Genomic DNA, 71,850 nt, shown 5'->3' with positions numbered 1-71,850 from the left:
GGTTATGAACAGTTATTTGTGAAGAAGATATCATTCACACCCCTGTTGACTCACCTCTCCTTCATATTCTTACTCTCTGTTATGTGTATGGTAGTTTCTCAAGTTGCAAATTACAACTGAATTAACAGTGATCTGTTTCATGTATTTGATACGTGGTTAACTTGTCTATTAATACAGGGGTACCCCCCCAAAATGGCATTTTTTTTTCAAGGCTATTTAAATATTTTTACAAAACAAACTGATCACCTTCAAAATACTCTCCATTACACTTAATACATTTGTCAAAATCTGCTATTTCATCCTTTCTTTTTTTGATCCTAACAAAAAAATTTTATTTTAAAAATAGTATATAAGTAAAAAAAAAGTTATTTGGAACACATAATTTTATCTGAGATCATCAAATGAAATGGTATTTACAAATGAGTAAAAGATAGCTACATTTGTTTGTCATATGATGGTGGCAAGCCCTTAACTGGGCTCCAGAAGTGCCTTTTGACTTGAAATACTTTAAAACTTGGACATTCACTGTCTACCCTTTAATGCTATATCTTTTTTTTTAACTTCTTTTTTTTAATCGTTTTATTAGAGGCTCCTACAATTCTTAACGCAATCCATACATACATCAGTTGCATAAAAGCACATTTGTACATTCATTGCCCTAATCATTCTCAAAACATTTGCTCTCCACCTAAGCCCCTGGCATCAGCTCCTCATTTTTTCCCCTCCCTCATGAGCCCTTGATAATTTATAAATTATTATTTTGTCCTATCTTACCCTATCCGACATCTCCCTTCACCCACTTTTCTGTTGTCCATCCCCCAGGGAGGAGGTCACATGTAAATCCTTATAATGGGTACCCCCTTTCTACCCCACCCTCCTCCTACCCTCCCAGTATCACCCCTCACACCACTAGTCCTGAAAGGATCATTCATCCTGGATTCCCTGTGTTTCCAGTTCCTATCTGTACCAGGGTACATCCTGTGGTCTTGCCAGATTTTTAAGGTAGAATTGGGATCATGATAGTGGGGGACAAGGAAGCATTTAGGAACTAGAGGAAAGTTGTTTGTTTCATCGTTGCTACACTGCACCCTGACTGCCTTGTCTCCTCCCTGAGACCCTTCTGTAAGGGATGTCCAGTGGCCTACAACTGGGTTTTGAATCTCCACTCCACACTCCCCCTCTCATTCACTATGATAAGGTTTTTTTGTCCTGATGCCTGCTACTTGATCCCTTTGACACCTCGCTGGTGTGCTTCGTTGCTCTGAGCTAGATGGCCACTTGTTTGCCTTTAAGACCCCAGACGCTTTATCTATTGACAGCCGGGCACCATCAGCTTTCTTCGCCACATTTGCTTATGCACCCATTTGTTTTCAGCGATCACATCATGGAGGTTAGCACACAGTGATGTTTTGTTCTTTGATGCCTGATAACTGATCCCTTCAGCACCCTGTGATCACACATACTGGGTGCTTCTTCCATGTGGGGTCTGTTGCTTTTGAGCTAGATTGCTGCTTGTTTACCTTCAAGCTTTTAAGACCCCAGACACTATCTTTTGATAGCTGGGCACCATCAGCTTTCTTCATACCACATTTGCTTATTCACCTGCTTGGTCTTCAGTGGTTGTGTCGTTGGGAAAGTGAGCATCATAGAATGCTATTCCATTTTGGAAACATTTTTCAAACTCATGTTTTGGATGTCTGACAGCACCTCCCTTGATTTTTTTTTTCACCTCTTCTAAGCCTTCAAATTGCTGTCCTCTTATGTTCCTCTTCAGTCACAGAAACAAAAAGAAGTTCTACAGAGCAATGTCAAAAGAGTAAAGTGCATGGAGGAAGAGAGGAATGATGTGTTTTGCCAAAAACTGGCGCACTGAGATGGCTGCATGAGCAGGTGCATTTTTGTGGTGCCAGAACCAATCTCCTGTCTACCACAAATCAAACCTTTTTTATTGCACACAGTTATAAGATCTTTTCAGAACCTCTAAATCAATGGTTCTGAATCTTCCTAATGCCACACGCTTTCATACAGTTCCTCATGTTGTGTTGATCCCAACCATAAAATTACTTTCGTTGCTACTTCATAACTGTAATTTTGCTACTGTTATGAAACAGACCGGGAAAGGGTTGTACCACCCCCAAAGGGGTCGTGACTCACAGGTTGAGAACTGCTGCTCTAAATAGAAAGCTTGATTTAACAGTCTGACCTGGTGAAACAAACTCCCTCACATCAGAAAAACAAATGAGCATTGTCTTAATCTTTGATTTCACTTGACGAGCTTGTTGTGGGTGAAGTGAGGATGGTACCTTCCACTAGTTTGAATGATGTTTGTTTTCAGGGTTGTAAGAATAGCACCACGTCTCGTCACCTGTAATGACCTTGGGAAATAAGTCTGGGTCTCTTCTGAGCACGGTATGTTTCTACTGGGCATTCTTTTTCCTGGTCAGTCGGAACCCAAGTCACAAATTTCACAAATCTTCTGCTAAAATTCACTTAACCAAGCTCCAAAATAGTCCAGATAACTTCCCCATCTCGTCAGTGGTTTGTCATCGATCTTTGAGCACAAATTTTGTCGACATTTTCTTCCATTTGGAAATTGACAGATGTGCAGAAGATTTGTCATCCATTGACATTTCACCTTTTTTGAAACGAGAAAACTTCTCGTATACTTCAGTTTTCTCTATAGTGCTGGCCTTGTAAGCTGTGCTCAACATACCACCGGTTTCTGCGGCATTTTCCCCAAGCAGGAAACAAAATTTCACAGCCACATGCTCTTCTCTTAAATCAGCCATCACAAAAAATGAGGTTTGAGAAAAACTGCTTTTACCAAAAAGATCACTATGACCAGAGAAAACCTTCTCAGTCTATGCCAATGGGTGCACTAACTCAGAGTGAGGTACCCAGTGTGCCCCTAGCGGGAAAAACACATTCTACAAAAGCTCTGCTTTTTTTGGAAGGGTGCCCCCTCGTGTATAAGCGTGTGTGTGTGTGCGTGTGCGTGTGTGTGCGTGCTTCTCAATTTCATCCAATTTTCTTTTTGAAATATTTTTGGTGGCTTCATGAATTCTTTCCTCCAGATGGAACACACTGACTAAATATGTTATTTGTTTTAAATAATTTTATTGGTGGCTTTTACAACTCTTACCATAATCCATGTATACATCCATTGTGTCAAGCGTATTTGTACATTTGTTGCCATCGTCATTCTCAAAACATTTCCTTTCTACTTGAACCCTTGATACCAGCTCCTCATTTGTTCCCATCCCTCCCCCCCCAATTAATCCTTGATAATTTATACATTATTATTATTTAGTCTTATCTTACAATGTCCAACGTCTACCTTTACCCACTTTTCTGTTGTCTGTCCCCCAGAGAGGAGGTTATAGATCCTTGTAATCGGTTCCCTCTTTCTACCCCACCTTCCCTCAACTCCCCACCCCCCAACCCCACTTATGGCCACTCTCACCACTGGTCCTGAAGGGATCATCTGTCCTGGATTCCCTGAGTTTCCAGTTCCTATCTGTACCAGTGTACATTCTCTGGTCTAGCTGGATTTGTAAGGTACAATTGGGATTATGATAGTGGTGGGGGGGAGCATTTAAGAACTACAGGAAAGTTGTATGTTTTCATCATTGCTACATTGCATCCTGATTGGCTCATCTCCTCCCTGAGACCCTTCTGTAAGAGGTGTCCAGTTCCCTATATATGGGCTTTGGGTCTCCACTCTGCACTCCTCCTCATTTACAATGAGATGATCTTTTGTGCCTAATACCTGAAACCTTTGACACCTCATGGTTGAAGGCTGGTGTGCTTCTTCCATGTGACTTGGTACTTCTGAGCTAGATGACTGCTTGTTTATCTTCAATCCTTTAAGACCCCAGACACTATAACTTTTGATAGCTAGGCACCATCAGCTTTCTTCACCACGTTTCCTTATGCAAACATGTTATTTTTATAATTCAGATAGTTGGAATCTTTTTGTAGATTTTGGGACTGGCTCTGAAGTTCAATAGTGATTGTAGGAACCTGATGGTGCTAGCATTTATTTTTCTTGGTATCTAGGTAGCCAAATACACAGACACACAAACTAGTGTATATTTCCATTTGTACATAAACTCATACACAAGTTTCTAGTTTATTAACAGGATTTCACTGCTCATTGTAGAATTTCTAATTTGATTAATGGCTGGATGATTGAATACATGAATAAAGAAAATTTTATTAGGGTTTTTCATTTCTCAAAAACGTATTACAAATGCTAGAGATATAGTTACAGCATATAGAGAAGAGATCAAGAACACAACTTTCTTCATAGTTCATGTATCATTACGAGGAATTCACTTTATGAAATGGGACCTTGTTATTACAGGAATCACTGACGTTCAGTGATGTGGCTGTGAAATTTACCTGGGAGGAGTGGCAGCTCCTGGACCCTAATCAAAGGAAGTTGTATCAAGATGTGATGTTGGAAAACTATCGCAACCTGGTGTTTGTGGGTGAGAACAATTCTCCCAAGCCACTGAAGGGGGTGCCCCGTTAGTGACATTTACTGCCTCAATTTTTGAAAGGATTACCTGTGTTGCTTAAGTGTATGTTTCTCCGTCTATTCTGACTATATCAGAGGGTCTAGGCATACCCTGTTTTATTGTCACTTTATTTTCCTTCACAGTTTGTGTATTTTTTACAGTCAAAGCCTTGTGGTAACCTGGCATCAAGCAAGTCTATAGGTGCCATTTTCTTTATAACGTGCTTACCTGTGTCTCCTTGCCACATTTTGGTAATTTTTACAGCATATCAGATTTCTTTATAATGCACACTTCACAGAAGATAGTATAATGAAAGCAGAACTTTTGTGTGCACTGAGAAAGAAACAAACAAAAATACTTATGACTCATTTTACTGCCACATTTGCTGTATTGGTCTGAAACCAAGCCTGCAATATCTCCAAGGTGTGCCTGTATGTACCTCCCACTCTTGAAAGCAAAACCTTTACTTTGCTCTTGTGAATATTGTTGTTTTTTTTAACCCATATGTGAAGTTCTTTCATCTTCACAAACAAAAGGCCATTTAGTATATCTAAGAGTCTATTATTTATCATGAACAGGATATCAAGTTAGCAAACCCAATGTACTTTCCAAATTGGAACAAGGAGAACAACTATGGACTATATTAGATGAAAGCCAAAGTGGAAATTTTTCAGGTGAGTGTAGCAGTGGTGTGGGGTACTGTCTGACCTCTAACTTTGTAAGGGGGATGGAAAATCAAGTTCAACATAGAACCCAAGGCCCATTCCTATGCAAGGAAACTTAAAAGTGGAGTTTTATATACATTCATAATCATAGGATTGTCTTTACAGAACCACCTTATATCAAAGGATGTTTTAGTCAAATTACTCCTCGTAGAGATGATAGAAAGATTCATTGCTCTCTTCTTTTCTAGAAATGTGGACATTTGATGATCATCTGCCTAAGCACTGGGAAAATAAAAGGAAAGTGGATGGAATGGGAGCAGGCAATGGACATGTGGCACTGGAAGAGACTGTTCAGTACAAAAGCCATTTTCTTTTCAACCCAAAAAACCATGATTTACGTGTAAAAGCCGGGAAGTCACATTTAACATTAAGCCAGCAGAGCAGAAGTTACGACATCAAGAATTGTGCTGAGCAATGTAATACTGAACCTATAGTCCCTGAAAGTGGGATACCCAACACCACTAAGTCCCAACTCATTAAGCACCAGAAAACTCACAAGATAAAGAAACCACATGTATGCAGTACATGTGGGAAAGCCTTCAGCAAGAAGTCAAGGCTCAATCTTCATCAGCTAAGTCATAATGAAGAGATCCCCCATAGATGCTGTCTATGTGGGGAAGCTTTCTCTAAAAAGCACGAACTCACTGAACATCATCAAAGAAGCCATAAAGGACAAAAACCGTATAAATGCCCGGATTGTGGGAAAGCCTTTTTCTATAACGCAAAGCTTAATAAACATAAGAGAGTTCATTTGGCAGTGAAGCCCTTTATATGCCAAGAATGTGGGAAAGGCTTTACAGAGAAGTCATTTCTCACCATTCATCAGCGAACACATACTGGAGAAAAACCCTTTGTATGTAGTGAATGTGGTAAAGCCTTCGTCCAGAAGGGAAATCTCATTATTCATCAGCGAATTCATACTGGAGAGAAACCCTTTGTATGTGGTGAATGTGGTAAAGGCTACAGCCAGAAGTCATGCCTCATAGCACATCAGAGATTTCACACAGGAAAGAGTCCCTTTGTATGTAGTGAATGTGGAAAATCTCTGACCCAGAAGGCAAGTCTCATCAGACATCAGAAATGTCACAGAAAGCAACGCTTTCAGTGCATTAAATGTTCAAAACCGTTCCTCACAAAGCATCAGCTTCTCATCCACCAAATAACTCATATAGGAGAGAAACAGGATGATAGCAGCGAGTGTGAAAAAACTTTTCCCGTGTCTCGCCTTACTAGACATAAAAGAACGTACACAGGAGAGAGGCATGTAGACTCAGGCAAGGTAGTAGACCTTGCCACACCTAGTCATGTCTCATCCTGTACCAGTGATCTCAAACTAACCAGAAACCCAGTTAGTACTGTGACTATGCAGATGGAAGCTCAGACATCAATAAACAGTACTCCGCTAACCAATAGGAATGTAATTCTTGTAGGACAGCCTGTTGCCAGAAGTGATCCATCAGGAGAGAACACAGTGAGTGTGCCGCAGAGAATTTTTGTGAATGTGGTAGTTCCTTCAGTGTCCAATTACATCTTATTGTATGTGCCACAAAACCCGTAGGATAAACGACACTCACTGAAGGCAGTGATTAGCAAACATTTCTGCACTGTATAACTACAAAGTGTCCTTAGAGGGGAATCACGACTGCAAAAAGAGAAAACTTGATAAGCTCATCCTAAATAGATAATGGTTCAGTGTTCAAACATAATCTGATTTTCCCCATGATGCATACCCATTGATTGCGCTGTCAAATCACTGAGATCCAGATGGACTTTTGTGTAAAACAAGAAATGTGGATTCTTAAAACATAAAAGATAATTATCTGAATGTGGCTTCTTGTTGCTTTTTTTATTGCTATCAAGCACACTTTGACTCCTGGTGACCCCATTGGGTATAAATGCAAAGATACCGAGGGGGTGAATTCTAAAGGCCAATATTGGAGTGGTGAGATTTGGGCATACTTTAGTTCATTTCCTCAGGTCACTCTGAAGAACAATTGGAAACTACCAATTTTAGAACTTCATATTGTGCAGAGGGACCTCTGGAACAATATTCTCCCTTTTGGTCTATTCGTGACTATAACGGGTATTTGTTACATACTGCCTTTGTGTTTAGTTTCCTTATCAGATGCACAGGATACAGTAGTGAATAAGAAACAGAGCCCATGGCTTCTTGAACAACATTGAGTTAGCCAGAATATATTTAAGTGGGATCTTGATACTCCTAGCTAGTTATTGGATGATGATGCAGTACCTACATCAGATGAAATAATTGTGGGATAGTTGGCACAGGGTTTTAGTTAAAGATTTTGGAAGTTAGAAAATTGTAGAAGCTTCTGGTTTTAAAATATAGTTATTGGGTTGATGCTGAGCCCCGATTACCTGATGTGTGTGAGATTAGTACTCTACTCCTGAGGGTTTTCCACACCTAAGTTTTCATAAGTTGATCACCAGACCATTCTTTCACTTCTTGGTGCACACAAACACCCTTTCAGGTTAACCCACCAAATGCATTTACGCAACTCACAATTCTGGGGCAAAGAACTTTTAATGGTATTTAACCATTCCAAGAAACAAGATACCTATTTTCCTATCTTCTCTCCAAGGAAAGTATATATGATACTTGATACTTTCTGTTGCTATGGTGAAATGAGTGACATCTTTTGTTGTGGTCTGTAAAACAAAAGAGTTATGGGATATTTCCCACTTGAGCTTTGAGGAGTTGTTATATTTTGCTCTGGTTTTCAGGAAAGGAACTTGAGTGGGAATCTCAGGTTGTTTGCTAGCCCAGAAATCTTATTACTCTTCGTTGCATTTTCCTCAAGTTGACCGACATTTCCTGGGTTAGGTTGTTAACACCTAAAGTTGACATCTCATGAGTAATTGAGGATTAGCTGAACTCTAGAATTGTGAAGGACACCTTACCTTACAGGTTATTAGAATCAGGATATAAGTGGCTGAAAGGAAAACTTTGGGGGTAGCCTGGATAGCAAAAAAGATGGTGGCTAACCACTGGGATAGCAATTGATCAGAGCCACATGACAGTTTAATAATTATGAAGTGCTGGGGAAAAAAGGAAAACGAGCTGATTCCAGGAACCCAAGTGGAAGGCGAGTTTTGAGAATGACGAGGTCAACAAATGTATAAGGGTGCTTTACTCAATTGATGTATGTATGGATTGTGATAAGAGTTGTATGAGCCCCAATAAAAAGATTTATTAAATAAAAAAATTATGAAGTGCTACCCTCTGAGCTTCGTCAATTCACAACAGAGCAGCTTATGGCAGTGGAGAAGCCTTTAAGCAGAGTGATATAGAGCATGTAAGAAAGATTAATCCCCCCACCCCCAGAAGAATGCATTTTAAAGGACGGCATTGAATCTGCAGTACCAGGAGAGGGACATATCCGATAGAAGCACATGGGAGCAGATGAAGCGGGAGGAGGAGAGAGTGGAGCACATCCTGGCCCACCAGGCCGTGAGGATGATGTTCCCAATTAGAGCAGCCAGTCAACAGGACCACATGGCCGCCCCCACTATGAGACATGACGCCCCTCATTGACCCATAGCCCTACAGGGGACAGCACGAGAGACACTATGGGAATTGCACCCGATCTGATCCCGCCACATGGAGGCAAAACACTAAGGGGGTGCAACAGAACAGCAAGGGAATGGAGTTGTGAGGTCCCCAGTGAATGCCGAAGGTGGACTTTGGGGCCAGGGTGTAGTGCTCCAACAGACTGGACTGGAAAACTCCTAAAGGCCAACAAACGATTCTTGAGCTAACTGCAAGCTTTACTTTTTGTTTTTTGTTGTATATTGTTGCTTGGTTTTGCTCTGTCTTGTTTTTGTGCATGTTATTATCTCCGCAGGTCTGTCTAAATATGATAGATAAGATAGGCTGGATGAACAATCTGGAGGAGAAAACGGGACCAACAGTTCCGAGAGTACATGGGGGAGGAGGAGATGGGGCGGGGTGGGGAGGTAGTGGTATTAACAAACCCAGGGACAAGGGAACAATAAGTGACCCAAATTGGTGGTGAGGAGGGTGTGAGAGGCCTGGTAGGGCATGATCAAAGGTAATGTAAACAGGAATTGCTGAAACCCTGGTGGGGACTGAGCATGATAGTGGGACAGGAGGAAAGTCAAAGGAAATAGAGGAAAGAGCTGGGAGGCAAAGGGCATTCATAGAGGTCTAGATAAAGACATGTACATATGTAAATATATTTATATATTAGGATGGGGAATAGATCTATGTGCATATATTTATAGGTTTTGTATTAAGGTAGCAGAAGGACATTGGGCCTCTGCTCAAGTACTCCCTCAATGCAAGAATACTTCCTATTAAGTTGGCATTCTTAGGGTATGGTAGCACTAAGAGTTGGCCTATGGGATCTCCTGGACTCCAGACATTATTCTTTACCTCCATTATGTAACACCAGTCCAATTTCTCCTTGGTAATCAGGATCAATCACACCACTTACTACAGTGACACCCTTCCTGAACTGTTGATCCAAAGGCATGAGAATCCCAAAGTGGCCATGGGGCATTCTCAGCTGACAGTTCAGTGGAATCCGTGCTGTGTTTCCAGGTGGGAGAGTGCCTTCCATTGGGACCAGGACCTCCAGGCCTGAGGAACACAGGGTTGTTGGAACAGGAAGCAAAAATGCTGCAAGTGGATCACTAGGAGTAATCGTGAGTGGTGCCACTCCAGCTTCCACCCCTTGGTTCCTGGACCCATGAATTCTGGCTATTGGAGAAACACCACCATATATTGGCCGCTGGTTTAGAGCGTATACAGCTTCCTGGAGAACATTGCCCCAGCCCCGCAAGTTGTTGCCACCTAGTTGGTGCCGTAATTGTGTCTTTAGGAGCCCATTCCATCGTTCTATCAAGCCGGCAGCTTCAGGATGATGAGGAACTTGATACGACCAGTGGATTCCATGGGAATGGGCCCATTGCCGCACTGTATTTGCTGTGAAGTGAGTTCCTTGATCTGAAGCAATGCTATGTGGGATGCCATGCCGGTAGATGAGGCATTCTGTAAGTCCACAAATAGTAGTTTTGGCAGAAGCATCACGTGCAGGGAAGGCAAATCCATATCCAGAGTAGGTGTCTATTCCAGTAAGAACAAAACGCTGTCCCCTCCATGATGGAAGTGGTCCTATGTAATCAACCTGCCACCAAGTTGCTGGTTGATCTCCCCGAGGAATTGTCCCATATCTTGGACTTAATGTTGGTTTCTGTTGCTGGCAAATGGGGCACTCAGCAGTGGCAATGGCCAAGTCAGCCTTGGTGAGTGGAAGTCCATGTTGCTGTGCCCATGCATAACCTTCCTCCCTGCCGCCATGTCCACTTTGCTCATGTGCCCATTGGGCGATAACAGGGGTGGCAGAGGAAAGAGGAGGACCAGTCTCCACAGCGCGTGTCATCTTATCCACTTGATTATTAAAGTCCTCCTCTTCAGAGGTAATCCTTTGGGGACTGTTCATGTGAGATACAATTACCTTTACTTTCTTGGCCCATTCAGAGAGGTCTATCAAGATACCTCTTCCCCACACCTTGTCACCAATTTTCCAATCATGGTCCTTCCAATTCCCTGACCAGTCAGCCAAGCCATTAGCCACAGCCAATGAATCAGTATATAGTCTCACATCTGGCCATTTTTCCTTATATGCAAACTGAACGGCCAGGTGCTCTGCTCAAAGTTCTGCCCATTGGGAAGATTTCCCTTCACCACTGCTGCTGCTGTCCACTTACGAGTGGCACCTGCATATCGTGCAGAGTCATCCGTAAACCAAGCATGACTTTTTTGGTCTTCACTTAAAGTATGGTAAGGAACTCCCCAGGAGGCCATAGGTGCAGACTGGGAGAAAGAAGGTAATGTGACAGGAAAGGAGACTGTGGCATTTGGGCCACTTCTTCATGCAGCTTTCTTGTCCCTTCAGGTCCTGCTTTGACCCGATCTCGTATATACCACTTCCATTTAACAATGGAGTGTTGCTGCGCACGTCCAACTTTATGATTACGTGGGTCAGACAATACCCAGTCCATGATAGGTAATTCAGGCCTCATGGTGACTTTGTGGTTCATAGTGAGGTGTTCAGTCTCCACCAAGGCCCAGTAACATGACAACAACTGTTTTTCAAAGGGGGAGTATTGTCTGCAGAGGATGGCAGGGCTTTACTCCAAAATCCCAATGGTCTATGCTGTGATTCACCAATAGGGGTCTGCCAAAGACTCCACACTGCATCTTTATCTACAACTGACACCTCTAGTGCCATCTGGTCAGCTGGATCATATGGTCCCAGTGGCAAAGCAGCTTGTACGGCAGCCTGAACCTGTTGAAGAGCCTTTTCTTGTTCTGGGCCCCACTCAAAATTGGAGGCTTTTCGTGTCACTTGATAAATACGTTGAAGTAGAACACCCACGTGAGGGATATGTTGCCTCCAAAATCTGAAGAGGCCCACTAGGCGTTGTGCCTCTTTTTTAGTTGTTGGGGGTGCTAAATGCAATATCCTATCCTTTACTTTAGTGTAATATCTCGACATGCCCTACACCACTGGACCCCTAGAAATTTTACTGATGTTGAGTATACCTGAATCTTCTTTGGGTTAATTTCCCAACCTCTTGTATATTGTACTAATGAATCTAGAGTCTGATACATCCTCCTTAGTGGGTTCAATCTGCACAATGTCATTAATATAATGGACCAGTGTGACATTCTGTGGAATAGACAGGTGATCAAGGCTCCTTCGGGCTAAATTATGTCATAGAGCAGAAGAGTTGATGTACCACTGGGGGAGAGTTGTGAAAGTATATTGTTGCCCTTGTCAGGTGAAGGCAAACTGCTTCTGGTGGTCCTTGAGACTAGTATTGAGAAGAAGGCATTAGCCAGATCAATAGCTGCATACCATGTACCAGGAGAAGTATTAATTTGCTCAAGCAATGTAATCACATCTGGGACAGCAGCTGCAATTGAAGTCACCACCTGGTTAAGTTTATGATAATCCACTGTCATTCTCCAGGATCCATCTGTCTTCTTTACAGGCCAAATAGGTGAGTTCAATGGGGATGTAGTAGGAATCACCACCCCTGCATCTTTCAAGTCTGATGGTGGCACTGATCTCTGCAATCCCTCCAGGAATGAGGTACTGCTTTTGGTTTACTATTTTCCTAGGTAATGGCAGTTCTAATGGTGTCCACTTGGCCTTTCCTACCATGATAGCTCTTATTCCATATTTCAGGGATCCAATATGGGGGTTCTGCCAGTTACTAAGTATGTATATTCCAATGTTGTATTCTGGAATTGGGGAAATAACCACAGCATGGGTCCGGGGGCCCACTGGACCCACAGTGAGGCTAAAACTCCATTGATAACTTAATCTCCATAAGCCCCCACTCTGACTGGTGGGCCTTCAAAACACTTTGGGTCTCCTGGAATTAGTGTCAGTTAAGAGCCAGTGTCTACTAATCCCCAAAAAGTTTGATTATTTCCTTTTCCCCAATGAACAGTCACTCTTGTGAAAGGCCACAGGTCCCTTTGGAGAAGGCTAGAAGAAAGACTAACAGTATAAACCTTTGGTGACGTAGCAGGGTCCTCCTTACAAGGGAGCCGGCCTCCCCTTCATTCAAGGGGTTGTGGGTCTGTAAACTGGCTCAGGTCTGGGAATCGATTGAGTGATCGTGACTGTCTATTCTGCTGTTCACCTGATCTACCATTCTCTCACCTGTGTAGATCACGTAAATATTTAGTAGGTTTCCCATCTATTTCATTCCTAGGGACACCATGGCTAAGTAGTCAATGCCATAATTCCACACGAGACAGGTTGCTTTGATTATTACTGAAAACTTGTTGTCTATTATAACCACATCCACCCTGTCTCTGTTGACTCAGTGCTGACACCTGCCCTCTACCATTACGGGGACCAATCAGCCCCATTGTGGGCAAATGTTGGAGTTTGCTTAGGGCAATTTCCCACTGTTAATCCTGGTGCACATAAAATAGCAATTATAGGAGTCTTAAGAGATGCTGGGGCCCACTTCACAAACTTGTTCCTTACGGTTGTGGTAAAGGGTATGTCCTCAGGACACCCCCTTTTTGGGTCTCTGGGAATATCCTGATAGATCCATTCTAACATACTAATTTCTCTAAGCTTGTGGATGCCTTCCTCTACAGTGTACCAAGGTAGGTCAGGTACTTCAAGTTGGTCTAACCTAGGCCATCTGGCAGTCCATGCTTCATTGAACCAACCAAATAAAGAATTAGATCCTCTTTTAGCCTCTATCGCAGAGACATTGAAAGAAGAGTCTGTGCTTAGGGGTCCCATATCCAGAAACTCAGACTGGTCTAATATTACATTTTGTGCACCAGTATCCCACACCCTTAGTGACCATTCTCAGGGATATTCCCCAGGCTTCGGCTTGTATGTATTTGTAAACTCAAGCAGAACTTTATGAGTATAGCGCGCTTCTTCTTGGATAATCATCTCAACCTCACCTTTAGGAGCTTTCTGAGATTTAATTTTAGTGACAGGTCTAGTGGAAATAATGGGTGGTGAGGGTGTTTCCTGGGTGCTCTCAGCAATATCTTGTAAGGCATCTTCCTCAGGCAATGCTACTGATGCAGCCCCACCTGGTATATTAACTTGAATAATTTGATTAATCTGCTCAGGTGTTTCTAAGGGCTCAATGTCCTCTTTGTCTGGATCATCAGCCCATATGTTCCCATCCCATGTTTCAGGGTCCCAGCTTTTCCCAATTAATGCCCTTACTTTGGTTTCAGACACTGCTCTAGATCTGCAATTCAGCTGCCATTGTAATTCAGCCACTCGTATGAGACTCTGGACCTGGTTCTCAGCAATGTCAGCTCTTTTACTAGAGAAGGCTCTCCTTTGTGGTACAAATGGAAGTTTTCAAATCTGTTAGTCTGCACCTGAGGTGCACTTTTGAGGCTCTGAGATCATCTCTCTCCTTAATCACACTTTCCATTGTAAGAAGGACCAGCCAACCAGCTTCCCTATACTTGCCATTATCACAAAACTCCTGGAAAATATCAAACATAGGATCACCTTTAACCAGCACTTCATCTATCGGTGGTGCTACTTTAGGTATTATCTTTGCTATTTCACACCATGGATTAGTAAGAGTAGCAATCCATGTTTTGGGTTGTAGAAGTAGCATTATTCATGCTGTTAAGACTAATCAGGTTGGAAAGCCAATTTAAGAAACCCATATTTATGGTTTTATTTCTCTAGAATCACCCCACTCTTGGTACCAAAATGTGTTAGGGTTCTCTAGAGAGACAAAACCAGATTGCTAGTAATTTTTAATATATATTTATAAAGATAGATATATAACACAAGAAATGAACTGTTAAATTATATACAGATAGATAGATACATGATACAAGAAATGAACAGTTAAATTGTAAAGCAGTACCAATGGCTCAGCGCAACTCACTCCCCTGAGAGAGTTGTGAGACAGTAGCAGTTCTTTAAGTCTTGAGGGCCGCCTGTTCATCCTGTCGAGAGAGCTGGGCTATATATACCCAGGCAGCAAACAGCAGGGCAGGTCACCAACTGTCACCAACCGTTGGTCCCCAGCTCCAGAGATGTACATTCCAATCATGTGGGCTTAAAGGGACCTCAACTTACAGCGACACAGTCCGCCGGCTAGGCGTCCCACAGGTAGTGTAGCCTCTAAATTGAGGCACAGAACAAGTAAAGCAGCCGCTCTCTGGTCCGAAGATCAAAGAGCGAGAGACAAGAAAGGCGAGGCTCAACTGGACACCCCTTGCTGAGGGGTTGTGGGGAGGAGACAAACCAGGCAGGGTGCAGGGTAGCAACGATGAAATATATAACTTTCCTCTACTTCTTAAATACTTCCTCCCCCCACTATCATGATCCCAATTCTACCTTGCAAATCTGTCTAGACCAGAGGATGTACATTGGTACAGATAGCAACTGGAAACACAGGGAATCCAGGACAGATGACTCCTCCAGAACCAGTGATGAGAGTGGCGATGCCTGGAGGGTTGAGAGAATATAGGATAGAAAGGGGGAACTTATTACAGGAATCTACCTGTAGCCTCCTCCCTGGGAGAGGGACAGCAGAGAAGAAGGCAGGGGGAGACGTCAGACAGTGTAATATATCACAAAATAATAATAATTTATGAATGATGAAGGATTCATGGGGTAGGGGGGAGTGAGGAGGGAGGGGTAAAATGAGCAGTAGATATTAAGGGCTCAAGTAGAAGGCAAATGTTTTGAGAATGATGATGGCAACAAATGTACATATGTTCTTGACACAATGGATGTATTTATGGATTGTGATAAGAATTGTAGGAGCCCCCAATAAAATGATTTTTTAAAACAGGCGAGGCTCACTGAGCCATTTATCTCTCCACCCTTCAATTAATCCCACGTGTGTTTATTGGCCAGAGTGGCACAATAAACTATCTCACTCATCCCCTTGGGTGGCTACATATCTGTGGGGGGAAATCAGCCCCCCACACTATAACACATTCAGAAAGCACAACTGTACGGTTGAGATATATAAAGATTCTAATAAAGCCATAGAGAGATAGGAGAGAGAATAAAATGAAAGAGTCAGACAAATGTCATAGTAGCATGCTCACCTCTTGAACAGTCATGATTCTCAACAGCCAGGTCCATGCACAGCACAGGCAGAGAGGGCAGGAGAGCATGATTTATTGCGAACCAAGGCTTACATATCTTTGGGGGTGTGCATGCCTCCTAATTACAGGTAAAGGCATACATCACAGGAAGGGGATGTACAATGGGCATAAGCATAACAGGAAGGGATGAGCTAGGGGTGTACTCATGATAGGAAGGGGAGGAACTAAGTATACATGTGACAAGGTGGACCCAAGACTCAATATGGCAGCCTAACCTTGGTCATCCTTGCGTGGGCTCGACCTTCCTGGGTTTTCCTTCAGGGACACAATCTACTATTATCCTTATAAGAAGGGAGTGGGCCCTACTTAAGGTGGGAGAGACTATAGTCTGATTGCTCTATGGGAGCAAAAATCCTCATCTTTCTCCAGCAGAGCTCCTTTAGTCTGATTGCTCTAGATGGCTGATAGTCCTCAGGGAGAATAAGCTCTGGGGCTTGCATTGACCTCCACATGCACAGCTATTTACCATGTGTAGCAAGCAGCCGCTTGGCATATATTTGGGGGAGACAACTTGGGAGAAATCTTTCTGTACCCCACAATTCCCCCTTTTGTTTTACATATTAAATCCAAAAGAGCTTCACTGGCGACATGGCTATTTTCTATACATTGAAAGCTGTCAAGATAAAATCGATGACGATATTAAAGTAGCAAAACCAAAAATTCAGACTTACGGCAAGCATTTTGAATCCAGGGTTGGGGGGGATAAAGCCCCCCTATGCCCATCTACGATGGGGGAAGGTATGAGAAGAGTTGGATGCCGTGGCAGGAAGACATACAGCAAATAGGAATGTTCTTCTATAGGGTGACAGAATCAACCAGGTGCTCACTTTAAGGAAGCACGGCTTTAAGGGGAGAGTCTGTGGAAATGATAGATTACCGCAGGAAAATGTACTTGGACTATATCTCCAACTACCAGAGTGGCGGCCTTCCCACTGTGGAACACTGGCCTTCCAGATTCCCTCCTTACCAGTCAGGGCATAAGTCCCAGTCATAATTCCCTCAGTTTTATTATCCCCCATGGGTTTGTTCTGACAAATTCTTTATCCAGCTGATCACCAACGTGGAGAAACGCCTTCAGATTTCGGGATGGCGCTGGCATCCAGGAGGCGTCCGTCCTGGTTATAAGGAATAAATGGCTTTCCTCTGCCTTTTATCACCTGAAGCGGTTTCCGACCTTATGGTAGTAACCAAGCTGAGGCAGCTGTGTTGAAAGCCGGTAAATACCACAATACCAGAAACATATCTGCCGTCAGCATCGCTGAAAACGGGGGCTGCCAAGGAAGGTGCTACCAGGATCAACCGGCCTGCTGTGCTCGCCTGGCTGAGGATGGTTGGGTTCAACCTGGCGGTGGCATAGCAAGGGTTAAAATAGGTTGCAAACCAACAAAAGAACCAAACAGGCAACAACCAACAGTCTATCTCTTGAAATCCCATAAGAAAGTGAAACTGGTATACGATCTGCAGAGGTCAAGCCAACATAGAAGACACTGATGAGTCTCTGGTCAGCAAGGGGATCCAGGGCCCTTCCCAAAGATGATTTTGGGGTGGCCCGTTTGAAGCGACGCATCCGTGAGCCCAGCGAAAGCAAAAACACCTACTGCAACATCAAAGCCTTCTTCATTAAGCAAACAGCCCCAGACTGGGGCTAAGACCATTCTGGCCCTTGACAACCGATTTGGGATTGTCCGTGGGTTTTCACGCAGCGGGCCGGCCGCGATCCCTCTGGCTGCGAATCCGGGGTCCGCCTTCCCAGCCCCAGCGCGGGGTCCACCGCGGGCGGGGACAGCACAGGCCGAGCGCTGTGGGGAGCAGCAGCCAGAAGCGCAGCAGCGGGGCGTCCCAGGCAGCGGGGGCCTGCGGGCCGCGCCAGAAAAATTCAGAGCCTAATAACAATGCTTTCAAGAAAAATGCAAATACTTTATAATTGATTGTAGTGATTGTACAACTCTTCTTAAATCCTTGAATTCTTGAATTGTATGATATGTGAATTATATGCCAATAAAGTTGTTTAAAATAAGAAAATTTTAAAAAATAAAAATAAAGAAAAAAAAAAGAAAATTAATGAGAGGCCAGAGAATGTAAAGCTGAAATGACTTTTGGAGACCGTGAGCAGAGCAGATGGATTTCTGCAACAGACTGCAACGGCTGCTCCCTGAATAACCTCCCCCTTCAGGGGGCCAAATGCCTGTTTAAAAATGGGAATGTAACAGTCTTGTGATAAGATGCCACAACTCCTCCTTCGCTGCACAGAATTGCTGAAAAGTTAGAAGTTTTCTTTTAAAGCAGCTTGGGAGTTAAGTCTCACCTCTGAAACATTTAGCATGAATTATCCACTGATCTCTGTATATTAAAATATCGTATGAAATGTTTATTGCACATTGTAAAGGAGAAAAATTTAGATCTTCACGCGTTATGAAAATTTCTGCGAAGTCTTACATTTTTGGCACTCTAAGCTTCCCCACACCGTTCATATATATAGGCGCCTATTCCATCTCCTTTTTTTACTTTCTAGTCTTCTCACGCTGTGTCCTAACCTTGCAGTGTCTAATTTGCAATCTCTGTATCTCTTCCACAGCCTCCCACACCAAACAAAAATGATCTGTCATCTCATCGATTCTTATGTCTAGTGTCCTTACGGATAGAGAAGAACTGTCCCTTTGGGTTTCCAAATTGTTAAAATCTTTGAAAGGTCACAGCAACTGGTGGGTTTGAACCACTGATCTTTTGTTTGACTGTCAGCTCTGTGCGTAACTGACTCGCCACCATGGGTTCATATACAGCTTCCCTCCGAAGTCCCTTACTAATTATTCTTAGAATATTTCCTTTTTTTTTTTTCTGATCCTGGAATTTGTGGGTCTGAATTCTCTTATTTCTAACTAGGATGATAAATTAATATAAATCAGTAGCTCAAATTATAGCGGAACATCATATCTAAGAAACTGAAGTTATTCAATGCAATTTTCCAAAAAACTTCAGGATCAGACCTAAAAACCAAGACACCAACGAAAAGAAACATTTTGGGGAGGAGGCAGGTTGGGCTATGTAATTCCTGATTATTGGAATATAAAGGTTGGAAACAAGGAGGAAAATCGGAGTAAGGGTGTCATTGCAAATACAGCATCAATGGCATCTAAAAACGTGGAAGTCACTTCAGTAGTTCTCACCCTGTGGGTCGCAACCCCTTTGGGGGGTCTATGACCCTTTCACAGGGATCTAAATGACCATCGGAAAACACATCCTTCCAATGATCTTAGAACTGCTCCTCTATCCATCCCCAGGTGGGTCCGCCCACATGCAGATAAGCCCACCTACTAGTGCATGGCCTCAAGACTACTACCCATGCTACACCAGGCTTCCAGACAAAATTTCATTGATTTGCCATTGGAAATAAATATTTCACAATATATAATTACATATTGTTTTGATGATGAATCACCATGCTTTTTTGGGGGTCACCAAAACACGAGAAACTGTATGAAAGGGTCTTGGCATTAGGAAGGTTGGGAACCACTTCACTAGACAAACACACAGGAATCAAATTTACATGGATGGGAAAAAGCATTCGAGGTTATTATCTCAACCAAAAGGGCTGACCTTGGACCAGAACACCAACTGTTCAGAGGTAAGTAGAGGCTCAACCTTAAGAAAAACGAAACAAGCCCACAAAAGCAAAAAAGGTGAGCATGAATCTATTCCCATGAATGTAGAGACCATCACCAGAACACATTTAAGGCAGGGAATACTAGAGACAGAAGACCACGTGGACACTAATGATTAAAAAAAAAAAGTTATAAAAACACAGGGGGTGGGGGAAGGTAAGCAGGAAACAAAACTCCAAAGTGGATGTGAGAAGAGTCTGGAACCTGAGCAGAAGACGCTGATGCAAATTATTTAAATGAGCCTCCTCCGGGAGCGGCTGTCAATAGGGCCGGTCCGCGCGTCTGTCGTTTTCGCTTCTGCGCAGCTTTGGCGCCCTCGGCGGCCGCCGTAGACGCACTCGGCTGCTGCGCGAGGGGCGGGGCCTTAAGCCCCGGAAGTGTCACTTCACGGAACGCCTGGTGATTCCGGACCAAAACCAGTAAGTGTGCGGCTTTCGGGCCGGGTGGGGGTCGCGCGCACCCCCGTGGGGTCGCGAGAACCGGGGGGCCCCGCGGGCGGAGCCGGGCAGAGGTGCTTGCAGGGAACCCGATGGAAATCGACGCCCCGGGGTCGGACCCGGGTCGAGCGCCTTCGCACCTGGACGCAGGCTGCCCGGGCCGTCGGGATCGGGGTCTTTGGGCATCGACTTGCTGTCCGGGGGGGCACGGTGTTCCCGGGGACGCCGGCGTCTGGGTCGGCGCGGGATTGCATTTGGGGCGGTGAGTGTGGAGCCGGGGATGGGCTCGGGGAAGGCGTGTCCAGGGCTCCCGTTTGTGAAGGTTGGAGGGTGGTCTGACTGTGCTACTGACGATGGTAAGGACGGAACTATGGAAACCCAGACGTGCTGGATGCTGAAAACAAAGCAGCCACCAAACGCCCTGCCGTCCGGTCGATTGCGATGCACAGGGACCCTGTGGGACGGAGGGGAACGGCGCCTGTGATTGTCGGAGGCTCTAAATCTTCACAGTAGCAGACCGCCTTCTGTCTGGATGGGCTGGGGTTGATTGATTACGCAAAGGCGATGGGATTGCCTCCTTGGATTTGTGTACAATAGAAGGATTTGTACACATGAGAAGTAGAGGGGGAGGGAGGGGGAAAAGGGGCTGATAGCGAAGGGCTCAAGTAGCAAGAAGAAGATGGCAGCATATGTGCAAGTTGGTGTGAGACAACTGATTCGTAGATTGATACAATATCTGTAAGAGCCCCCTGTAAGATGATTTTTATTTTTTAGCGGAGAGGCTTGGGAATGGAGTAGCAATAACCTTGAACCTCCTCCCAAAGGCTCCTGCCTATCCCATGTCCTTGCAGGGATTCAGAAGAATAAACTTCCATCTGGTTACATTTGAAAAAACACTCCCAGTATTTGTGATCTCGGGTCATCAGACTTTAGATGCTCTCGGGCGCATTCCTTGTGCAGGGCAGCTGTTGGAAGAAACACGTTGGATCTCCAGTGATAGAGAAATAACAGATTGATTGGTTGCAAGCTTACATAGGAACAGGTTTGGGGGGATGCAAAGGGTTAACGTGCTGAAATGAACTGCGTATCCCAAAGTCATCTGAACTCAAATGGAGAGTAAGGGACCCCATCTCTGCCTTATTCTGCCTCACATTTTAATAATATTCTTTTCTTTTTTTAAATCATAGAATATGAGTGAAGGTCTTACCCTTTTTAACTGGGATATATTCCTTAGGCGACGTTCTGTGACGTTCGCTCACAGACTGTATATACTTTAGTTCTTAGTACTATGGAAACTAAAGTGAATCTCCTTGGTCTGTGGCAGTTCACATAATTTTCATGTCAGCTGGAAGATATGTGTAAGGGTGTAAGGGTGTACCAGTGTAAGGGTGGAGGTTAGCCTGTCAGTCAGGTCACAGCCTGATGCTCCCTCCTGGTGGGCGTGGCCATCTCACATAAGGAGAAATGGAAATTCCTCTCTCTCTCTCTCTCTCTCTCTCTCTCTCTCTCTCTGCCTTCACCTTCTTGCTGTCCAGTCACTAGGAGACCTGCCAGACTGAGCGATCCCATTGTCAGGCCTCAGCCCACAGGCCTACCATGGTCCTTGTTTGAGTTTTTGTTTGTTTTTTATCCAATGCCCTTGGTGGGCCACAAGCCCTTTCCACGGGTGGTCCTGCCCAATCTTTTGGTGGGAGTTACTAGGTAGCTGGTGAGAAGGGCCACAGAGTCGTGCCCAGGAGTACCCTCGCTTTAGATCGTCACCTGTTTCTCCTCTCATTCTGTAGTTGGCTCACTGCTGTCTGAGGGACTCACTGGCTGCACTTCCTATTGGCCCGGGGGGCGGGGGTGGGGGGCTTTCTCACTGCAGAAGTAGGAGTGTGTCATTAAGTAGGAGATATCGTGTCCCATCAAGCTTCACATACCTGTACACTTTTTCCTTTGCTAACCTTTATGGATTGGATGATGTCCCCAAAATATATGTTGTCAATTCTACCCTCTATACCTGTGTTGTGTTGGCGATGCAAGATTAATCGAGGGTATATTTTGAGTCCCTCTCGTGATATGTAAAGAAATTCAGAAAGCAAGTCAGCTGAGATGGGGAAAGAAAGATGCTAAACCATGTGGAGAACTGCAGTGCACCAAGAAGCAAAAGCTGAACTGGAACTTATCTTGATCTGACGGAGAGAGAGGGAGTGCCTGGTGCCCTGGTGGCATGTAGTGGGCAGGGCATTGGGCTCCTAATTCCAAAATCAGCAATTTGAAGCCACCAGCTGCTCCAACAGTGAAAGGTGAAGCTTCCCACTTCTGTGAAGCATTACACTCTCAGAAACTCACAGGGGCAGTTGTGCTCTGTCCCGTAGGGTCACCGTAAGTGGGAACTGACAGGCTGGCTGCTCAGCTGAGGGAAAATGGATTCCTGTTGGTTAGAAGCATTCACATGTGATTCAAGTGAGGGAGAATGTGGTACTGAGAAGTCGGGGTGCTGTTCGCACAGATATTTCCCATGTGAAAGTGCTTGTGGAGCTGGGTAATGGATGGATGCTCAGAGACTTAGAAGGTGCCTAGTAGTATAAGCTGAGAGTGCCTGGAAAGACTGCCGTTAGAAGTACGGCTACCAAAGGCAGTCTGGTGAAGGCTCAGCGGGAAGTGGGCAAGAATGTAGAGACTTGTCCTGGAGAGTCGCTACAGCGCCAGCAATGGAATGGTGCTGGAAAAGTGAGTGGGAAACGCGCTTGTGGTAAAACTTTACAAGGAGAGGCTGCCTGTGACTGGACATTGGGGAGAGCAATGCTTTCCATGCAGTGGTGAGCAGCTTGTCGGGATTTTGTTCACTTGTGGGTGGAAGGAGGAATTGTAAGTGGTCAACTTGGTAACTGACTGATGACGTTTCTAAGCTAGACCTTAAAGGGACCGTGTGATTTCCTTTGGTTTCTTATGGTTCAATGTGGGCAAAGAGATACACTTACAAATGGATTCTGCCAAATGAAAATAAAATGTAAGGATTTGGAAGATTCCTTTGTGCACACCAAGAATGGTCTGCAGTAACTCTGTAACAGTGACACAGTGTCTTCCCTCCTGTACCGGAGCAATGGGGAGAGAGAATCAGCATCCACCCAAGACAGAGTTCTAGGAGATGAAAATCAAACCTGACTCCACCTTTTAACATTTTTGGTACCAATTCAGACATCTGTCATTGCTTATACAACATTCTCCCTGCTATTGGGTTCGATAAATCATTGCAGTGGCCCCCAGCGAACTTATATACATTACTCTGGATTATTAAAATTACCTGGGTAAATAGCAGGCTACAATTCAGCAACAGAAATGGCTCAGGATCCAGTGCTGCCATTGGAGCAGCCTTTTCCGGACCATACCTGCAGCTTTGCCCAAGGCCTGCAGCCCCTTGGCTTCTGCCCCAAATGAGAGTGTGCTACGACGCTGTTTTAGTTCTGTTAATACCACTCCACCGTGCGCCTGGACTCAAAGGCAGTGACTTTACCTCTGTGGACTGGCGAACTTGGTTCCCCTGCAACGTAGCCATAGGTACACCATTCCACCTACTAACCGCCTACACAGTGACTCACCTCTCTCACTCTGAGGCCCCAGCAGGCCACTCTTTCTCTCCCGCTCTTGGTTCTGGTGCGGTTTCTCCCCATCTCTTGCTCTCTTTATTTCCCCCACTCTTCTGGTTGAGGAGTTTCAAGGGCAAAGAGCTCAGGTCCAAAAGACACTACATTCTACCTCTTTTTTTTTTGGGGGGGGGGATGGTAGTGACTTAGGAGGATCAATGAAACCTAACAAGATGTCAGAAGTAACCAATCTCTATATTAGTTGCATAGTCGCACCTCAGAAGCGTACCAACCCACTGTTAGCATGCTGTGTAGGCCCCTTGGGCTCAAGTCTGACCCCGTCATTGGGAGGCAGCTAAAGGACCTTGGCTAGCAAAGCTGTCTCTGTGTCTAGGAAGCCATCACACCATATTGAGTTTCTACAAATAATCCTGCTTGGAAAATGTTGTTACATCTTGGGATACATACATTTGAATCTTGGGATTCAAATGTGCACTTTTATCAGGGTATACATACTAAAATACAATTTTGTTTCAAAATGTATATAATTTTCTAACTAATGAACGACACCTACGTGTTGTTGCAGTCTTTTAAGCACTTGACTACTAAACTCAAGACCAGTGGTGCGAATCCATTAGTAGTTACATAGGGGAACACTGCTGCTGCTTACTCTTGTACAGAAATGCAGCCTCAGAAACGCCGTGGGCCAGTGCTACTCTGTCCTGTAGGGTGCCAATCACTCTCAATCACATGATGGTGGCTTTTAAACTTTTTTCCCCTAAAGTGTTTGGACAGTTTTTCAGTTTCTACAGCAAACCAATCTTCAGTTTAACATAGAGCTTAATAAAGCAGAGTTAAATATTTTCCATACTCTAATATTAACATGTCTTCTTCATGGTTTAATGATTTGTCATTTCCATTGAAAATCCTAACCGTGAATTGATAGTTTGTATGTTGTGATGTAGGTAGAGATCACACTTTTTTGTCTCTTTTTTTACCCCTTTTGTATTCAGATTCCAGACTTTTTTTTTTAAAGGTCATCTTTTACCATATTTTCTGTAATTCTGATTGTTAGGTTGTATACCTCATGTCATATGATTTGAGTCACTAAATAAAAGGCCAGTCAACAGGGACAGGAATAGTAATGGCACCTAGATCAACAGGTGATGTGTCACTCAGTGTTTTCTCCCATCAGTCCACAGGTTCTAAATCTCCAGCCCAAAGAGAATCACTGGGAGGAAGGAAGAGGAGGTGCCTGGTTTGGGGATTATTGCTTCATGAGAGACAGAGGTCTCTGAACAAAATTGGAGCTGCTCCAGAAACACAAAGACAGAGCCTCTCTGCTTCCGGCCGTGTCTGAAGGACCAAAGAAAATGATCAACGCTCAGGTGACGTTTGGCTTGTTTTGCATTTTGTGGGTCCCTAGTAGATTCGTATGATGCCAGTTCAGTTCACCAGAAACGTGCACATTTGGAAAAGTAGAAGCTGGAGAGAAATAAGCTTTGACTCAGACTTCACCATCAACTATGTATAAGATCAGGAATAACACTGATTAGGAGAGCAACGCTACATTTTGTCTGAACACGTTTCCTTCTAAAGGTTATGTTATATAATATCTTGAAGAGCAACATTCTCCTAGATGTATCTAAAGCCCAACTACTATTCATGGTAGTTTAAAAATGGCAGGTGCATTCCAACATCTTTCAAGTACAGAGGTAGGAGAGAGAATCGCCATCAACATCAGTCCCAAACTACAGAAGTGTCAAACAAATCTCATGGATGTGCAACCTGGCAATCCCAAATCCATATGGTAGATAGATGCCAGTCTGGAGGAATCTCTTCACTGCTGTGTTAGCAAAGGTTGATGAACCCAGGTGATGAGGTCAGGTAGCCTACTGCTGCCAAATAGGTGAACTTGGTACATCAAGACCAACGATAGATTGCCGTTGCAGTCGCTGAGGAACCCGAAACGAACAAGGCAGGAATCAGGCTGCTGGCTCACAGTGTTTTTGTTAGGTGGCAGGGATCAGGCTGCTGGCTCACAGTGTTTTTGTTAGGTGGCAGGAATCAGGCCGCTGGCTCACAGTGTTTTTGTTAGGTGGCAGGGATCAGGCCGCTGGCTCACAGTGGTTTTGTTAGGTGGCAGGAATCAGGCCGCTGGCTCACAGTGTTTTTGTTAGGTGGCGGGGATCAGGCCGCTGGCTCACAGTGTTTTTGTTAGGTGGCAGGGATCAGGCTGCTGACTCACAGTGTTTTTGTTAGGTGGCAGGGATCAGGCCGCTGGCTCACAGTGTTTATGTTAGGTGGCAGGGATCAGGCCGCTGGCTCACAGTGTTTTTGTTAGGTGGCGGGGATCAGGCCGCTGGCTCACAGTGTTTTTGTTAGGTGGCAGGGATCAGGCTGCTGACTCACAGTGTTTTTGTTAGGTGGCAGGGATCAGGCCGCTGGCTCACAGTGTTTATGTTAGGTGGCAGGGATCAGGCTGCTGGCTCACAGTGTTTTTGTTAGGTGGCAGGAATCAGGCCGCTGGCTCACAGTGTTTTTGTTAGGTGCCACTGAGTTCGTCCGACACACATCAACCCTATGTCGGGTACCAGCCCCCACAATCAAATGGGTCCAAGGGGTGGTTGTGTAATTTTGGGGTAAAATGAATGAGACATCAGACAAGAGAAGGCATGCAATTGCTCACCTCCCAGACGGCCATGATGTCAGCAGAGAACGGGAATGTATTTCCAATCATGGTTTATGTACATTTAGGGAGCATGCAAGTCCCCCTGAGTATGGGTAGCCACACATGTAACAGGAAGGGGCTGTGCAACAGGCATATGTGGGACAGGCGGGGGACCGGCTAGGAGTGTACGCGCGATAGGAAGGGGAGGCACTTGGGGCACACGTAGGACAAGATGCCCGGACTCTAGATTCAAGATCGTAGCCTGAGTTGGCTTGACCTTGTTTTTGGGTTCTCCTTCAGGGGAACAAGCCACTATCCGTATCAACGGTGTGGGCCCCACTTAGGGTGGGACAGACAATAGGGTCTGATTGCTCTAGAGCAGTGGTTCTCAACCTTCCTAATGCCACGACTCCTTAATACAGTTCCTTATGTTGTGGTGACCCCCCCCCCCCAACCATAAAATTATTTCACTGCTACTTCATCACTGTCATTTTGCTACTGTTACGAATTATAATGTAAATTGTAATATGTTTTCTGATGGTCTTGGGCAGCCCTTGTGAAAGAGTCATTCAACCCCCAAAGGGGTCACAACCCACAGGTTGAGAACTGCTGCTCTAGATGGCTGGTAACCCTCGGGCAGATAAACTCTAAGCCAGTGGTTCTCAACCTTCCTAATGCTGCAACCCTTTAATACAGTTCCTCATGTTGTGGTGACCCCCCAACCATAACATTATTTTCATTGCTACTTCATCACTGTAATTTTGCTACTGTTATGAATCAGGCAACCCTTGTGAAAGGGTCGTTCAACCCCCCAAGGGGTCACGGCCTACACGTTGAGAACTGCTGCTCTAAGCAGTTGACCTCCAAGTGTATAGCCATTGACCATGTGTCAGCAAGCAGCATCTTAGGTTTGGCATATAACATGGGGAAGACAGCCTGGGGAATAACCTACTTGTGTTCCATACCCGTGCATAACAAAACAATCCTATACTTGACCCCATTGTTGGAGATACTATATCACCCTTTCCTCTTGAGGACTTCCCACTTGTGCTACCCAGTTACTTTACAAAGCACGCCATCTTTCTCCAGGGACTGGTCTCTCCTGACAACATGTCCAAAGTCTGTCAGACAGTCTGGCTATCCTCGCCTCAGAGGAGCCCTCTGCCTTCCGAGACAGCGTTGCTCAGCGTGTGGGCAGCGCACGACACTTCCAACGTCCTTGGCCAGCACCACAGCTCAGATGCCTCTGCTCTTCTCCGGTCTCCGTTAGTCACTGTCCAACTTCCACCTTTCCATGGGGTGATTGAAAATGCCGCGGCACGAAAGGAGTAAATAAATCTGTCTGTGAACAAGTACCCCAGAATACTCCTGAGAAATAAAAAGAAAGCTGATAGCAAGCAAAAAGAAATAAATTTTATTTAAAGAAAATGTTTTGGCTAACTCTATCCTTAAACCTAACCCTATCCCTAACCCTAAACCTAACCCTAAACAAGACCCTCACCCTAACACCTAACCAAGACACTAATCCTAACTCTAACCCTAACGAACACCCTAACACTAAACCTAACCCTAAGCAACACCCTCACCCTGACCCTAACCAACACACTAACCCTAACTCTAACCCTAACGAACACCCTATCCCTAACCTTAACCATAACCAACACCCTAACTCTAACCCTAAACCTAACCCTATCCCTAACCCTAAACAACACCCTAACCCTAAACATCACCCTAACCCTAACTAACACACTAACCCTAACCCTAACACTATCCCTAAACCTAACTCTCACACTAACCCCAACCCTAAACCTAATAAAAAAAAAAGAAAATATTTTTAATGTGATGATGGCAACAAATGTATAAATGTGCTTGACACAATGGAAGCACGTATGGATTGTGCTAAGAGCTGTAAGAGCCCCCCCGAAATGATAAAGAAAAAGAAATAAATAAAAAGATGGCGAGACTCCTTCTCACTTCGTGTGGGCATGTCCTCAGGAGAAAGCAGCCCCTGGCCAAGGGCGGCAGGCTTGGTAAAACAGCGGGACAGTGAAAGACGGGAAGGCACTCACTGAGGTGGGTGGACACAGTGGCTGCGACAGCGGGCACAGCGGTCAGAACAATTGAGCATGACAAAGGCCCAGCTGCATTTCATCGTCATGGGTCAGCAGCAAGTGAACAGCCCTTGACACCACCACCACCAGCAGACACTTGGATGATTCTACAGCAAGATTTGCACTGTGGCAAAATTTAGGACCAACACCAGAAATATTTTTGACTTAAAGTTTATTTTCTTCAAGCAATTCCCGAAATTGCTTTGTGGGTTTATATTGTTTTTTAACTGGAAAAAAATAAACCGTGTCAAAGTGAGATACTGATGGCCTTTTCAATATGCTGGCAGAGAAATACATCTTATTAGATAGTTATGGATGTACTTTCAAAAAGGCCTTTTGTCTTGAATAAAGTGTTTAAAACATTGATTACATGAAAAGAAAGAAAATACCTGGCCTGGATCTGAAGTCCGTTAGTCCTCAAAGTAACATCCTTGCTTTTGGATACTCTAAAGAGGTCCTGCAGTGCATCTTTAAATCTGTTGCCTGCTGCCAACACAGCCACTTCCCTGCCTGAGCAAGTGTAGAATGCTCACAGCGGCCAAGCAAATGACTGCAGAAGCAGAACAGGCCCTGTGGCAGAGCCAATGATGACCAATGGCAGGGCCAATAGGAGCTTGCAATAGGAAGGCTCTTTAAGATGCCCAAGAACAGCCTGACTTGCCGTGGACAAGAGGAGCCTGTCCTCAGGTGGCCAATAGGAGCTGAGCGAGCTGCTCTGCACTGAACAAGGGAGACTCTGGCTACATGCTCTCTCTGCTGGTCTTGAGTATAGCCTTTTGTTCCTGACCCCCAAATCCTTCTGTTCCTCAATCAGCCCCTGTGATCTACGAGTTTTTCTGGGCCCTGGCAGTAGGTCAGCACATCCAGAAAAGAGGCAAAGAGTGTTGTCAGGGGAATGACTTGTTTAAGAATTGCCAAAACAGGTTGAAGAGTTGAGATGTTTGTGAGCTCCACCTCATAGACATAAACCCTGAACTGTCGCCGAGAGTTAGTGCCAATGACATCGTTACAAAGGCTCTGAGAATGTGGGTCCTGGTAGCATTTCCAACTCCTCCTCACACTCTCCTGGTCTCGATTTAAACATGTATGTACGTGTGTAAAATGTGTGGATGTGTATCTGTGAGCTTTCTAGCTGACTAGGACACTTTTAGGGTCGCATGTAGGAAATTCTCACAAAACCAAGCCTAGATGTTATAGATGCACCCTTTATAGAAGAACTGAGCAGAAAAACTACCTTTAGATTTCTTTCATATCATGAAATGAAAATTACTTCATTGAATATAATCCTTTTGCTATAGAAATCAGTGACACTCAGTGATGTGTTTATAAAGTTCACCTGGGAGGAATGGCAGCTCCTGGACCCTGCTCAGAAGACCCTCTATCAGGACGTGATGTTGGAGACCTACCGCCACCTGGTGTCCATCGGTAAGGAGAGCTCTCAAGTGATTGGCCTTGTCTTTGTCTCTATCTTTATTTGGGGTTATGGTGCCCTCCAAGTGGCAGATTCGTCTTCACAAACCTAAAGTCGATTTTGGCGTGTCTAAGATTCTGTGATTTCTCACGGACAGGTTATGAAGTTAGCAAACCCGATGCGTTTTCTTGGTTGGAACAAGAACCACCTGCATCCGTATTAGAAAAATGCAATGGTGACATTTGTTCAGGTGAGTGACCAATAAGCAGTCATGGAGAATGATTGTAGAAGTCACATTCAACCTGGGCGAAGGCCTTCCATCTGCGAGAGACGTTTGAGAATGCACAACCACTGTCATGTATCCCTGTCCTCCGTGGGGCCTCTTTCTCTCAAGTGTAGACAAATGTGTATTCCTCTTCCTGAGACTAGAGTCCCTCTGTTTAAAAAAAAAATTTATTGAGAGCTCTTACAGGTCTTATAACAATCCATACATCAATTGTATCAGTCACATTTGTGCATATGTTGCCATCATAATTTTTTCCTTCTTTTTTGTGAGATCATTTTATTGAGGACTCTTATCCATGCATACATCCATTGTGTGAAGCACATTTGTACATATGGTGTCATCATCATTCTCAAAACGTTTTCTTTTTTTCTACTTGAGACCTTGGTAGTGGCTCCTGTTTTCCCTCCCTTTCTTCCCTACCCTCCCACCCTCAATGAACCCTTGATAAATTACAAATTATTATTATCATATCTTACACCATTCACGCTCTCCCTTCACCCATGTTTCTTGTTATTCCTCCTCCTGGGGCATGGTTTTACATTGATCATTGCAATCGGTTTTCCCTTCCTTTCCCCCCACCTTCCTCCACTTTCCCCTACCCTCATGGTATCACTACTCCCATTACTGTTCCTGAGGGGTTTATCTGTCCTGGATTCTGTGTGGCAAGATTTCTTATCTGTTCCAACGTACATGCTCAGGTCTAGTTGGATTTGTAATGTAGAACTGGGTCATGATAGCGTTGGAGGGGGGGATGAGGAAGCTTTAAAGGACTAGAGGATTGTTGTGTATTTCATTGTTGCTATAATCCACCCTGGCTGTCTCGTTCCTTCCTTGTGACCATTCTGTGAGGGATGTCCAATTTTCTACAGATGGGCTTTGGGTCTCCACTCTGACCCTCCTCATTCACATCAATATGATTGTTTGTTTTGAATCTTCCACCTGATCCTTTGGACACCTTGTGATCACACAGGCTGGTGTGCTTCTTCCATTTGGGCTTTGTTGCTTCCCTGTTAGATAGCTGTTTGTTTAACGTTAAGCCTTTAAGACCCCAGACGCTGTATGTTCTAATATAGGAGGACACCATCAGCTCTGTTCATATTTTCTTATGCACCTAGTTTGTCTTAAGCCATCATGTTGGGCAGGTGAACATCACAGGATGCCAGGTTATTAGAATGAAGAGTTCTTTCGTTGAGGGGGACCTGAGTAGAGGCCCAGTGTCTGTCTGCTACCTTAATGCTTTGAGGTTTTTCCAACCCTTTGCATTTGTGAACTGTGCCGCGATGAACATTGGGCGCGGATGTCTGGCTGTGGTCTGTTTCTTACTTCTTCTGGGTATACGCCAGTACGGGGATCACTGTGTCATATGGTAGCTCAATTTCCATTTGTTTGAGGTTGTCACCAAATCAGTTTTCATAATGGCTGCACATGTCTACAGGACCACCAGCAGTGCATGAGTTTCTTTCTCACCACACCCCCTCCAACTTTGTTGCTTTTTGAGGCTTTGAATTGGGCTATCTTTGAGGATGCTAGGTGGTATCTCATAATTGTTTTAACTTGCATTTTCCTTAAGGCTAATGATCGGGAACATTTTCTCATATTTTTATTGGCCATTTGGATTTCTACTTTTGTGAAATTTATGTTCAGGTCTTTTGCCCACCTCCTCAATAGTCATTTTTTTTTTCTTATCACAGACTAGCAGAGTATTGTAGATTTTAGTATTAAGACTTTTGCCTGATGTGTCATTGATAAAGATGTTTTCCCTGTCTGTGGCACCTTACTAACTCTTAACAAAATATTTTGATAAACACCAGTTTTTTATCATCCAATTTTTGTCATTTTGTGCTTCCTCTGTGTTTGTGTCCTTCCCTATCTCCGATAGCCTATGAATCCCCTGCGTCAAAGTTCTTGTGCTTGTCCCAGTTCCCTCATTAATGGCCCTAATTTTGGGGTTTTACCTTGAGGTCTTTGATCTACCTTGAGTTTATTCTTGTCCATGGAGTGAGATAAGGGTTTTGTTTCATTTTTCTGCAGGTAGATATCCAATTTTTATCAGCACCACTTGTTGGAGAGGGCATCTGCTTCCCATTTGATATTTCGGGGATCCTTATTGAAGATCAGTTGTCTGTATGCTGATGATTTCAATTCTGAGTTTTCAGTTCTTTTCCATTGATCTGAGTATCTGTCATTATGCCAGTACCATGCTGTCTTGACTACTGTGACTGCACAATAAGTGCTAAAGTCAGGTAAAGCAAGCCCTCCGACTGTGTCCTTCTTCGGGAGCTCTCTGCTAATTCTGGCCTTCTTCATTCTCCATATGAAGTTGGTTGTCAGTTTTTCCAATTCTTTGAAGAAAAATGTTCATATTTGTATCGGGATAGCGGTTTACTTATATAGTGTGTTGGGTAGGACGAACATCTTTACTATTATTAAGTCTTCCAATCCATGAGCATGGATATTCCTCCATTTGTGGAGGTCACTTTTGGTTTCTTGTAGTGTGTAATTTTCTTCATACACCTTTTGTTTTTTGGTTAGGTATATCCCTAGATATTTCAATTTATGCTTGGCTACTGTGAAGGACACTACCTGTTTGAGCTCCACTTCCGTGGTCTCCTCTGATGTATATAGCAGTCCGATAGACTTGTGTTTGTTGATCTTGTACTCTGCCACTCTGCCATATTCCTCCATTACTTCCAGTACTTTTGTGGAACTTTTGAGATTTTCCATATATAAAATCATATCATCTGGGAATAACAGTTGTTTCACCTCTTCCTTCCCCAGGTGAATACCTTTGATGTCTTTTCTTTGCCTTATGTTACTAGCTAGGACCTCCAGTACAATGTCAAATAAAAAAGGGGACAAGGGGCATCCTTGTCTAGTCCCCTTTTTGATGGGGATGTTTTCATCTTTTCTCCATTGACTACCACATTGGCTGTTGGTTTTTCACATATTGCTTGTATTATATGAGGAATTTTCCTTCCATTCCTATCTTCTTGGGTGTCCTAAACAGGAATGGATGTTGGATGTTGTTGAATGCTTTTTCTGAGTCTATTGATAGTTTTGGTTTTTTGCATCTATTGATGGTATCATGTGGTTCTTATCCTTTTCCTTGTCATTGTCACAAGTAATGTTGATGAACTTTTGTATGTTGAACCATCCTGCATCCCTGGAATGAATCCAACTTGGTCATGGTGAATAGTTTGTTTTATCTAGTCTTGCATTCTACTGGTCAGTATTCTGTTAAGAATTTTGCATAAATTATCATTAGAGATGTCAGTCTGTAGTTCTCAATTCTTGTGGGGATTTTTGCCTGCTTTAGGTATCAGTGTTATATTAACTTCATAGAAACAGTACGGGAGTTTGATATCTTTTTCTATGCTCTGGAAGAGTTTGTGTAGGATTGGTGTCAGTACTTCCCTGAATGCTTGGTAGAATTCTCCTGTGAAGCCATTTGTCCCTGTGGTTTTTTAGTTGTTATGCCCTTGATAATCTTGTCTATTTATTCTATTGCTATGGATCTGTTGAGGTTCTTGATGTCCATCTGGGATTGTTTTTCTAAATATTTGTCCATGTTTTCTGAGTTGCTGAATTCAATGGAGTACAGCCTTCATTGTAATATGTAATTAGCCTTTTAATTTCATTAGGGTCAGTTGTAATGTTTCCTTTTTCATCCCCCATCCTGATGATTGATATTTGTTCCTTCCTTTCTTTGGTTAGGTTTGTCAATGGTCTATCAATTCTGTTAATTCTTTCAAAGAATCAGCTTGTTGCTGCATTGATTTTTTTTGCCTTGTTTTCCCTCTCATTTATCTCAGTCCTGCTTTTGATTCTTTTTTTTTGCTATTAGTAGAATTGTCTTGTTGACTCTGCTCTAATTGCTGGAGGATTTGTGCCAGCCTATCAGTAATGTCTCTCTTCCTTTATCATGTGTGCTTTTATCGCTATCAAACTTCCTTTGATAACTACTTTCGCTGTGTCCCAAAGGTTTAGGTACATTGTATTCTCATTCTTGTTGATTTCTAAAACCTTCCTAATTTTATACCTGATCTGGGCCAGCACCTACTCATTTTGTAATTGAGATTTATTCATCCTCCAATTGTTTGCCCTTGTTTTTTGGGGATTTTTTTGCCCTTGTTTTTTTAATCAGTGATTTGAACTATTGAATGCAGATGGAATGGTCTAAAATAGAAATTTACTGCTTAATTCACAATAATGATTTAATTAAAGAACCATTGCATTATTCTACAAACTTCTTGAAATCCCAACTGTATATAGAAAGAGGATGTAAGTGAAGAAATGCATAGACAAGAAACAAAATTATTTTCTTTATACAGATCAGTATCTCAGTGGTATCTGCTGACTGTTCAGGAAATAGATTTTGATTCTTTGTGAATCAAGAAATCTTTGAACCAGGACCGTTGTGCAGTAAAGCTTAGTAGGCTCCACTACTAGCCCATTGCTCTTAGCTTCCTTCTGGTACATCTCTTGCGGTCTGCTTTTGCTTGCCTATGAGGTTACTGAAAATTTCATTTGGGTACACAACACCTTATTCAAATGATAGCTTTGTTCTTTAAGGAGATCTTTATAGTGAATTTGCCCAATGCAATACATTCTTTGATTTCTAGAATGACTTCAGTTTCAAGTCAAATGAAATGCTTTGCAACTTGAATCTTTTTTCTCACATTGTTTTTATGTTCAGTTGGGAGGACTTTTGGTTTTGTTTTCTTGTGTTGAGATGTGATCTGCTGAAGGTTGTAATGAATGACTTTCATCAGTATGTGCCTCAGGTATCCTCTACCTTATAACACAGGGCTGTGCCATGTTCTTATCACAGGTGAATGAGTCTTCCCTCTTACCCTGTACCCAAATTCTTCATAGAGTCCAATTTAGGTGATGTGCTCAGGATGCAGAATGAAATGGCATGCTGTAGAAGAGGAGGCATGGGAGGATGCTGATTGGATTTTGTGATTTTGTTGTGGCTGTTGATAGTTAGCAAGGTTTCTTTTGATTATAAAAATTGTGATGACGTACAGATAAGAGTCTGGAACACAGGGAATCCAGGATAGATAAAGCACTCAGGGCCAACAAGGAGAGTAGAAACCCCAGTAGGATTAGGGGTTGGTGGGAGGAGAAAGGAGAAATTGATCACAAGGATCAAACTAGAGCCCCCTCCCAGGGGGCAAATAACCGAAAAGTGGGTGAGGGATGATGGAGGACGACGTAAGATATGGAAATAATAACCTATAACTTATCAACGGTTCATGAGGGAGGGTGGATGGGGGAAGGTGGGGGAAGAACTGGGGAGCTGATATCTGGGGTTCAAGTGGGAAATGAATGCTTCTAAAACGATGTCAGCATATGTGCAAATGTGCTTGACACACTGGATGAACATATGGATTGTGATAAGAAATGTAAGAGCCCCCAATAAAAATATTTTTTAATTGTAATTACAGAAGCAGTGATTATGAAAAAGTGGGTTAAAGGGCAATGTAAAAATGGCATGGGGATGCCATCTTACCTCCTCAGACTTCACACAGGGGAAGGAGAATTTAACCGAACCTGAGCCCAAGACCAGTTCCTTTGAAGCAAGGTCAGCGGCGCCTCCACCCTGCAACCTTCTTCTTCCTCAGTCCTGATACTGGCCACTCCTTGCACAGCATTCTCCACTTCTGTGCTAGGTCTCGTCCTTCATTGCAAATGGCCCCACGAACTCAGACAGGACTCAACGAAGAGGGTTAATTAGGGAATTTTAAACATTGCAATTCAGGACAAGACTCCTTCGCTATGCCGTGCGAGGCAGTATTCACAAACCTCATTTCACATTGCTGATAAATGATTCTGGAGGAGCCCACCTGTCACCTCAGTCCCAAAGCACTCGGCTCTAGTTCGGAGAGTTTACAAACCTGCTTCCCCAGGGAATGCCCACAGGCTCTCCACTAAGCGAGCAAGTCTCCTGATGGAAGGCTCAGCTGTTTTCTGTCATGCCCGGAATCTTGTCCGTCTGTCTGGTGAGCTTGATGGTGCTGCTACTCTGGTGTCACAGCTCTCTCTGTCTTTTGGATCAGGGAGATTCAGCATGCATGGATTTTAGTATGTTTATATAACTCTGTTTCTATATTCACTACTTTTACCTTTCTATTTATTTATATTATGTTTCCCTGTGTGCAAATAACATTAAACAGAGCACGATAGTTAGGTTTCTTGTGCTAACTAGGCCAATGAAGGAAGATGTACATGGTATATAATTTATATCCATATAATTGTCACTACATCTAATTTACGTGATGCCTTTTGAAATTATGGCTCTATTGGAGATCATCATGAGGGACTCATTATTCTCTTCTTTTCTAGAAATCTGGAAAGTCGATAATTATTTGCTTGGATGCACTCAAAATGAAAGAAGAGTGGACAGAATAGAACAGTGCTATGAATATGATGTGTTGGAACATGTGCATCAGCACCAAAATAACTTTCCTCTTATGGAAAATCATGAGATACTTGACTTACATGAAAACGCTGTGAGATCAGTTTTAACTTTACCAACAATCAACCAGAGCAGAAGCAATAAAATAAATGAGTCTTTTGTGCTTAGTGGAGGTGAGAAGACCTTTCTCTATGCTGACCAAGAGCAATTTTGTACTGAAATGAAATTTTCTGAGTGTGAAAAATCTAATATCCTTAAATCACAACCCATTAAGCATCAGGAAAAGAACATCAATCCCATTGCTCATCAGCAAATTCATAGTAGGGAGAATCGCCATGTGTGCAGTTACTGTGGAAAAGGCTATCCACAGAGGAGAGAACTCATTATTCACGAGCGAATCCATACAGGTGAGAAACCCTATGCGTGTGGTCAGTGTGGCAAAGGCTTCACCAGTAAAAGTAGTCTCACTGCTCATCAGCGAATTCATAGTGGAGAGAAGTCCCATACATGCACTGATTGTGGAAAAGGCTTCTTTTGTAAAAGTCAGCTCCTGCTCCACCAGCGAATTCATACTGGTGAGAGACCCTACATATGCACTGAATGTGGGAAAGGCTTTATCAGTAAAGGTACTCTCACTACTCACCAGCGAATTCATAGTGGAGAGAAGCCCCATATATGCACTGATTGTGGAAAGGGCTTCTTATGGAAGAGAGAATTCCTGCTCCACCAGCGAATCCATACTGGTGAGAGACCCTACATATGCAATGAATGCGGGAAGGGCTTCACCAGTAAAAGTATTCTCAGTGCTCACAAGCAAATTCATACTGGAGAGAAGCCCCATGTATGCACTGATTGTGGAAAAGGCTTCTTAAAAAAGATAAAACTCAGGCTCCACCAGCGAACGCACACTGGTGAGAAACCCTATACATGCGGTGAATGTGGAAAAGGTTTCACCAGAGACAGTACTCTCATTTCTCACCAGCGAATTCATAGCGGAGAGAAACCCTATATTTGCACTTACTGTGGGAAAAGCTTCTTATGGAAGAGAATACTCATTCTCCATCAGCGACTTCATACTGGTGAGAAACCTTATACTTGTAGTCAGTGTGGAAAAGGCTTCATCCGGAAGTTCTCCCTCACTGTCCACGAGCGAGCGCATACTGGTGAGAAACCCTATGTATGCACTGATTGTGGGAAAGGCTTCACAGTGAAGAAGAATCTCACTGTTCATCAGCAAACGCATACTGGAGAGACACCCCACGTGTGTGGTGAATGTGGCAAAGGCTTCATCCAGAAAGGAAACCTCAAAATTCATTCTCGAACTCATACTGGAGAGAAACCCTATATGTGTGGTGAGTGCGGTGAAGCATTCACTCAGAAGATAAGCCTTCAATTACACCAGAGATTTCAGACAGGAGAGAAATCCTTTTTATGCAGTGAGTATGGAAAATCTTATATCCAGAAGTCAGAGCTCAGCCAACACCAGAAAATTCACAAAGAGCAACCTTTCCGTTGCAGTGAGTGTGAAAAAGCCTTCACAACCAAGCAAGAGCTCATTTTACACCAAGGATTCCATAAAGACCAGTTGCCTTTTTGCTGCAAGGATTGTGGGAAGGTTTTTGCCTGCGTTTCTAAGTTTGACTCACATAAAGAAAAACACAAAAGAGAAAAACTTCTAAGATTAGTCAAAGTGGAAAATTGCTTCCCAGTGGGTCATGTGTTGTCACAGAACAGTGCTCTCGTGCCAGAGAAGAACCCTGGGAATATACTGACTTTACAAATCCCCTCTGTGGCTTCGCTCACACCCGTTAACCCCAGCGGGATGCTAACTAATAGGAATGTCATTCTACTGGGACAGCCTGTTGGCAGATGCGAACCATCGGGAGATAACAGAGAGTCTGTGCCGCAGGAAAACCACACGAATGTAGTGAACATGGTGGTGCCTGTGAACCCAGTGCCCGTGGCAGTGCCTCCGGTGTCCAACTACATCTTACTCTACGTTCCGCAAAACTCCTAGGAGAAACTGGCACAAGGGCTGAGCAGATTGTCTACCTCATGTTATGCTACAAAGGATATCCTGAGGGAAATCATGGACACGGAGACTGGAAAGCCTGATAGCCTCGATCGGGCGGCTGTACATTCCTATCATGACTAACCTAACGTAACCCCCCTGTATATCAATGAATTGCTTTGTTGCATCAAATGATTGAAAGTGAGTCACTGCCATGGACAAAATAAAGTCACATTTTATTTTTATTTATTTTTTAAAAGAAAACATATATTTAGTATTACAGGAAAATAACATCTAATACAATTTTGACCCCAACCAAATGTTATAGATAGATAATTTGTGTGAGTTTTTTCCCACCATGACAATAGCTCTTCATAGCACTTTCTAGGGCATTACATCAGTCCATCATTCATTTGGTGACTAAACCATTGCTTTTTTGTTTTTGCTTTTTTGTTGTTTTTTTAAAAATCTTTTTATTGGGGTAAAGTAACATTTTAAAACGGAGACAGTGAGCATCTGGAACGTTCCTTCTTTTTTTAAAAAAAACAGCAGTTTTATTGTTTTAAATACCCAGTTGCTTCACTCTCTCACCTCTGGTAATGATTAATCATGTTTGGTGAAATCTATCACATCACAATGAACAAGTCCCTACAAATGCAATCCATTGCACCTCAATGTTGCTTTGAAAATATTGCTATGTTTCTTTTGGTTCAAATGTGCATTCATTATGGGGGGTGGGGTGGATATATTCCTCATATGTCAATTGTTACGTGTATCTCAGGATGGTGCTTAAGTGTTGTATTAGAGTTTAAAGTCTTTTGACCCTGGTTTGCAGAAGGCTATGGTTGAGAGTGACAGCCCCAAATCCATGTGCAGTGTCCCCACATAGATTAAGCCTCATTGAATGCTTTCTGATCATGAATCATGATGTAGAGAAGCATGTCCGCAGGCAGAGTGCCTCCACCCTTCTCAACACAACCCTGGGAGAGACTTGCCTAGGTGTGTCTTTAATGGAAGCCAACACAAAACAAGATAGTCTCACCCTGACTGCCGTGGTTAGAAATTCCTGGACCAATCTTGTGAGCCCTTCCATTTAACAATGTGTATGTCCCAATCGTGGTCTTGGTCCTGCCTTTGTGGTTGTGGAAAACTGAGGAACATGAAGAGAGTCTATGAGGACAAATGATTTATTCTCCTGTTTAAGAAGCCTGGGAGGCCAGGGTTCTGGGTGGAGAGAGGCCTTCACATTTGTGGGTTCATTGAATCCCAATCACATTGGCCCTAACTTAACTTGCAAAACCCCAATCTTTGTTCTTGCTGCAGTAAACTTAGCCAACAAAAAGTTCAAGAGCTCCCCAAACCAATAAGCAGGAGGCTCTGCTTGAAAAAGACAATACACCTAAGGGAAATTTAACCTAAGTACTCAAGACATTCAAATTGATACTGGAGTTATTCATCAGAGTTATGAAGAAAAACTAACAGCTGTTAACTGTTAGGTAACAAGAGCAAGGGGATTGTCCCTCCCAGGCCTACAGAGGGCTCCATAAGGGTCGTTGGGAAGAACTCAGGTGAAGAAAAAGATTTTTCTTCATGAGACACCTGTGAAGATCCTAACTGGGCATGCTCAAATTTAGGGCCCCAAGCCAGGTGGGAGGTACACTTGGGTGGTCCAAATCAGGCCTACATCACCCAGGTGGGTTAACACTGCTAACAAGGTCAACCAATACCTTCAACCATGTCTTCTGCGATAGTTAACGTTTATTGTGCCAACCTGGCCAATGAATACGTGGGATTAATTGAAGGACAGAGAGATAAATGGCTCGGCGAACCTCACCTCTCGTCTCTTACTCTTTGATCATCGGACCCATGTGCGGCTACATTGCTTGTTCTGTGCCTCAATTTGCAAGCTACACTACCTGTGGGACACAACCCGTGGACTGTGTCACTGTAATTTGAGGTTCCTTCAAGACCTGCTTCGCCACACCATTGGAATTTACATCTTTTGAGCTGGGGACTGTCAGACCCTGCCATCGGGCTGACTGTTGGTGACCTGCCTTGCTGTTTGCTGCCTGTGCCCGGAGAGCCTGAATTGCTCCACAGAGGACTACCCCGGCCCTCAAGACTTGAAGGACTGCCAGTGTCTCATAACTGTCTAACAGAAGTGAGTTGCACTGAGCCATTTGTACTGCTTTACAATGTGTTTCTTGTGTTCTATATCTATCTATCTATCTGTATAAACACATACACAGTTATTAGCATTCTGGTTTTGTTTCTCTAGAGGACCCTAACACACCTCCCCAGCCAGAGGTGTGAAATATGCAGAAAGGCAGGTTGGAGCGTGAGGTCTCCCTCCCCCTAGAAGGGCCCACATTCACCCACCCAGGCTTACTCCCCAAGGCCACAGCCTCTCTTACTCTCTTATACATTCCCACCCCCAGCACGCGCTCATGCCATGCGGCAGTTCCTCGCACATGTTTGTGTTGTTCCCCGAGGTTGCTCCTGTCTAGTTAACGAGTCCCAGCCCAGTTTCCGTGCGGCCGGACACATTTCCCCATTGAGACTGTAAGACCTGAAACTGACTGTCCTTCATAAAAACTCACTTGGATTACAAAACGGGCTTCAGTGTGATTTCTTTCTCATGCGAAGCCAAGAGCTGAGGTTGTTACTCACTCCAGAGACCTATAAGTAGACATGAAATCCTCTGGTCTATAAAGGAGAAAGATCGCTTAGCCAATCACTTCTGTGTCCTTACATTCCTACTGTTAAAACTCAAGAGAGAGTACCTGAGAAATCTGGGCAGAGAAATCTGTCAATCGGGGGTCTTTTGCAAGCTGCTGTGGAGAAGCAACAGTGCCCCCATAAGAGTATTAGAAATTGAAGGGAAAAGATGTTTAAATTCTGGGTATGGGTTCACCCCATAAGACATCCATAAGGGCCTAAGGCTGGGCCACTAACTTCCCTGGAATCGACATGGAGGGACTAGGAGAAGTTAATGAGAGAATGGGGCAACTTTATAAAATCCTACAGTGTAAAGAGCCTGAAGGACAGTACAGCCTCATTAAGTTTGTAACCACAATTATAAACTCATGGGGAAACTGTTTTATGAGTTACTTCAAAGACAACTGAACAAAGTTATTAAGAATTTTGGGGAAAAATTGTTGAGTGTTTCAGATTATCCTGTGTGTGTCAAAAAGGCTCAACAGTCCATCTGATGTCAGTGTTTTTTAACTAACACTGAGCGAAATATGAGCAGGACCATATTCCCTAACATATAACCGAAGGAATCTGGAAAGCTGGTACTCCACGGTAGGAAAGCCTACACTTTGGTAAGTGAGATGTAAAGTCCAAGTACATGATCCTGCTTTAAATATCATTCCCACGGATTCTCACCTTAACAGCTGTGCTGCCTTAAAGTGAGCACAGGGTTGATTTTATCTCCCTACAGAAGCAGACATCCTGTTGCTATCCCATCCCTTTGGGTCACCAAGCACCCCCACCGCAACCCCAACCTTCCCCCAATGCGGGTATTAGGTTTCCTCCCCTGTGAGCTCAGGGACTTACTGTAGATTCCACCCGCCTTGTGACGCATGTAGCTACTGAACGTGCATGTCTATGGCAACCTTTAAATATCCCAAGATAGTAAAGGGGCTCTTTCTTCTCCCAGTTCCACATGGTCCATCAAGCAGGGCTGAGATGCTACCATAAAATGTGCCTGACTGTTTTATTCTCTCTCCTATCTTTACTATCCTCTATGACTCTACTATAATCTTTATATATTATAATCGTATAATCGTGCCTACTGCCCCTTAGATTGTTAGAGACTGGTTTCCTCTAACGTCTATACAGCTAACAAGCTCTCTTGATTCTATGAAATATATCTAATTCATTTGGTTTAAAATCAAGCAAATTGCCTGAGATTGCTTACAGCACCTTAAAAATCTCTCAATAGAAGGGGTAGACGAAATGAAATTTTTTTATAACAAACTTAATTTAGCCTTTAAAAAATCATTTTATTGGGGGCTTGTACAACTCTTAATACAATCCATACATACATCCATTGTGTCAAGCACATTTGTGCATTTGCTGCCATCATCATTCTCAAAACATTTGCTTTCTGCTTGAGCCTTTGGTATCAGCTCCTCGTTTCCCCCTCCCTCCCCACTCCCTCCTCCCTCACGAACCCTTCATGATTTATAAATTATGTTGTAATATCTTACATTGTCCCATGTCTCCCTTCACCCACTTCTCTGTTGTCCATCTCCCAGGGAGGGGGTTATATGTAGATCCTTGTAATCGGTTCTCCCTTTCCACCCCACCCACCATCCACCCTCCAATTATCGCCACTCTCAGCACTGATCCTGAAGGGATCATCCGTCCTGGATTCCCTTTGTTTCAGGTTCCTATCTGTACCAGTGTACATCCTCTGGTCTAGCCAGATTTGTAAGGGAGAATTGGGATCATGATAGTGGGAGGGAGGAAAGTTGTATGTTTCATTTTTGCTACACTGGACCCTGACTGGCTGTCTCCTCTGTGACCCTTCTGTAAGGGAATATCCAATTGCCTACAGATGGGTCTTGGGTCCCCAATCTATACTCCCCCTCATTCACAATGATATGATTTTTTTGTTCTGATGATGCCTGTTACCTGATCCTTTTGACAGTTTGTGGTCATACAGGCTGGTGTGCTTCTTCCCTGTGGGCTTTGTTGCTTCTGAGCTAAATGGCCGCTTGTTTGCCTCCAAACCTTTAAGACCCCAGACACTATATCTTTTGATAGCCGGGCACCATCAGCTTTCTTCACCACATTTGCTTGTACACCCATTTGTCTTCAGCAATTGTATCGGGGAGGTAAGCACACATGATAAGGTTTTTTTGTTCTTTGATGCCTGATAACTGATCCCTTCAGCACCTTCTGATCACATAGACTCGTGTGCTTCTTCCATGTGGGCTTTCTTGCTTCTGAGCTAGATGGCCTCATTTAGTCTTTTTAACTCAAAATTTTTTTATCCCTACTAAAAGCTAACACAATTAGAGCAGATAAACACATTTTCACCTCGATAGAAAAAACTGATGCTCACAAGGATGACAATCTCCTTTGGGATATCTGTCCACTAATCATCTGCAGGAAAGCTATCTGCCTATGTTTTTGCAGAAGGACACAGATGGAATCCCTTAGGAAGGTGCAGCCATGTGTTGAGAAAGGTGAAAGACAAGGAAAAGATGAAGAAACCACACAAGCTTAATAATGATTCTGTTTCCAGGTTGTTGACAGCCCAAAGAGAGAGGCTCTTTGCTTCTATTTTTACAGGCAAAGGAGTTAAGTGGATTTATCCTCAGTCAGCACCACCCAGAAGGGAAAGGACAGATGATGGCGTGACGTGAGAGTTGGGTAACCAGCCCAGAGACCTCTGCTCTGTTGCTGAAGTTATCCAGAACATCAAAGGGACATCATAGATTCCTGAGAATGGCAATCACCACCTCTGAGACTTATGATCATTTCTGCCATTGCTGATATTTCTTGAAAGCAATCCAGGGCTCCGTCATAACCGAACATTTTATGCAAAGGTGACTGGACTACTGCAACAGACTGTTTGTTTGCTAGAAGTTCAAGATTATGAACTTTCTGCATTAATTAATGGTTTGAATGGACTAAAACATTAGAAGAATTTTGTGTAACCCCTTACCTGTACAATGTAGCCTTACATAATTGGACTTTGACTAGAAAGCATTTACAGGGGCTTCAGGAAAACTTTTCTTTAGATGTTATTCAGCTTAAGGGAAATGTTTTAATACACTTAAGAATGGGCTACCGTTATCGTCTAGCTCTAATGTAATTAAACAATTGGTAGATGGTTTGGAGGGGCTTGACCATGTGCCTTGGTTCAAAGCATTTCACATAGCTTAGGTTCTAGCCTAACTGTTGCTTATAGTCGTAATTTTTGCCTTCGCAGTCACATGCTGCTTCTATCGAACACTGAGTATGAAATACAGTCCTGTAGCCTCAATGGCTCTTTTGAATTTTATACAGATAACAAAAGGGGGGAATGTGAGAAATTTAGGACCAAGAAGAGAGTATATGCAGACAAATTCTTTATTCTCATATTTAAGAAGCCTGGCAAGGCAGGGTTCTGGGTGGAGGGAGGCCTTTCACATATCTGAGCTAGATGTGAGTCCCAATCAGATCCTCATAACCAAGATTGATCACCACAATATCCTCCCATAGTAGTGCTATCTTCAACAACACAAGCACGGGGCTGATTGTTACCTGGTTGACAGCTTTATTTATAGGTGCAGACATGTTGCAATTTCTCTACTTCCTCAGGGGACAGTCACCCCCCCTTACCTGCCCTCTCACTGCCCTCCAATGAACTTAGGGTACAGTTCATTGTAAGGTTAGAGTACAGTTTACTTTGTTACATCTGTGGTGGCCTGTAGGGGGCTTGCATGCCAGAGACCTGTCTCTTCCAGACCTGGTTTCTGGTACCATGGAAGTGAGCACCTTTTGTTTGTCTCTTAATTTCTTCTCTTCAATTACACAATTGTCTCTTAGGACCCATCTGGATGTGGGCTGGTTGGTTCCCACCGGTGGTACCACCTGTAACTGTGATGCCTTGATCTGCTGCCAATCATGATTTTGTAACTCTTTCCTGTGCTCACCCATGGCCTTTTTAAAGCTTGGTATCTCAACGAATCTTTGAATACTATTTAAACCTCATTCTAACAGCCTCCCTCGTCCCAATGCTGTGTGTATGTTTTTGTCTCTTTTAAGACTTAATAAATGTTCCCCTTAAATTACGTACATTTGCACCCTGATATAAGTGGCATAGTCAGAAAGCAAGAATCCAAAGCTGTGTTTCCTGGTGGCATCTCTGGAGGGTCTGGGAAAGTTGGCACCAGTGGGGGGTGGGGGGGAGGTATTTCACATTTACAATGAAGCCAAAAGGGTAAGCAGTCTTAGAATTTCAAACCCGTGTTTCGGGGCTTCCAGAAATTTTATTAAGTCTTGCTGTGTGTCTGTCAGCTGTGACTTGCTCATTTGTTCTCTCTGTCCCTTTGACTTTAATGCCTATGTTATGTGGCTCAATCTTCTGAAAATTGGAGTTCTGCTTTGGTTTTTGATAGAAGTAATTCCTAATTTTGGATGAGTTCTAGAGTCATGTGGTTTTGTGCACATTTCAAGGAGGTGCAAGAAAAATAGTATATATATAAATATTCATAATAGACATTCTCCTGGAATAGTAGTAGATTGTTTCTGATCCAGAATAAATGTGGAAAATAGTACTGTATTTTGAAACATTTTGGACCTGGATTAGAATATTTCAGGAAATTCTATTTTTCAGAGTTCTGATGCACTAAAAACTGATGCTTGAGCTACTGACCCACAAGGACAGCAGTTCAAATCTGCCATCCACCTCAGTGGCAGAGAGGTGGATCTTTCTATTCCTGTACCGACTTACAGGAACAGGAAGAAGCAGCTGTAAGAACAGAACAGGGAATACTGTATGGTTTAAAATCGGGAAAGGGCGTTTAACAGGCATATGTCCTCCCTCCGTGCTTATTCACTCTGACTGCTGAGCAAATAATCAGAGAAAGTGGGTCCTATGAAGAGGAATCTGGCATCAGGATAGAAGGAAAGGATAACACAACCGTGCTCGCTGAAAGTCAGGAGAACTTGACGCAAGAGAAGTCGCTGGGGAAGATCTAGGCTTGCAGGCTCCGGTATGGAGTAAAACTCGGTGTTAAGAAACAAAAGTTCTTACAACTGGGCCAGTAGGTTGTATCGTTATAATGGAGACGAGGTTGAAGTTGTTGAGGATTTTGTCTTACTTGGATCCACATTCAATGCTCATGGAAGCAGCACTCGAGAGATCAAAAGCAGCACTGTGGCAGGTAAATCTGCTGTAGCCCACTGGGGGCACTGGGGGACGGAACTGCACAGCTTGCTAACCACGCAATGGTACCCTTGTTAGGTGGCCTGCGCAAATCATGGCTGTGGAACCCTAACAAGGGGAAGGGCCACTTGAGTCATCAGCAGTGGAAGCACCCGAGATGCTTGTGCAGAACCTCCTCAATCCAGGACACAGATCGTGGTGGCATGAGATTCAGCAGGAGATGGGGACGGGGGGAAGTGGGGAAGCAGCCGGTGAAGGCGTGGTGGGCTTGACGGCACGTGAGGTCTCAGTGAACTGCTGGGGTCTCACGGATTTTGCTTTTCTCTATAGTTTAATTTGGGATGAATGAATCTGCCTCTGCCATTTCCCCTCAGGTGTTACAAAGGAATTGCAGTAATTTCAGTATGAGTGGTTACCATCTCCAGAGTATTAAGAATTTAGGGGAATAAATAGTTGGTACCCAGGAAAAGCCAATCAACCTGAGGAATCTCCTGGGCCAAAGCGATCAACTTTCTGAGGGTGAAAACCACCTGAGATCATTGAACTTGTGACTTTTCCAGCGAACTACAGCAAAGTAACAACTCATCAGGGATCAATTAATTGAATCAGCAGAGTGTGGGAGCCAGTCACAGCTGGATGCATCTGAAGGGACAGTTGTGTGGTTGAAGGAAATAATTTTTTAAAAACAGAGAAAAGGTTTGGGTGTTTGCCTCTTCCATGAAGCCAAGTCCAGAAGGGAGGGAGGAAGGGAAAGGGAGAGGGAGAGGGAGAGGGAGAGGGAGAGGGAGAGGGAGAGGGAGAGGGAGAGGGAGAGGGAGAGGGAGAGGGAGAGAGAGAGAAAGAGAGAGAGAGAGAGAGAGAGAGAGAGAGAGAAAGAGAAAGAGATATCTAATATATTCTTTTTCTTTTACAGCCTTATAGAGTCTCAGGACATGCAGACCCCATGAACTACATACACAACCAGGTGGGCAAGTATCTCGACCCTAGAGGTCTCTGAGTTCCTCGGGGGTAAAAACTAATACTAGCATTGGGGGGCAGGCAGAGGGGAGTTGACTGTCCCCTTGAGCAGGGAGAACAGAAGAATCATGTCTGCGCCTACAGATAAAGGCCGCGGCTGTACAGTGATCAGCCAGGCACTTGTGAGAGGTATCCTTAAGGCAGCACTATGATGAGACGATATTGTGAGATGATGCTTAATTAGGAGAATGACACTGGGACTCATCTTCAATCACACGTGTGAAGGGCTCCCACCACCCAGAATCCTAGCCTCCCAGCTTCTTAATCCTGAGCACAGAGAATCTGTCCGTGCATACTTTCCCCATCCTCAGTTTCCCACAACAGAGCAATCAATGTATAGACATTTTGGGTAAGTCAGATGAGTCCCTTTTCAAAAGCTTTTTATTATGAATTAGGTGGGGGTGGGAGGAAGCTTACATTTCAGAGAACCCTGCATTAAACAAATTACATATGAAACCTGCCGATAATTTGCCTCACCCCACCCCTCTGATTTCTTTTTTTCTAACAATTTTATTGGTATATAATTCAGAAACTATACAATAGTTCAATCATATTAAGAAGAGTTGTATAGTCATCACCACATTAAATTTTGGAATATTTTCTTTGTTCTTCGGCTTTATTTTCTTTGTTTCTTATGCTCAGGGGAACCCATTTCCCTATAGCCTCCCCTGCCACACCCCAAAGGAATCATTCATCCAGCTACTGTCTCTATCTACATTTCCCATTCTGGATTTCATATACAAAGAAGCACTAAAAAAAAAAACAAATTTAAACAGACATAAAGCTGAATCAAAATGAAATCTTGAAAACTACAATAAATGTAAAATGGGTCAATAGGGAGCTAAAAGGATACGGGGTTATATTTTAACCTAGTGCATCTGCAATAATCCACTTCCCAATGCATTTTTTTTCTTAAAAGGAAGAATCTAATTAGAAAAAAAATCTTTTTTTTCTTTTTAAATGTTTTATTAGGGGCTCATACAACTCTTAGATGAGTCAGTCAGGGTGCGATGTAGCACCGATGAAGAATACGGCTCTCCCCCAGATCCTAAATGCTTCCTCCCCCCAATTACCATGATCCGAATTCTACCTTGCAAGTCTGGATAGAGCAGAGGTTGTTCACTGGTGCAGATAGGAGCTGGAGGCACAGGGAATCCAGGGTGGATGATACCTTCAGGACCAGGGGTGTGAGGGGCGATACTGAAAGGGTAGAGGGTGAGTGGGTTGGAAAGGTGGAACCGATTACAAGGATCTACATGTGACCTCCTCCCTGGGGCACGGACAACAGAAAAGGGGTGAAGGGAGACGCTGGATAGGGCAAGATATGACAACATAATTTATAAATTATCAAGGGCTCATGAGGGAGGGGGGAGCAGGGAAGGAGGGGAAAAAAGAGGACCTGATGCAAAGGGCTTAAGTGGAGAGCAAATGCTTTGAAAATGATTAGGGCAAAGAATGTACAGATGTGCTTTATACAATTGATTTATACATATGGATTGTGATAAGAGTTCTATGAGCCCCTAATACAATGGTTTTTTTTTTTAAAAGATAGCAGATGGACATTGGGTCTCCACTCAAGTGCTCAATTTAAGAATATTTTGTTCTATTAAACTGGCATTCCATGATGCTCATCTTCCCCACACAATCACTGAAGACAAATGGGTGAATAAGCAAATGTGAAGAAAGCTGATGCCCGGCTATCAAAAGATATAGCATCTTGGGTCTTAAAGGCTTGAAGGTAAATAAACAAACGGCCATCTAGGTGAGAAGCAACAAAGCCCACAAGGAAAAAAGCACACCAGGCTGTGTGATTACGAGGTGTCGAAGGGATCAGGTATCAGGCATCAAAGAACAAAATATCACATCATTGTGAATGAGGGGGAGTGCAGATTGGGGACCCAAGACCCATCTGTAGGCAATGGACATCCCCTTACAGAAGGGTCCCGGGGAGGAGATGAGCCAGTCAGAGTGCAGTGTAGCAACAATGAAACATACAACTTTCCTCTAGTTCCTAAATGCTTCCCCCTTATCGTCCACTATCATAATCCCAATTCTACTTTACAAATCTGGCTATATGAGAGGATGTACACTGGTACAGATGGGAACTGGAAACACAGAGAATCCAGGACAGATGATCCCTTCAGGACCAGTGTTGAGAGTGGTGATACCAGGAGGGTGGAGGGGGGGAGAGGGGGGAAAGGGGGACTGATTACAAGGATCTATATATAACCTCCTTCCTAGGGAATGGAAAACAGAAAAGTGTGTGAAGGGAGACTTTGGACGCTGTGAATATAACAAAATAATCATAAATTATCAAGGGTTCCTGAGGGAAACGGGCGGGAATGGAGGGGACAAAATGAGGAGCTGATGACAAGGGCTTAAGTGGAGAGCAAACGTTTTGAGAATGAGGAGGGCAATGAACAAATGTGCTTTATACAATTGATGTATGTATGGATTGTGATGAGTTGTATGAGCCCCCAATAAAATGATTTTTTTAAATGTCCTTTATCGTAGGAGTAGACAACTTTAAAGCAAACCTTACAGTTGGGAAACATTCAAGGTACAGGGCTAAGGGATAACCTACAATGATGATTTTTCTTATTGAGAAGATGATCTTAGATGCCTAAAAGTAACAAAAGTCATATAAGGAGTAAAATATAAAGAAACTAGCCTGTGAAGCAATTCCAACAGAGAAGGCAATTTGAGTATCTCTATTAGAAACCAGCAAGAACTTACTTCCCTAAAATGGGAAGAAAAAAAAAAACCTTGAAGGAGTTAGAAGCAATGAGAAAAATGGAAATCAAAACTTTAGAGAGCCTCCAAGGGAGGGGGGGGGGGCTAAAGAAGCACCATGGAGACCTGTTTATGGTCGGAGCTCAAGATCCAAGGTGGTCGGAGACAGCTGCAGGAAAGTGAAGGACAGGAAAGGAGTGCATGTGGACAAATTCTTTATTCTCATAATTAAGATTAAGCTCCACAATATCCTCCCATGATTAGTGCTGCCTTAAAGTGACCTCTTACAAGCACAGGGCTGATTGCTCTCTGGCCGGCAGCTTTAACTACAGGAGCAGATATGTTGCTAATGCTCTCCCTGCAGGTAAGGGACAGTCCCTCTCCCTTACCTGCCCCAGCCCTGGCGTTGGGTTACTCATCTAATGAGCTCAGGAAACTAAGGGTTAAGGTACAGCCCACTGTCTAAAACTTGTGGCTACCTTTAGTTAAGGGGGCCTGCAAGCTCCCAAGACTACTATATAAGCTGATGCAAGACTACATTTTCTGTCTCTCCCTGACCTGGTTTCTGATAGCATGGAGGAGGTGATCACTCTTAAACTTTTTTTCTGCCTCAATGTCTTCCCCTCAATTACACAACCACTGCTTAGGACCCATCCGGATGGAGGCTAGATCCCACATACTACAAAAGGAAATCTGTAGGGGACCAGCCTCTTTTCCACAACCCAGTGGGTCCAAGGGGCTGTTGTGTCATTGAGGGGTAAATTAAAGACATCCGAGAAGATGAAGCATGCAAGGGCTCACCTCCTGCCATGATGACCGGAACCAGAAATGAGACCTGACTTTATCGACTCACAGATTGATACAACACAGGGGGTTTGCAAGTTGGGTGTCCCTTAATTATCTGAGTAATTCACAATGGATTAGAATCACAAGAAGCACAGAGTTGATTCCGATAAGGTGAAGGTCAGATATAACACCACCACTCTCAAACTCCTAAACTCAACAGTTCCCTGTACTTCACTCCATCCACTAACTATACAGACTCAGACCACACTCACAGGTATATGGTTTATTGGAGTAGATACTGGTTACATATTGGGAGAAAGATTCATTTGGAAGTAACAAGATACAAATAGGATGTAATTAGTCAACCAGGGGAGCTTTCTCATCAGATACCCCTTGGAACATAAGTACTCCCTGATGATACAGTGTCAGGGTGAGGGGGATCGCCAAACTTGAACGGGTCCTCGAGTGATTTTACAATTTAGAAAATATTAAAGACAAGACAGCAGGACACGGGGGCTCTTTGTCCCATGTCAGGACTGAGAATGTATTTTCTATTTTTTTTGAGAATGTATTTTCTAATGAGTATATATAATGGGGCTTAGTTTTTCATAAGGCATGCATGTCACACAGCTAACATGACATAGTTACTAGGTAATATCATAAGTGGGTGACATAAACCAGCAAGGAGGTGAGTGCTTTGAGTTAGTGCTAGTTGACTTCAACCTCCCCGGAGCCCTCCCCAGTGGGCTGCTACATTTATGGTGGGTCGGCTATAGAACCTGGTTGCTTTCATCTACAGCTAACCTTTAGGCATTATGAAGTAGCCAGGCATAGAAATGATTGATCTTATATGGTAGCTCTTTTATTGACAGCTTCTTTATGGGGGGTTATTGGAGGGACTGTGTCTAGTCATGAGAATATGCATGAAGATTTATTTATATAACCCTGAGAGTCTTCTTTCACCAGAGTCGGCTTTCCAGACCCCTAATTATGAGCATGAATGATTTAGTTGTATTGCATTCTCACCCAGTCCCTCAGTTTACCACAATACAATTCTTCATCAGTGCCTCAGTCAGTTCTCTGCCAATGAGGTCTCTCTGCTAACTAGTCTAGCTCAAGGTCAGTATAGCACCTCTGCCATTTGGCCTCTCCACCATCAACCTTTCTATGCTATGTGACCTGGCTCACTGGCAGTGGAGAACAGATTTCTCCGCCCTTAGATGCTGTCTACATTGTGTATCTCAGCTGTCAGAATTCCTTCCATCAGTGTCTCTGCTACTAACTGGCCTAGAAGACCCTCTCGTCAGACCTCCCCACTGGACTGCCTCTCGACTGACAACTTCCTGCCATTGCAGAATCTGATCCTAAACAAAGTTACAGACCCTGTATCACATTAGTGACCACTCTGCTTGCACGTGGCTCTGGTTTGTCATCATTCTACTTTCAAGCCAGCTTGTCTGCTGCCATCCCAGTGATCTCAACCACAACCATCTCCCATTTGTTGTTGTTACCTGTCAAGTTCATTACGACCCATGGCAACTCTGCACAACAGAACAAAGCACTGTACAGTGCTGTGCCGTTGTTACAACTGTTCATATGCTTCAGCCCATTAATGGAGAAACCACGACAATCCACCTCTTTAAAAGATCTTCCTCTTTTTCTACCTCTACACTTGACCCAGCACGATGTCCTTCCCCAGGGGACTGGTTTCTTCTGATAATATAGCCCAAATATTTAAAACCACGTCTTGCCACCCTTTCCACTATGGTCTTCTTTCTTCCAAGATAGATCAATTTGTCCTTTTTAGCAGTCAATCCACGTACTTCCAACCTCCTCCAGGACCACAATTCAAATGAATGGATTCCTCTTTGGTCTTCCTTATTCAATGCCCAACTTCACGGTTAGAGCAAACAATTAGATGTAGTTGGCTGTTAACCTAAAAGGCTGGAGGTTTCGTTCCACTGAGAGGTGGCTGCAAGGAAAGGCCTAGTGAAGGACGTACAAAAAACTCAGCCATTGGAAATGCCGAGGAGGAGAGTTCTAATCACACAGGTTGGGTCTCATCAGGGCTAGGAACCAACTCAATGGTAATTACATTTTGGTTTCCTAAATCCCAAAGGCATTGCGCAATGATCCCTTGTCTATTTTACCTGGTATAAATACTGAATCATGTTTTCACAAGATTAGCTGGTTATCAAGATTGCATTTAAATACACTCCAGTTAAGCTCCGAGCTCTCTCCAAGAAAGTATGAAATGTTTCTCTTTTCATTCATGACTCCATCCCTAGTGCCTGACAGCAGAACCACATCCAAAGATGCTAAGTGAGTAAGATTCCTTGAGTCATGACTAGGTAACAGAAGACTGACTACTGGATCATCGGTCCCTCTGTTCTAATGCTAAAGTTCTAGAATTCATTGTGGAAATTCTGGGTTTCAATTGGTCTTTTATCTGACCTGGGGAAATGCAACTAAAGTGTGTGAACAATCCCAGCAAGCCAGTATTATCCTGTCCAGTTTCTCTTGCAAGTAAACTCATTCTTACCAACTATGGTCACAGTGTGTCAGAATTGATTTGATAGCAAATAACAAGAAACAACATTTCAGATACCAATTGCCCATTTATTTTAAAATTCACACTAATTTTATGACGTGAACTCAGATTTTCAATCATTTAATTGATATGCAACAAAGCAATCAATTTAAATGAATTTTTATTACAATCAGATTAATCTTGATATGAATCTACTTATCTTTTAGAACTTCCCAACCTCTATATACATGAGTTCCTGCAGGATACACTTTGTAGCCATAATAAGGTAGATATTTGCTCTATTCTCTTGTCCATTAACGTATCACAGTTTGTCCTATGGCTTATAAATAATTAAATTGTATTCAGTCACTGGGGGAACTACCACCGTCACGGGATTCAAAGGCACTGCCACCACATTCACTGTATTCTGAGGAATGTTCTGCTGTACAAATCCACGGTTGTCACTTGGTTCCATTCTGGCCAAAGGCCCTCCCACAAGAACGTCATTCTTATTCACGAGGACCCCATTGATGTTTACTAACACAGGAGAAGCCACGCAGGGAAATTGCAAAGTCACTCTATTGCCAGGGCTTTCCTTCTGCATGCGATCAATCGTGTGTGATGACACCTGCCTCCCTGTGGAGAGCTTTCCCACCTTGTCTGAATTGAAAGCTTTTCTACTTTTGTGGGTTTCCTTATGTGAAGAAAACTTAGAAATACAGGTAAACGTTATCCCGCACTCGTTGCAGCGATAGATAAACTGTCCTCGACGATATCCTTGATGAGACAGGAGCTCTTCCTGGGCTTTGAAAGCTTTGTCGCACTCACTGCATTGAAAGGGTTTCTCTTTGTGAACTTTTAGGTGTTGATTGAGTGCTGACTTCTGGGTATAAGATTTTCCACATTGATTGCATGGAAAGGGATTCTTTCCTGTGTGAAATCGCTCATGTGCTATAAGAGATGCCTTTTGGCTGTAAGCTGTACCACACTCACCACAGACATAGGGTTTGATTCCGGTGTGAACTCGCAGATGAATTCGGAGAGTTCCTTGCCCAGCGAAGCGTCTGCCACATTCACTACATACGTGTGGTTTCTCACCAGTGTGAGTTCGCTGATGAACGGTGAGAGAAGGTTTCCTGGTGAAGCCTTTGTCACACTGACTACATTTATAGGGTTTCTCACCTGTATGGATTCGCTCATGGATGACGAGGTGTGGCCTGGAAGAGTCTTTTCCACAGTAACTGCACACATGGTGATTCTTTCCAGTATAATAGCACCGATGAGCACTGAGATTTTTGTTCGTTTTCTGAAGTGTGCTGCATTGTGATTTAATGGTATTCGAATTTTTACACTTAGGGAATTTCACTTCAGCAGAAAACTGCTCTTGGTCATCAGAGAGAAAGGTCTTCTCACCTCCATTAAACACAACAGACTCCTTTAATCTACTGCTTTGGTTCTGGTTGACTGTTGGTAAAGTTAAGATTGATTTCACTGCTTTTTCATGTAAATCAACTATCCCATGATTTTCCACAATAGAAAAATGATTTTGATGCTGACTCACAACATTTTCCAAAGCACCATATTCGTAGCACTGTTCCATTCTGTCTGCTGGTCTTTCTTTTTGTACGGATCCAAGCAAATGGTCCTCAACTTTCTCGATTTCTAGAAAAGAGGGGAATAATGAGTCTTTCCCTGAGGTTAATTTATAATAGAGTGGTTTTGAAAATATGCATCCACTGACGTTAAATCTTTAGTGACAACTATAGAAATGTAAGTAATATACACCAGGTTAAGTGTTTATTTGTTATAATGTAAACAAATCGCAAGGCTAAAAAAAGGCTAATATAGAAGCAAAGTTAGATGACAAAAACGAAATGAATACAAATGCAGCCACGTGCATGCTCCCTGAACCGAAAGACAGAGCTGTGACACCCAAGACGTGGCGGAGGAGCAGCACCATCAAGATCAGGAGACAGATGGTCAAGTTCCTGAAAGGAAACAGCCCGGTGCCTTCCATCAGGAGACTTGCTTGCTCAGTGGAGAGCCTGTGGGCATTCCCTGGGGAGGCAGGTTGGTAAACTCTCAGAACTAGAGCTGAGTGTGTGGGGGCTGAGGTTACAGGTGATTCCCCCAGGATCTTTGCTGGGCAATGTGGAAGGAGCTTTAGGCTGTCCTCAAGTGAAGGTTTAAACGTCCCTAACACACTCCCACCGTCGTGAGGACTGTCTGTGAATTCTTGTGCCCGTTGCACCGCACCGTCAAACCTTGCCCAGGAATGGAGAATGCCCCGGAGGGATGGCTGCTGCCAAACCTGGTGAAAAAAGCCGGAGGGTGGCGGCACATCTGGTCGCTGCCTCGAAGGAATTGGCCCTGGGCTGAGGGTGAGGGTTATGCTCCCGCTGCTGTGTGCAGTCAGATCAACGTGCCATTCTCAGACCAACTTTTTATTGTGGGAAACTGAGGGCCTGGAACAGGGTCTGAATGGCCTTTTCCTTCCCTCGTGACTCCAGCACTTGGAAAACAGGCAGCAGTGCTGAGAGGAAGACCTCTGCAAGTCTGGAGACGACTGCTCAGCGCCAAATGCACCTGTTCCTCCAGGAGACAGCTTCTCGGCTAGTCCCCTCTAAAAACCGATAAGTTGTCTGCTACAGACTCCTGGCTTCTCACACACACCCCCACCCCGGCAAAAACATGCTTCTATCTACTGAAAGTATCAGCGGCCGCTGTCTGCCATTCTTCACACAGGGACGGACAGGACTGTTTATTAGCCTGCCAGACACTCCCTGTGAAGTTTTCCCCAGGGAGCTCAGGATCTTCCAGTTTCGGACAGTGCACACTTTAATGCACGTACTAACAGGAGGCCTGCAAGCCACAGTACTCCAAAGCTAAACGCTGAATGAACCTGCTAGGCTCGGCTCGGCTCAGCTCAGGTCGTTTCCTGACAGGAGCCATGTGCTAAAACAGAGGGGTGTTTTCGGAAGGTGAAAGAAAGACGCAGGGTTTTCTACAGATCGTGAAAAAGGACAGCACGCAGTTCCCTGAGGAGAGAACTTGAGACTTAGGAACTTGGGAAGAGGTCACGACAAACGTAAAAATGGCTCTCTGGGCAGGGGAGACTCTCGCTGCGGAGACCTGGTCTCTGGGGGCACTATTTAAAAAGGGTTTTAGAACCTTTGCTGAGAGAGGAAGAAGCCTCAGGTGAGCTATCCAAACTCAGAAGAGCAGGCTAGTGCCTCTGCCTGGGCCAGTGTTAGATGAGGACCCACAGAGACTGGCCTATTACCTACGACTTCTGTTTCCAAACAAGACCCAAAGGCCAAAGACTCTACACCCCAGGGGAGGGAAGCTCCCTGAGCCCAGCCCGAGGGGGTACGGCATTAGAGGAAGAAGAGTCTTCTAAAGATAAGATCAGGGCTGTTCATCAAAGTCACAAAGCACCTGTGCTTTCAGGAACAGGAGCGGGAATAGTAGACAAAGATGTAGAAACCAGTCCAAAGGAAAGATATTCTCTTGTGGAATGACCGAGTATTTTCAGCGAGAGTCCTGGCAACAGCCATCACCGAGCACGGAGCCAAGGGAGGGATCTGACCAGGCTCTCTGGAACAGGGTCTATGTCCTCCTCACCGTGAATTAAGTAGCCCAAAGAAGGTTCCAGAGCACCCCCGGTGGTTTGTGAAAAGCGAGTGTTGGGGTTCCTGCCAGGAGCAGCAATAGAGCTGTTATTCGGGAACTAGCCCGAATACCCAAGGTGTTCCAATGGTTACTGAGCTATCGATGAAGATTATGAAGGGAAGCTTAAAGCTGTAACAAAATATGAAATCCCCTGGCCTATAAAAAAGGGAGATCATGTAGGCCGATTACTTTTCCTCCCTTACATTCCTGTCTGTAGAATAAACACCCCTCGACTCACTTTCTCAATCTCTCACTCACTCTCTCACTCACTCTCATTCACTCTCTCTCACTCACTCTCACTCACTCTCATTCACTCTCTCTCACTCACTCTCTCACTAACTCTCACTCACTCACTCTCACTCACTCTCTCATTCACTCTCATTCTCTCACTCACTCACTCACTCTCACTCTCACTCTCTCACTAACTCACTCTCACTCACTCTCTCACTCACTCACTCTCTCACTCACTCTCTCATTCACTCTCACTCACTCTCTCTCACTCACTCACTCACTAACTCTCTCACTCACTCACTCTCTCATTCACTCTCACTCTCACTCACTCTCTCTCACTCACTCACTCATTCACTCTCACTCTCTCACTCTCTTCACTCACTCTCTCACTCACTCTCTCACTCACTCTCTCATTCACTCTCACTCTCTCACTCACTCTCTCTCTCACTCACTCTCTCATTCACTCTCACTCACTCAAAAGAAAAAAATTAAAAGAATAAACACCCCTCACCAAAGTGCACACAAGGAGTCACACCTGCCCATAAATCATGAGCAGTCTAGAATGCTGTTGTGGAGAGGCAGGACTGAGGGGGAAAGTTTTCAGGGCTTGTAGATTCAAGAGCTGACGGCACTGTCGGGAACCATCCACAGTGACCAAGGTATAGTCACTAACTGGCCCTGATTTCAACATGGAGACAGTAGAAGTTCGTCAGGAAAGGGTATAGAAAGGTGGCATAAATCCAACTGTACAGGGACAGAAGGGAAATCTGGTTTAATTAAGCCTGTAGTCATATGCACTAAGCCCCACAACACGATGAGGAAAATAGGACATAAAGGGGAGGCTTGGAAAAAAATCAACAGGGAGATGTTTTTTCCCATCGGGGCCACTCCTAAATAGAACAATTATAGATTAGGATATTCACATTCTTGAATTGGGCCACTCTGAGCAAGACTGCATCCATTAAACCATCTTGGATATCCAACCAATGGATAAAACATTAGTCCCTTAATACAGAAAAACAACAGGCATTACATGAAGTAGTTCAGGAGCAGCTAAAAGGTGGCCACATTGAGAAAACTTTAAGCCAGGGGTCCTCCAACTCTTTAAACAGGGGGCCAGTTCACTGTCCCTCAGACCCGTTGGAGGGCCTGACTATAGTTTAAAAAAACAACAAAAAACTATGAACAAATTCCTATGCACACTGCACATATCTTATTTTTAAGTAAAAAAAAACCAAATGGGGCAAAAACACCCGGCTGGCGGGATAAATGTCCTCAGCAGGCCGCATGTGGCCCGTGGGCCCTAGTTTGAGGACACTTGCTTTAAGCCCTTGTGATTCTCCTGTGTGTTCAAGAAGCTCAACAATGCCACCATGTGCCAGCTTTTTGTAGGCAACTCAACAGGTTTTCCTCTGTTCTCCAAGACCGGAGTACCTACATTTATTTAACTATGTGGCCTGTTCAACTGGTTTCAAGCCCAACAAATCATCTGCACTTCCTCACATATTCTACAATCTCAATGAGTAAAACAGAAGGGGGAACACAAAACAACACTTCCTTTGTGAATTTGTTTGGCTGTGCCTGGTTTTTATACTTACTAATGCCTCTGAATGTCTATCTAGGTAAGACAGGCGGGATAAACAATTCAGAGAAGAAAACAGCAGGCAGATGGTTGGGGGAGGGGCCGGGAGACGGGAGGTGGGAGAAAGGAAGAGGGTGTGTCAACCAACCCAGGAACAAGGGAACAACAAGTGAATTAAAATCAATGGAAAGAGGGGTATAGGTTGCCTAGTGGGGCTTCATCAAGGGCAAGGTAACAGTGAGGAAATACGAAACCTGAATGAAGGCTGAACATGATAATGGGACAAGAGCAAAGTAAAAAGAAATAGAAGAAAGAACTATGAGGCAAAAGGCATTTACAGAGGTCTGAATACAGACATGTACATGTGTAAATATATTTATATATAATAGGGAAATAGATCTATGTACATATATCTATAAGTTAAGAATTAAGGTAGCAGATGGACATTAGGCCTCCACTCAAGCACTCCCTTGACACAAAAACACTTTGTTCTAATAAGCCAGCATTCTGTGATGCTCCCCTTCCTGACAAGATCGCTTAAGACAAAATGGGTGAATAAGCAAATGTGGTGAAGAGAATGGATGGTGCTCTGTTATCAAAAGATACAGTGTCTGGGGTCTTAAAGACAAACAAGCAGCCATCTAACTGAGAAGCAACAATGCCCACATGGAAGAAGCACACCAGCCTGTGTGATCATGAGGTGTTGATGGGATCAGACAAGCCAATCAGGGTGCAGTATAGCACAGATGAAACATACAACTTTCCTCTCATTCTTTAATGCTTCCTCCCCCCACTATCATGACCTCAATTCTACGTTACAAATCTGATTAGACCAGAAAATGCACACTGCTACAGATAACAGCCCCCAAAACAGGGAATCCAGGATAGATAAACCCCTCATGGCCAACAATGATAATAGATATACCGGAGCATAAGGGGAAGGTGAGGGGAGAAAGGGGGGAATCGATCACAAGGATGACATATATCCCCCTCCAAGGGGGACAAACAACAGAAAAGTGGGTGAACAGTAACAGAGGACAATGTAAAATATGAAAATAATAATCTACAACTTATCAAGGGTTCATGAGGGAGGGAGGAGGGGAAATGGGGAACTGATACCAAGGGCTCAAGTAGAAATAAAATGCATTGAAAATGATGATGGCAACATATGTACAAATGTGTTTGACACAACGGATGAATGTATGGATTGTGATGAGATGTAAGAGCCCCCAATAAAAGAAAAAAATGGAAGGGGGAGATGAAAGGCAATTCTCTATAAGACAAACTTCATTGAGCTTTGCTAAGTCTTAACATTTTCTCTCTACCAAAGACTTCTATTATAACTAGGGGGAAAATACCACTTTTCTGCTGTTAGGTCTGAGCAAACCTAACTCCATAATAACTTTTAACTGAATTGCCCAGCCACCCCACCAGGCAAGCTAGTTAAGTGGAAAATGTTTGCACCTGAATGTACCTGGAAAGGCCCCTGCCTGTATCTTGAACCTGTAGTAACGGCTGGTTACTCTGGCTTCTGTAACCGGCTCCAGCTGAGCCCCTTTCTGCGAGAACTCTGAATAACAGGACCTTGTGGTTAGACACTGCCAAGCTAGAAAGGTGTCACCAGAGTGTAAAAGCTTGAGAAGCAGCACAGGGTGGGGGAGGAGGACTGGGACCTGAGAGGCTTGGAAAGTTCCGGTCAGGTTGTCGCCAATGGCCAGCTAATAAAGGCTCATTTATTGGACATCTTGAGTCTTCAGTGGTCTCTTGCATCCAGTTTCAGTCCCAACATTTGGAGGCCCCAGCGAGATAAAGACCCTCGCCTCATAGTCCCCTCAGTGAGGTCCATGCCCAGGCCGTCTTCCTCAGGGACACACGCCCTGAGACGTTCCAGAGTCCCAGGACACCTTCTGGCTCTTTGTCCTCGCAACCTGTACTGGACAGGACCAGGAGCTCTAGTAAAACACCTCTGGAGGCAAGGCCCCATTGTGGCTTCAGGATCAGGGCTGAATTCAAGAATGGGCGAGACTGAGGGATCAGAGGCAGCACTAGCCTTTGTCCCTGTGCTGTATTGAGATGTCCACCCATGTTTTTTTGTCTCCTCCTCATTGTCCGCTGCATCTTTTGCTTTCTGGTTTCATCATGGGCAGTTCGTCCTCAAAAGCCAATATCCGCTGAGCGTGTACTTTGTCTCACTTTAGGTCTGTGTATCCCCTAAGCAGGAGGACATCTACGGGGCAAAGTTTCCAAAAGGACACCCTGAACGCTGCCAACTAGTGGCCAACCTTGATGTGGGCCAGACATGAGAACATTTCCGTCTTCTGTGACTAGGTGGGTTTGGGATGTTGTCACGGGAAGACCTGCCCGACCTGATCCATGTCCTGACATGGATATTTGGTACAACTTGGATTTGAACCCTCCTCTGTGGCTAAAGACTTGATCTTTAAAAATGGGAGCGCAAATTTTAGTGGCAAAAGACAAGGCTTTTCAAGTAGGTGAGATGGTTAAGCCCCGCACTGCCGTTTTTGGCAGGCAGACCCAGAGGACCAGGACGTGGCCTAACCCTCTTCCCCTCACCCTCCATAGGTCCCTCCTCAGAGACACGCCCTGTTTCTAATTTGCCCTGACTTGTCTTCAGATCGACCACCATGGGTGTGTCTACTCCATACCCGATCCAGGCATTCCTGTGGGTCCCATGTCACTCAGTCTTCCCCTCAGGGGACCCCCCATCTTGCCCCTCCCTCAGGCAGTCGGGGGAACCTTGATTCCCTTTCATCACCTCTGATTTGTATAATTTGGTGTATGCCCCTTTCACCAGCTCTGCTTTCTATAACTGGAGAGCCCAAACCCCACTTTTTCAGGAAAACCTCAGGCACTGATTCCCTTGTTGGGAGTCTGCTTTCTTCACAGGCCAGCCTACCTGGGATGACTGCCAGCAATTAGTGTGTACCCCTTTTGCTTAAGACCGTGAACGAATCCTGTCCGAGGCCTGAAAAGAAATCCTAGGTCCACCTGGAAACACTCTTCCAGACCGTGTGTAGCGACTGCCATGCTTACTTTCCCAAACCCGTCCTGAGTGGGACCCCCAGAGACCGGGAAGAGAGGCTCTAGACGCCAACCGCCAGGCTCTGTTAAGAAGAATTCAACAGAATTCAATGTTCTGTCTCTGAAGAGAGGGCTCTTCACTATGACACGCGAGTTCCATAGTAAGGAAGGGAAACGAACAGGAAGCAGGGGCGGATTTTAGAATGCTCAGAAGAGGGAATCTACTCTCAGGGAGAGGAATGAGCACTTCTCTAAACGTGAGAGAAAAAGAGGTCGCACCAGTGGAGGGGCACACATGAAAGGGGTTGGAGATTGCCAAAACGCTCTCTCACACACGTCGGGCCTTCACCCAGCTGAAGGAGACTTACACAATCATTCTCTTGAGACTGTTTTGTGCTCACTCACCTGAACACATTCCACCACAGCTTTTTTCTAACATGGATCCTGGTGGTTCTCCTCGTTCCAACCAAGAGAACGCATCGGGTTTGCTAACTTCATAACCTGTCCATGAGAAATCACAGAATCTTAGACATGCCAAAATTGACTTTAGGGGGAAAAAAAATCCACTTTAGGTTTGTGAAGACGAGTCTACCACTTGGAGAGCACCACAGACACACCAAAGATTTTAGCCTCTGAGAAAGAAAGAAAGTCAAAGACAAGGCCAATCACTTGAGAGCGCTCCTCACCGATGGCCACCAGGTGGCGGTAGGTCTCCAACATCACGTCCTGATAGAGGGTCTTCTGAGCAGGGTCCAGGAGCTGCCACTCCTCCCAGGTGAACTTTACAGCCACTTCGCTGGGTGTTACGGATTTCTGAAATAAAAGGGTTTTCTCCAATGAAGTTCTTTTGATTATATGAAAGAAATATAAAGCAAATCTTTCTGCACAGTTTTCTATATAGGCTGCATCCATACATCTAGGCGGGGTTTTGTATATTTCTTTTCAAACATCTCTTAATAAATGCAAAACCATACATGTGACAGTAAAAATGCGTGTAGTAACCTAAAAATAGCTCAAGATGATACACGCACGTGTTACACAAGCATTTACATGTTTATATAAAGGACAAGTTCACGGTACGTTGGGAAATGGAGTCAGGAGTACCACCGGTATCCTTTCGAACCGCATCGGCGCTAATTCTCGGGCAGCTCAGGGTTTATTTCTATGCGGTGGAGCTCACAGGCATCTCAACTCTGTAAGGAATTCTGGGGCGCGAAACAGAACCAAAGATCCAATTGGCAAAGTTTAGAAGCAGGCTTTCTTGGGAGGCTTGCGGGCGGATTCAGCAACTCAGGGGATTGAGTCTTTGAAACCGTGCTTTGAGAATTCTGGGCTGCGTTTTTATACCACTGCTGGCAGGCACAGCTGGGAAGGATCCAAGCTGGCGAGGATCTGTGCACACAGGTGCTTCAGAAGGGAGAAGGTCTTTGACCTTATCTATATGCCAAGGACGGCTAGAGTGGAGTGTGCATATCTTCAGAAAACATTCTGGCTCCGGGAGGAGCCAGCTCCAGGAATTTGAAGGTTGAGCAGCGGAGGGGGAGATCAGTGAGAGAGGGAGGTCAGTGAAAGGGAGGTCTATGAGAGGTGAATTCTGAGAGCCAAGCTGAAGGCACCGGATTCAAAATGGAGTTCCTTTTGCCAAGACCAGACAAACTCTTCAACCTATTTGCCAATCCTTAATCAAGTCATGCCTCAGACAACACTCTTTGCCTCTCTTCTGGGTGTGCTAATCCACGACCAAGGCCAAAAAACACCCCTCATAGATCAAAATGGTTGATTAAGAGAGTACAATTTGGGTCAGGAACACGAGGTTATGCTCAAGACTAGCATAAGGAAGCAGGCGCATCATGGGCCTGCTCGGTCCTCCCCTGTGGGAAGGAGCTCCGAGGAGGCAGGTGCTATAGCGACCCGTGTTGAAGAAGTGAGACGGTGCCGCACTGTCAGATAACATCACCCATGGATATGAAAGGCTCGTCCCCAAACAAGCAGCCATCTAAGCGAGATGTCAGCGAAGTCCACAAGGAAGCAGCAGCACACCATCATCAGCCACCAAAGGACTGTGAAGCGTACAATCCAAAGTTGAAGGGAGGGATCAGGATTCTAGCCTACAGGAACTATATAGGACACAAACTTCCAGTCGACTCCCTCTGTCCACAGTTCAGGGATGGGGAGACAGTGGTCATTAAACAGTCGAGTATAGAGTATCAAGGACAGACGCCTGACCGGAACCATTGAAACTTGTCCGCAGATTCCCCCGAGGATGCACGCTGGACCTGATCTGGTGGTAAAAACCTCATGCTTTTTGGTGTTGTCCTGTTTGGTTTGGTTTTTGATGGTACACGTTAGGGGTGTCTGGGCAGTATTATGTCACTGGGAGTTACATTCTTGAGTTGGCAGTGTAAGCTTGTTTTTCATTTGGATGGATCTGAAAAAGCAAGACTAATGAACCGATTGAGGCAGCACATAGAACATGGGTGGACAGGGAGGTGGTGGCAGGGTGAAGGGGTGATGATGGCAATGGGTCCATAGAGAAAAAGAACATTGAACCCTGATTATGGTAGTAAATGTATCATTCTGCTGGACATGCCTGAAACATGGAATGATTTGATATACGTATTAAGCCCAATTTATAATAATAATAAGCATAAAGGCGGGATCTCCCTTCAGTGCAGAGCAGCTCCCTCAGCTCCTATCCGCCACCTTAGGACAGGCTGCTCTTGTTGACACCAAGTCAGGAAGTGCTTGGCCATCTTCAAAAGCCTTCTGATTACAAGCTCCTCTTGGCTGTTCCATCGGTCACCACTGGCTTGGCCGCAGGGCCCTGTTCTGCTTCTGTACTCATTGGCTTGCCCACTGTGAGCATTCTACAGCTGCTCAGGCAGGGAAGTGGCTTGTTGGCCTAAGAAGCCAACACTTTCAAGAAACAGAGAATTGCCTGTCGATATGGAAGCAGCGGGCAAGACACTCAAAGACCCATTGCATGACCCTTTAGAGTATTCAAAACCAAGGATGTTACATTGTGGACCAAAGGGCACAGAACCAAGCTTTGGTATGTTCAAGTGTCTCATAAGCATGTAAGAGTTGGCGTTGACTAAGGAAGGCTAAAGAACAATGGATGTGTTTGTACTGTGGTGCAGGCCAAGAATATGAAGTGTCATCAACTGCCAAAAGGGCAAACAAATCTGTCTTGGAAGAAGTACATAGAGAGGGACTTTGTCTTACATACTTTGGATCTGCTGTCAGGAGAGAGCAGTCCCTGGAGAAATGGGAAGCACAAAAGTGGACGGCCCTCAAGCAGAAGGCTGAGATTGTGGCTGCAACAAAGGGGTCGAGTATGGGACTGTTCTATTGTACATAGGGGGGGCTACGTGATGAACAGTCTTGGGGGACCCTCACAACAACAGCATTGTGAGCCAGCAGCCTGCTTTCTCGCCCACTTTGGGGTCTTCAGCCATTGCAACAGCAATCTATCATTGGTCTGGATTTACCAACTTCCCCTTATTAGGCAGCAGTAGGCTACCTGACCTGATCACCTGGGTTCATCAGCCTTTGCTAACATAGCAGTGAAGAGACTCCTCCAGACGGATATCTATCTACCCTATGGATTTGGGATTGCCAGTTTCTGTACACTTGAGACTTATTGTCTTGACACTTCTTTAGTTTTGGCCTGATGTTGATGGTGATTCTCTCTCCTGCCTCTGTACTTCAAAGATGTTGAGGTCCACCAGCCATTTAAAAAAATATTATTAATACTAATTGGGGTTCAGATACATTTATGAGAATGTTGCGCTTTAAGATTTTATATCACATAAACTTTAGAAACTTACTTAGGTAAAAGTTTACTGTTACTCTCATAATCTGTGTTCTTCTTGATCTGAAACATAGCTGATGTGAAGACTAAGTCAAAGTTTCTTTCTCTCCAGCCTCAAGTTTTCCAAATGTGAATTTTTTTGATGAACTAAATTGGCGTTCTACGGGGTTCTATAAATCCATTAGGAATTCACAAAAAGAAAACAAACAAGCAAAAGTCACCTGAGCGTTGATCATTTCCTTTGGTCCTTAGGACACAGCCTGGAGCAGAGATGCTCTGTCTTTGTGTTTACCAATTTTGTTCAGACTTCTCTCATGAAGCAATAGCCCCCAAACCAGCCACCTCTTCTTGCTTCCTCCCACTTGATTCTCCTGCAACTGGAGATTCCAAACCTGTAGGCTAATGGGAGAATACACTGTGAGTGACACATCACCTACTGGTCCAGATGCTGTTATAATTCCTGTCCCTCTTTGTAACACAAACTCCCCAATACTGTTGACTGGTCCTTTATTTAGTGACTCAGCTATATGCCATGGGCAATCAAACCTGTCAGTCCGGGTAGACCATAGAAACAAAGTTAGAGACACTCATGTGTGTATAAGAAAGAGGTTATATGCAAGAGCAATTGAATACTGAGAGAACAACCCAGCCCAGTCCAGATCAAATCCATAAGACCATTATTAACTTATATGTCTGATAACAATCTATAAAGTCCTCTTCAGACCCAGGGAACACATGCCATGATGCGAAATGTAGGCTGCTCACAGGCCAGTGGGTGCAAAGTCTTGTGGATCCAATGGTGGTAGATGCATCTCAGTGCTGGCAGGGGGCTCCACATGGCTCTTCCAGTTCCCAGGGCATGGGGGTCCATCAGCGTACTGCCATGTATCTTGTCAGTAGAACATCTCTCAGAGTGAGCCTTGTCAGTAGGAAGCATGTGTCTCCAAGGAGTAAATGGAGGAGTTCCCAGAATTCTCAGGAGAAGGCAACACCCACACAGAGGCCTCATTCGCTGTGACCACACTGAAAGACTAGATTCCACCCCTTCACTCTGAATCCTCTCAAGTCCCTAACTGTCACCAGAGTATGTAACTAGCACATAACCCAAGATTCAGAATTGCAAAAATACTGTAAACAATCATGTTTTAAAAAATAAATAAGAAAAAAATAAAAATTAAAAAAATAAGACTGGACACCAAAGACATATGCAAGGCAAAAAAAATAAAGAAAAAAAGCATACTGCATAACTCACAACACACAAACTATCCATTGAAGCTAAGGAGTGATTCTCAAGGGATATGCTCTAAATGACTGAACCTTGAAGAAGGTATGTCATCCACAATCAAAATCCAAAACACAAGTCACTGCCATCTAATGGATTCTGAATAGAGAGACCCTTTGGGACACTGCTAAACTGCTCCTTGTGGCTTCTGAGATAAAGTTTATTGTGCCAACCTGGCCGATAAACACATGTGGGATTAACTGAAGGGTGGAGAGATAAATGGCTCAGCGAGCCTCGCCTTTCTAGGGTCTCTTGCTTTGTGATGGTCGGACCTGGGTGCAGCTGCCTTAGCCATTCCTTGCTTCAGCTGGCAAGGCTCACTTCCTGCAAGACATCCCAGAGGAGAAGCAGCATGGACCTACCCTGATGCAGCTCTGGTGGCTGGAGAAGCCGTGTGGAGACCCCTGCCAGCGCTGAGATGTTTACACATTCTCTGGTTCAGCTTTCTTCCTGCATTTGGTATCCTTGCGTGTATTTTATGAGATGGAGGAAGACTTTGTGGATTGGTGTCAGACAAATGGGCTAATGTTGGATTTGTGAGCTTGGGCAGCACTGGATGGGATTATTTTTCTTGATGTGCACTTACCCTTTATATAAAACTCTCTCTTGGACACATACGTTTCTGTGGATTTGTTTCTCTAATGTACCCAGACTAACACAGCTTCCAAGACTATAACTCTTTACAAGAGTGGAAAACCTAGTCTTCCTCCCAAAGAGTGGCCTGTAGTTTCCAAGTGCTGACCTTGCGGTTAGCAGCCTCATTTGTGACTGACAGGTGGGAAGATGAGGGATAAAGGGTGTGGTGCCCACCAAACAACTGCACCAAATGAAACTTAACTGGCCGTGCCACAATCAAGGGGTTTCAAAGAAAGCAGGCACAACCCAGGCACCTCTGGGGACCATCCAAAGCTGGGCATGCTCAGACCAAGGTGACCTAGGTGCAGGTGCAGGTCACCTGGGCAGTCACACTAGGCACCGGTAACATTAAGTTACACATGTGCCTGAACTCAGCCAATAAGTATGGCCAATACCCTGAACCAGGCCACCCCCAATTGGGGACGAGGGGGGAGGGTGGCACATAACTAGCAGGAGACTGAGGGCAGGCCCCTGTCTTTCATGGAGAGCGGGATCGCTCCTGCGGAAGCCTAGGGGCTCTGTCGGGGCTCACACTCTGTCTCTCCAGAGCTAGTCTTCCTCTTTCAGTTCAGGCAAGTTTGGGATCAGCAACAGCCCCCTTCCAGCCATTTTCAAGGTGCATTTCCGCGCTCCCCTGAAGCGGCAATTTTGAGCCTAACTCTACCCCGGGCCCCCACTATGCGGCCTTGCACGTATTCCAGAGACAGCCTGAGTGCACTACCTGAGCCTTCAGTACCCAGAACTCCCCTTTCCCTCCTAACAATTACTTGGGTTTACAAAAGTGCTGCTGGCGCGTGCATACTTTCCGCGTTGAGAAGCGGCCACGGGCAATGCCGGTCCAGAAACCCGACCCAACCATTCCGCCACCAGCCTTTTGCAAACGGCAGTGCTGCGCACCTAGGCTCGGATGCAATCACACAGCGTTACTCACCAGTGGAGACGATCGGTCAGGGAGATGCGCAAAGACCGGGCCCCGAACCGTCGGGGCAGCCTGGGCATGCCCTGGGTAGGACCCTGAAGGCGCCCCCTCCCCTGGCTTTCCCCAAGCCCCCCAGCCCGGCCCTGCCCCCCGGAAACCCGTCCACACGTCGTTCCAAAGATGGAAAACGCACTGGCTCCCCTCCGTACGCCCAAGTCGTTCCGATAACAGACGCTTCCTTCCCGAAGATGCGCGGCTCCACCGGCTGCGCACGGTCTTTCCCAAAGCACCCGGCAGGCCCGCAGGCACCTTGAAGTTTATCGGACTGCGGCGGATCGCACTACGGCGGCCGCCAAGGGCCAGAAGTGTCAGAGACGCTTGCGCAATGGATTTCCTGTTTATCCATCATCCCTGGAAGACTTGGTTAAGGTAGCCATAAAAATTTAAAGAATTCTCCCCCCAACTACCATGATCCGAATTCTACCTTGCAGGGCTGGATAGGGCAGAGGCTGTACACTGGTACATATGAGGGCTAGAGGCACAGGGAATCCAGGGTGGATGATACCTTCAGGACCAGGGGTGTGAGGGGCGATGCTGGGAGAGTGGAGGGTGAGTGGGTTGGAAAGGGGGAACTGATTACAAGGATCCACATGTGACCTCCTCCCTGGGAGATGGACGGCAGAGAAGGGGGGGAAGGGAGACTCCAGATAGGGCAAGATAGGACAAAATAACGATGTATAAATTACCAAGGGCACATGAGGGAGGGGGGAGCGGGGAGGGAAGGAAAAAAAAAAAAGAGGACCTGATGCAAAGGGTTTAAGTGGAGAGCAAATGCTTTCAGAATGATTGGGGCAGGGAATGTATGGATGTGCTTTATACAATTGATGTATGTATATGTATGGATTGTGATAAGAGTTGTATGAGCCCCTAATGAAATGTAAAAAAAGAAAAGAGGAGGAAAAAAAAGAAAATGATTAGGGCAAAGAATGTACAGATGTGCTGTATACAATTGATGTATGTATATGTATGGATTGTGATGTGTTGTATGAGCCCCTAATAAAATGTTAAAAAATTTTAAAGAATTTCCATACAATAGGAAATGGGATGAGCGTGTGCACGTGTGTGTTTTCTCCTTTGCGTGGGAGGACAGCATATTTTTAAGGTTACCAGATGGCAATATTGACTAACTTGTTAGGATTCATACACCTGCTTTGCATTTTGCGGGTAGCAACGTTGCGTGTTCGAATCGATGGCAGCCACTAGAATGCCTTGATAACTTAGAAGAGTCTTGATTCGGTTATAACTGGACTGCAAGGAATCTAAAAGCGATTCTTTGACTGCATTCCCGAGTCCAAATTTCAGCTCATCTTTAAGGACGAAAAACTCATTTATCACCTGTCCAAGGGTTCAAGCAAGCAGGAACAGAAGCAGAAAGCAAAATTAATGGATCAATTGTAACTTCAAGAAGAGTAAGCATGCATTACAAGGTACATTCCTTATCATAAAAGAAACAATACCAAAATTGACTATAACATCCTGGTTACCATAACATAATTAACTATAACATTCAGATTACAACATCCAAGGGAACAACATTGAATCAGAATGAACAACATATTAAAGAATAATCAAAACTAATTTCAATGTCCAGTATCTGGGAACATGGGAGTATATTCTAAAATTAATCACCAGCAGAGACTTTCCCGTAGGGAAGGGAGGATGGGCAGGTCAACTAGCAGTCAGCTTTCCGAGATGGGAGGGAGGGATGGGCAAGTTACTTGACAGCTGACAAAAATGGCGTGTCTTTGCTTCTCTGCCCGAGTCATGACCAACAGTGGCTGGGAAGGTCGTATGAAAGAAATACATCACGCCGACTGTCTCATGAGATTACTCATTCACTTCCAAATATATAAAATTTCCCCCATGAACTAGGCAATTTAAAATCATGGTAAGACATGGAAATTTAAATTAAAATGTGTTCACTGAATAGTTAAGGACTTTTTTTTTTTAAGGAGAGTGCCTGAACGCAGTTCCCCAGTACCACAAATTATGCAGTCAAGTTTAGAAAATCGCAGGGGTCAGCACATCCGGAGTGCAATGGATAAGCCTTGCCCTGGGGAAACCACCTTCATGATCATGGTCTCTCCTCTGCCAGGTAAGTGTAGTTAAGGTTAATAGACCTTAGGCCAAGAATTGACGGTTAGAGCACACAATGTGTCTGGCTGCTGACCTAAAAGGCTGAAGGTTTCCGTCCACTGAGAGGGGGTGAAAAGGAAGGGCTAGCGATGCACGAACAAGAAGGATCAGTCATGGCCAACATCGAGGGACAGGGTTCCAGTCACAGGTGAGGTCATCGGGACTAGGAACCAACTCAGTGTGATTACATCTTGCTTTCCTAACCCCCAAAGTCATTGTCACAATGATCCCTTGTCTTTGAACCTGATATAAACAGTACATCACCTTTGGCTAGATTAGGAGGTCCACCCTTATGACCAGAAGGGTCCTGAGGTGCGGCTGTGCAATTAGGGGGAAATGAAGAGGTAAAATGTGCAAAACGCTCGCCTTCTCCGAAGTCATGAACAAGAGAAAGAGCAAATATATTTTCCAACGAGTTTATATAGTCTTGGGGCATGGGAGCCCCATCAATAACACACTTAACAAGGTGGACAGTGTCTTAACCATAGATGTCCTTGGTCTCATTGGGGGAGTAAGCCAAGACCAAAATTGGGGGCAGGCAGAGGGGAGTTGTCCACCTCTGAACAAGAACAGTAGAATTTGTTCTCAGACACAGGTAGCCATGTCTGGAGAGCAGCCATGTGCTTGTAAGAACACCTTTATAGTAGCACTATTATGGGTGATGGTGGGGATAATTTTCAGTCAGGAGTATGTGACAAGGACTCATCTCTATCTCTGAAACGTGAATGCCTTCCTCCACCAAATGGTCTTCCAGACTCTTAATTATAAGCAGAGAATTTGGCTGCATAGACTCTTTGAGGTCCTCAGTTTCCCACAGGACATTACCTGGGGTTATCATGATGCCACTTACACAGACTCCAGATAAAGTCCATGCTTTCTCTAACGAGACATGGAAAGTTTCCTTTTTCATTCTTGAATTCATCCTCAGGACCAAGTCCAAAGACACTAAGTGACAAATATCCCTTACAGCCATAAGTAGGCACTAGAATGACTGCTGGTTCA

General features: G+C 44.4%; 2 protein-coding genes, 1 long non-coding RNA gene and 2 pseudogenes across 7 annotated transcripts in view; 2 read left to right on the top strand and 3 right to left on the bottom strand.

The window, feature by feature from the left end:
- The window catches only part of LOC142432369 (uncharacterized), a 12,470-nt gene extending 5,125 nt beyond the window's left edge, over positions 1–7,345 (top strand). For all 4 annotated transcript variants that reach the window (XM_075537526.1, XM_075537524.1, XM_075537525.1 and 1 more), the window contains 3 exons: positions 4,367–4,493; positions 5,102–5,197; positions 5,437–7,345. In XM_075537526.1, coding sequence (XP_075393641.1) covers positions 4,367–4,493; positions 5,102–5,197; positions 5,437–6,806 — 1,593 coding nt within the window. In that variant the 3' untranslated portion in view covers positions 6,807–7,345. The remainder of the gene's footprint in view (positions 1–4,366; positions 4,494–5,101; positions 5,198–5,436) is intronic.
- Positions 7,346–16,993: 9,648 nt separating this feature from the next.
- Positions 16,994–20,291, bottom strand: LOC142432630 (cardiolipin synthase (CMP-forming)-like; annotated as a pseudogene).
- On the top strand, positions 19,959–41,644 carry LOC142432357 (uncharacterized). 2 transcript variants are annotated; one of them, XM_075537504.1, is made up of 5 exons: positions 19,959–20,019; positions 24,802–24,994; positions 29,687–29,813; positions 29,957–30,049; positions 36,434–41,644. In XM_075537504.1, exons 2-5 carry the CDS (start codon positions 24,980–24,982, stop codon positions 38,521–38,523), a joined length of 2,325 nt encoding a protein of 774 aa, XP_075393619.1. In that variant the 5' UTR covers positions 19,959–20,019; positions 24,802–24,979; the 3' UTR covers positions 38,524–41,644. The 2 variants fall into 2 exon arrangements, with proteins under 2 accessions (XP_075393619.1, XP_075393620.1); XM_075537505.1 differs by lacking the exon at positions 19,959–20,019 and adding an exon at positions 20,059–20,299.
- An 11,919-nt stretch (positions 41,645–53,563) lies between these two features.
- LOC142432377 (uncharacterized) lies at positions 53,564–68,785 on the bottom strand. The gene is made up of 5 exons (XR_012780885.1): positions 68,665–68,785; positions 66,037–66,214; positions 62,688–62,814; positions 62,407–62,502; positions 53,564–55,136 (listed from the first exon to the last, which is right to left on the bottom strand). It is a non-coding gene; the product is annotated as an uncharacterized LOC142432377 (long non-coding RNA).
- A 1,876-nt stretch (positions 68,786–70,661) lies between these two features.
- On the bottom strand, positions 70,662–70,815 carry LOC142432987 (U1 spliceosomal RNA; annotated as a pseudogene).
- Positions 70,816–71,850: the final 1,035 nt, after the last annotated feature.

Source organism: Tenrec ecaudatus, chromosome 18, assembly GCF_050624435.1.
Source record: "Tenrec ecaudatus isolate mTenEca1 chromosome 18, mTenEca1.hap1, whole genome shotgun sequence".
Classification (NCBI taxonomy): Eukaryota; Metazoa; Chordata; class Mammalia; order Afrosoricida; family Tenrecidae; genus Tenrec; species Tenrec ecaudatus.
This window is presented reverse-complemented; position numbering and strand designations above follow the sequence as displayed.

Excerpts from the sequence above, each read along its gene's own strand:
- LOC142432357 (XM_075537504.1), top strand. Across the intron at positions 29,814-29,956 it reads CCGCCACCTGGTGTCCATCG|GTTATGAAGTTAGCAAACCC; the intron begins GTAAGGAGAGCT and ends TCTCACGGACAG. Across the intron at positions 30,050-36,433 it reads CAATGGTGACATTTGTTCAG|AAATCTGGAAAGTCGATAAT; the intron begins GTGAGTGACCAA and ends CTTCTTTTCTAG.